The sequence below is a fragment of the Salmo salar genome, chromosome 01, assembly GCF_965601325.2.
Source record: "Salmo salar chromosome 01, fSalSal1, whole genome shotgun sequence".
NCBI classification, from domain to species: Eukaryota; Metazoa; Chordata; class Actinopteri; order Salmoniformes; family Salmonidae; genus Salmo; species Salmo salar.
Genome location: NC_138291.1, coordinates 175,330,453 through 175,402,541, shown reverse-complemented (window position 1 = coordinate 175,402,541; position 72,089 = coordinate 175,330,453). Strand labels below are relative to the sequence as shown.

Genomic DNA, 72,089 nt, shown 5'->3' with positions numbered 1-72,089 from the left:
CCCCCATAACATCTCATACTGTTAGTTATTATGGTACTAACCCCCCATAACATATCATACTGTTAGTTATTATGGTACTAAACCCCCCATAACATCTCATAATGTTAGTTATTATGGTACTAACCCCCATAACATCTCATACTGTTAGTTGTTATGGTACTAAACCCCCATAACATCTCATAATGTTAGTTATTATGGTACTAAACCCCCATAACATCTCATAATGTTAGTTATTATGGTACTAACCCCCATAACATCTCATACTGTTAGTTATTATGGTACTAACCCCCCATAACATATCATAATGTTAGTTATTATGGTACTAAACCCCCATAACATCTCATACTGTTAGTTATTATGGTACTAACCCCCATAACATATCATAATGTTAGTTATTATAGTACTAACCCCCCATAACATCTCATACTGTTAGTTATTATGGTACTAAACCCCCATAACATCTCATAATGTTAGTTATTATGGTACTAAACCCCCATAACATCTCATAATGTTAGTTATTATGGTACTACCCCCCATAACATCTCATAATGTTAGTTATTATGGTACTACCCCCCCCATAACATCTCATAATGTTAGTTATTATGATACTAAACCCCCATAACATCTCACAATGTTAGTTATTATGGTACTAAACCCCCATAACATCTCATAATGTTAGTTATTATGGTACTACCCCCCCCATAACATCTCATAATGTTAGTTATTATGGTACTAAACCCCCATAACATGTCATAATGTTAGTTATTATGGTACTACCCCCCATAACATCTCATAATGTTAGTTATTATGGTACTAAACCCCCATAACATCTCATACTGTTAGTTATTATGGTACTAAACCCCCATAACATCTCATAATGTTAGTTATTATGGTACTAACCCCCATAACATTTCATAATGTTAGTTATTATGGTACTAAACCCCCCCATAACATCTCATAATGTTAGTTATTATGGTACTAACCCCCCATAACATCTCATACTGTTAGTTATTATGGTACTAACCCCCCCATAACATCTTATAATGTTAGTTATTATGGTACTAACCCCCATAACATATCATAATGTTAGTTATTATGGTACTAACCCCCCATAACATCTCATACTGTTAGTTATTATGGTACTAAACCCCCATAACATCTTATAATGTTAGTTATTATGGTACTAAACCCCCCATAACATCTCACAATGTTAGTTATTATGGTACTAACCCCCCATAACATCTCATAATGTTAGTTATTATGGTACTAACCCCCCCATAACATCTTATAATGTTAGTTATTATGGTACTAACCCCCCCATAACATCTTATAATGTTAGTTATTATGGTACTAACCCCCCATAACATCTCATAATGTTAGTTATTATGGTACTAACCCCCCATAACATCTTATAATGTTAGTTATTATGGTACTAACCCCCCCCATAACATCTCATAATGTTAGTTATTATGGTACTACCCCCCCATAACATCTCATACTGTTAGTTATTATGGTACTACCCCCCCATAACATATAATACTGTTAGTTATTATGGTACTAGCCCCCCATAACATATAATACTGTTAGTTATTATGTTATTATGTTAGTTATCATAACATTTTGCTCATCTGTTATCCTGTTGGTGGACATTTTGTGTTCGTCCCAAATGGCACCCTATTCCCTATATAGTGGAATACTTTTGACCAGAGCTCTATGTGTCTGTGGTCAAACTGTGTAGGGAATAAGGATACCATTTGGGACGCAATGTTGCAGCATTAACCTTGTAGGGGTCACATTAGTAATGGTCCGATTGATATTCTGAAGTAGCCTAATACTTAGATCCGTGGAATCAGATGGTCAGCGTTGAGATGAAATGGTCTATTAATAATGTACTGATTGGCTCACATAAACAGCATCAGTTTTTTTAATCAACACATTGGACTGTTCTCTATCTCTGCTTGTCCTGTGGTAGCAGAGTGAACAGTCTGTGACTTGGATGGCTGGGAGTCTTTGACAATTTTTAGGGCATTCCACTGACACCGCCAGGTATAGAAGTCCTGGATGGCAGGGAGCTCCGCCCCAGTGATGTACTGGGCTGTACGCACTACCCTCTGTAGAGCCTTGCGGTCAGATGCCAAACAGTTTCCATACCAAGCGGTGATGCAACCATTCAAGATGCTCTCAAAGGTGCAGCTGTAGAACTTTATGAGGATCCCATGCCAAATCTTTTCAGCCTTCTGAGTGGGAATAGATGTTGTCGTGCCCTCTTCACGACAATGTTGGTGTGTGTGGACCATGATAGATCCTTAGTGATGTGGACACCAAGGAACTCGAAGCTCTCGACCCACTCCGCTACAGCCCTGTCAATGTGAATGGGGGCGTGCTCGGCCCTCCATTTCCTGTAGTCCACGATCAGTTCCTGTGTCTTGCTGACGATGACGGAGAGGTATAGCTTCAAAACATGGTTACCACTATTATTTTGATCTCATGGATATTTTGCGATTTTTTTTTAACCAGGTGAGTCACTGAGAACACGTTCTCTTTTACAGTAATGACCTGAACATTGCTGGTGGTCAGTCCTTAAATCCATAGCTTGAAAATTGCCCCTTTAATGTTCACTCAGTATTCAGTAAATTAAATTTGACACTTAGTATTCAATGTCATCTAGATGACTGTATTCATGCACGCATAATATTAATATGGTACACATCTATATGTAAATAATCCAATATGCAATAATCATCCAATATAACAATATAATATAATATATAGTATATTCACCTATATGCACATATAAAGTAAATATACTGAACAAAAATATAAATGCAACATGCAACAATTTCAAAGATTTTATTGAGATAAAGTTCATATAAGGAAATCAGTCAATTGAAATAAATGAATTAGGCCCTAATCTATGGATTTCACATGACTGGGCAGGGGTGCAGTCATGGGTGGGCCTTGGAGGGAATAGGCCCACCCACTTAGCAGTCAGGCCCACCCAGTTCACCTGCAGATGATCCCGAATGTGAAGAAGCCGGATGTGGATGTCCTGGGCTGGCGTGGTCTGCGGTTGTGAGGCCGGTTGAACGTACTGCCAAATTCTCTAAAATGATGCTGGAGGCAGCTTATGGTAGAGATATGAACATTCAGTTCTCTGCCAACAGCTCCTGTAGACATTCCTGCAGTCAGCATGCCAATTGTACGCTCCCTCAAAACTTGAGAAATCTGTGGCATTGTGTTGTGTGACAAAATTGCACAGATTTAAAGTGGATTATATTGTCCCCAGCACAAGCAGCTGCGGTCATCCCCCTCTTCAAAGGGTAGGACACTCTTGACCCAAACTGCTACAGACCTATATCTATCTAGCCTACCCTGCCTTTCTAAGGTCTTCGAAAGCCAAGTCAACAAACAGATTACCGACCATTTCAAATCCCACCGCACCTTCTCCGCTATGCAATATAGTTTCAGAGCATGGACATGGGTGCACCTCTGCCACGCTCAAGGTCCTAAACGATATCTTAACTGCCATCGATAAGAAACAATACTGTGCAGCCGTATTCATTGACCTGGCCAAGGCTTTCGACTCTGTCAATCACCACATCCTCATCGGTAGACTCAATAGTCTTGGTTTCTCAAATGATTGCCTCGCCTGGTTCACCAACCACTTCTCTGATAGAGTTCAGTGTGTCAAATCGGAGGGCCTGTTGTCCGGGCCTCTGGCAGTCTCTATAGGGGTGCCACAGGGTTCAATTCTTGGACCGACTCTCTTCTCTGTATACATCAATGTATACAGTCAACCCTCCAGACGAGCTTCAATGCTCTTGCTGCTGGTGAGTCTCTGATCCACCTCTACGCAGACGACACCATTCTGTATACTTCTGGCACTTCTTTGGACACTGTTGTAGGAGAGTTGTATGGCATTGAAGCTCGTCTGGAGGGTTGTTAAACCCTCCAGACGAGCTTCAATGCCATACAACTCTCCTTCCGTGGCCTCCAACTGCTCTTAAATACAAGTAAAACTAAATGCATGCTCTTCAACCGATCACTGCCTGCACCTGCCCACCCGGCCAGCATCACTACTCTGGACGGTTCTGACTTAGAATATGTGGACAACTAGAAATACCTAGGTGTCTGGTTAGACTGTAAACTCTCCTTCCAGACGCACATCAATCATCTCCAATCCAAAGTTAAATCTAGAATTGGCTTCCTATTTCGCAACAAAGCATCCTTCACTCATGGTGCCAAACATACCCTCATAAAACTGACCATCCTACCGATCCTCGACTTCAGCGATGTCATTTATAAAATAGCCTCCAATACCCTACTCAATAAATTGGATGCAGTCTATCACAGTGCCATCCGTTTTGTCACCAAAGCCCCATATACTACCCACCACTGCGACCTGTACACTCTCGTTGGCTGGCCCTCGCTTCATACTCGTCGCCAAACCCACTGGCTCCAGGTCATCTACAAGACCCTGCTAGGTAAAGTCCCCCCTTATCTCAGCTCGCTGGTCACCATAGCAGCACCCACTCGTAGCACGCGCTCCGGCAGGTATATCTCTCTGGTCACCCCCAAAGACAATTCCTCCTTCGGCCGCCTCTCCTTCCAGTTCTCTGCTGCCAATGACTGGAACGAACTACAAAAATCTCTGAAACTGGAAACACTTATCTTCCTCACTAGCTTTAAGCACCAGCTGTCAGAGCATCTCACATATTACTGCACCTGTACATAGCCCATCTATAATTTAGCCCAAACAACTACCTCTTCCACTACTGTATTAATGTATTTATTTATTTTGCTCCTTTGCACCCAATTATTTCTATTTCTACTTTGCACTTTCTTCCACTGGAAATCTACCATTCCAGTGTTTTACTTGCTATATTGTATGTACTTCGCCACCATGGCCTTTTTTGCCTTTACCTCCCTTAGCTCACCTCATTTGCTCACATTGTATATAGACTTATTTTTTTACTGTATTATTGACTGTATGTTTGTTTTACTCCATGTGTACAGTGAGTGTAACGGGCGTCGTAAGGATTGGACCAAGGTGCAGCGGGAACGAGTATACGCATCTTCTTTATTAAATTTAAAAGAAGGAAAAACAAACAAATCACGTATACAAAAACAACGACCGACATAAAACAGTCCTGTCATGTGCACAGACACACAACAGGAGACAACTACCCACAAATCCCATAGAAAAACACCCCTCTTAAATAAGACCTTCAATTAGAAGCAACGAGGAGTAGCTGCTTCCAATTGAAGGTCAACCCCATTAACTAAACATAGACATAGAAAGACTAGAACTAACATAGAAATAAACTAACAAGAACATAGCCCAACAAACCCCGAAACACTCTAAACAAACACAACTCTTACATAGTATATAGCCCAACAAACCCCAAACCACATAAAACAAACACCCCCTGCCACGTCCTGACCAAACTACAATAACAAATAACCCCTTTACTGGTCAGAACGTGACAGTGAGGGAAAAAAGTATTTGATCCCCTGATGATTTTGTACATTTGCCCACTGCCAAAGAAATTATCAGTCTATAGTTTTAATGGTAGGTTTATTTGAACAGTGAGAGTGTCACATCCTGACCAGTTATTTGTTATTGTAGTTTGGTCAGGACGTGGCAGGGGGGTGTTTGTTTTATGTGGTTCGGGGTTTGTTGGGATATTTGTTTATGTAGAGGGGTGTTTGTTTAGAGTATTCCGGGGTTTTTGGTTATGTTCTATGTTTTGTATTTCTATGATCTGTCTATGTTGTGTATTTCTTTGTGTTGGCCTGGTATGGCTCTCAATCAGGAACAGCTGTACATCATTGTTGCTAATTGGGAGTCATACTTAGGTAGCCCTGTTTTCACATGTCCCTTGTGGGAAGTTGTTTCTGCACTGCTGTGTTTAGCCTGTAATACTGTGTGTTCGTTCGTTTTCTTGTTTTATCATTTAAGTGTTTTAATAAACGTTAAAATGAGCACTATAGACCGCTGCGCCTTGGTCCACTATATACAACGACCATTACAGAGAGACAGAATAACAACAAAAAAATCCAGAAAAACGCATGTCAAAAATGTTATAAGTTGATTTGCATTTTAATGTGGGAAATAAGTATTTGACCCCTCTGCAAAACATGGCTTAGTACTTGGTGGAAAAACCCTTGTTGGCAATCACAGAGGTCAGACGTTTCTTGTAGTTGGCCACCAGGTTTGCACTCATCTCAGGGGGGATTTTGTCCCACTCCTCTTTGCAGATCTTCTCCAAGTCATTAAGGTTTCGAGGCTGACGTTTGGCAACTCGAACCTTCAGCTCCCTCCACAGATTTTCTATGGGATTAAGGTCTGAAGACTGGCTAGGCCACTCCAGGATCTTAATGTGCTTCTTTTTGAGCCTCTCCTTTTTTGCCTTTGCCGTGTGTTTTGGGTCATTGTCATGCTGGAATACCCATCCACAACCCATTTTCAATGCCCTGGCTGAGGGAAGGAGGTTCTCACCCAAGATTTGACGGTACATGGCCCCATCCATCGTCCCTTTGATGCGGTGAAGTTGTCCTGTCCCCTTAGCAGAAAAACACCCCCAAAGGATAATGTTTCCACCTCCATGTTTGACGGTGGGGATGATGTTCTTGGGGTCATAGGCAGCATTCCTCCTCCTCCGAACACGGCGAGTTGAGTTGATGCCAAAGAGCTCCATTTTGGTCTAATCTAATCACAACACTTTCACCCAGTTGTCCTCTGAATCATTCAGATGTTCATTCTCAAACTTCAGACGGGCATGTATATGTGCTTTCTTGAGCAGGGGGACCTTGCGGGCGCTGCAGGATTTCAGTCCTTCACGGCGTAGTGTGTTACCAATTGTTTTCTTGGTGACTATGGTCCCAGCTGCCTTGAGATCATTGACAAGATCCTCCCGTGTAGTTCTGGGCTGATTCCTCACCGTTCTCATGATCATTGCAACTCCACGAGGTGAGATCTTGCATGGAGCCCCAGGCCGAGGGAGATTGACAGTTCTTTTGTGTTTCTTCCATTTGCGAATAATCGCACCAACTGTTGTCACCTTCTCACCAAGCTGCTTGGCAATGGTCTTGTAGCCCATTCCAGCCTTGTGTAGGTGTTATAGGAATTTTCTATCCTAATGATATGAATTAACAATCAATAAGCCTTGACTAATTCCCAAGGTTTGTAAGACAATGGGTTAATAATTAGGCAAGGACTCAGCTTTCTGCAAAAGGTCTGTACAGTTTATTCAGAGAACGTTCTGCCCAACATACACAAAGAACTTCATTTTATCCCCTCTTTCCGCTTACGCACACATCTCCACACCAACAGTAGATTACCTACGCACACACATACACACAAACAGTAGGTGAACAGTATCTCTCCCTTGACTTCCCACCACTGTTAATCACTATCCAGCGCTGCCTGTGCTTTCCCTCGAGATTAGGAGAACCTTGAAGTCTACTCCCATATTTGCCTCCAAAGCCTCTCAAAGTTGCTAGGTCAGGTAGAACAAATGTCTACAGTCCTCTTAGGTCCATTAATACGCACACACATTTCTCTCCCTCTCCAGCCTCTACTAGACCTTTATGGGATTTACGTTCAGTACTTTAACTATTCATTATACATGCTACATAACTACTAATTAATAATGGATTATTGATTCATTTACCGTTATTAGATAATTCTCTTATCAGTAGGTCTACAATCTTGTCCCTGACATCCTTGGAGAGCTCTTTGGTCTTGGCCATGGTGGAGAGTTTGGAATCTGATTGATTGCTTCTGTGGACAGGTGTCTTTTATACAGGTAACAAACTGAGATTAGGAGTACTCCCTTTAAGAGTGTGCTCCTAATCTCAGCTCGTTACCTGTATAAAAGACACCTGGGAGCCAGAAATCTTTCTGATTGAGAGGGGGTCAAATACTTATTTCCCTCATTAAAATGCAAATACATTTATAACATTTTTTACATGCGTTTTTCTGGATTTTTTTGTTGTTATTCTGTCTCTCACTGTTCAAATAAACCTACCATTAAAATTATATCCCCTCTCTCTTCTCTCTCTTCCCTCTCTCCCCTCTCTCTCCCCTTGCTCTCACCTTTCTCCCCCCTCTCTCTCCACTCTCTCTCCCCTATCTCTTTCTCTCTCTCCCCTTTCCTGCCCCTCTCTCGCCCCTCTCTCTTCCCTCTCTCCCCTCCCTCTTCACTCTCTCTCCCTTCTCTCTCCCCTTTCTCTCCTCTCTTTCCCATTTCTTTATCCTCTATCTCTCCCTCCCCTACCCTCTCTCTCCCATTTCTCTCCTCTCTCTTCCCTCTCTCTTCCCCATCTCTTCCCTCTCTCTCCCCTTTCTCTTTCTCTCCCCTATATCTTTCTCTCCCCTCTCTCTTCCCTCTCTCTTCCTTTCTCTCCTCTTTCTATCCCACTTTCTCTTCCCTCTCTCTTCCTTTCTCTCCGCTCTCTTCCCTCTCCCTCCACTCTCTCTCTCTCTCTCTCTCTCCAGTATGTCTTTGCCCAGTCCTCCTCTTCATGTAGACAGATGGGAATTTACTGCAAATCCCGCAGTGATAAGAGGTCACATGACCTGTGTGCAGGAAGTGTGACGTCTGTCTGTTGCTGTTTTCTCTGCTTTTATCTAGCTGCCCCTGCTCTGATGGCTAGGGGAAATGATGCAGAATGGCTGCCGGTGAACGACCCCACCCTCGCAGAAGAAATACATTTTGTGTGGTTCACTTCAGATGAACAAAATTAGTCCCCAAAAGTGATATGTCAGTCTATGAATGACAGGCATGCTAATTGTTCTCCTAGGATAGACGTGACACAATGCTCCACCAATGGGAGAGAGGGTTCTGACTGCACAATAGGCTGAGAGAAAGTGCAGTGTATAGGTTTTCTTACCTGGGGTCTAAGATTTACTGTAGTCCTATATAAACAGGTCAGAAAGGACTTAATAATTATCTCCTGATCCTGGCAGCTCTGAGCTGAGCCCCAGACTGTTAGCTTATAGGGCGCGCGTGTGTGCGTGTGCGTGCGTGCGTGCGTGTGACCAGATGCAAGGCTTTCAGAGACACAAGACATGATTTCAGAAGCAGCCATGTGGAACGTTCCTCAATTTATTTCTGTCTATCTGGAAACCCCAGTATAAGCCTGATCCAGACAGCCTCTTTGTCTGTCTATCTATTTATCAGGAAACCCCAGTATAAGCCTGATCCAGACAGCCTCTTTGTCTGTCTATCTATTTATCAGGAAACCCCAGTATAAGCCTGATCCAGACAGATGCACAACCTCTCTGTCTGTCTGTCTGTCTGTCTGTCTGTCTGTCTGTCTGTCTGTCTGTCTGTCTGTCTGTCTGTCTGTCTGTCTGTCTGTCTGTCTGTCTGTCTGTCTGTCTGTCTGTCTGTCTGTCTGTCTGTCTGTCTGTCTGTCTGTCTGTCTGACTAGCTGTCTCGCTGTCTTCTGTCTGTCTGTATCTGTCTGTCTATCTTCTGTCTGTCTGTCTGTCTGTCTGTCTGTCTGTCTGTCTGTCTGTCTGTCTGTCTGTCTGTCTGTCTGTCTGTCTGTCTGTCTGTCTGACTAGCTGTCTCGCTGTCTTCTGTCTGTCTGTATCTGTCTGTCTATCTTCTGTCTGTCTGTCTGTCTGTCTGTCTGTCTGTCTGTCTGTCTGTCTGTCTGTCTGTCTGTCTGTCTGTCTGTCTGTCTGTCTGTCTGTCTGTCTGTCTGTCTGTCTGTCTGTCTGTCTGTCTGTATCTGTCTGTCTATCTGACTAGCTGTCTGTCTATCTGTCTGTCTATCTGTCTCCTGTCTGTCTCTCTCACTGTCTTCTGTCTGTCTATCTGTCTGTCTCTCTCACTGTCTGTATCTGTCTGTCTGTATCTGTCTATCTGACTAGCTGTCTGTCTGTCTCTTTCTTTTTTCGTCTCTCTCTCTCTCTCTCTCTCTCTCTCTCTCTCTCTCTCTCTCTCTCTCTCTCTCTCTCTCTCTCTTTCTCTCGCTCACTCCCTCTGTCACTCTCTCTCGCAGGTTGACATTTATTGTCATGAGTCTTGTCCTGGAAGCAGAACTGAGTGATTTCCCCTTAGGTAGGCCAGCTGCAAAGACAACATTGACTATATTGTAAAAAGTCATGAAAGCAAAAATGTGCTTTTTGATCTTAATTTAAGATTAGGGTTAGGCATTAAGGTTAGCAGTGTGGTTAACGTTAGGGTTTAAAATCCGATTTCATGACTGTGTGGCTGTGCCAGCTGGTGACCACTCTGCAGAGCTGCCTCCAGAACAACATTCAGGACAAAAAAAACGCTAACTTGCCCCTCCCTCCCCATCTCTCTTTTGTTGGCAGTCCCAGGTGATGCAGCTATACCAGGCAGTGCTCCAGATGGGGCAGGTGTGTGGGTTTTTAGCCGCGGTGCCCCCCACTCAGACTGGCTGGTTGCCCCCCCTCCCCACTAATGTAGGCCAGCTCCATTAGGAGCTGGGAGCCCACGGCCATTTACCAGGGGTCTAGATTAAGAAAACACACGTGGATGGCCTGGATGATGAATTATTTCTAGTCCAGCCTGTATGCTGAGCAAACAGGCCTTTCCTATTTATACAATGGACACACACGCACACACATACACACACACACATGTGCGCACACACACACACGCACACACATACACACACACACACACTCACATGCACATCTGCATGCAAGTAGACACAAGCATACAGACGTAGAGTAGGACATGTGTAACCTTGACAAAGACTTTGGTATGTCTCTATGCATCCTCTCCTACTCCACTCTCAGTGATTACAGATATTTATAATGTCACCTACTAATATGATGTACATTATAATGTCTTGAAAGAATATTCTTTCCTTTTTCTGCATGAGAAACAAATGAACACACCAAAAACCTAACATACTAACTACCACTAGTTAGCAACTAGCATACTAACTACTGCTAGTTAACACCTAGCATACTAACTACTGCTAGTCAACACCTAACGTACTAACTACCGCTAGTTAACACCGCTAGTTAACACCTAACATACTAACTATTGCTAGTTAACACCTAACATACTAACTACCATTAGTTAACACCTAGCATACTAACTACCACTAGTTAATACATAACATACTAACTACTGCTAGTTAACACATAACATACTAACTTCCGCTAGTTAACACCTAACATACTAACTACTACTAGTTAACACCTAACATACTAACTACTACTAGTTAACACTTAACATACTTACTACTACTAGTTAACACCTAACATACTAACTACCACTAGTTAACACCTAACATACTAACTACTACTAGTTAACACCTAACATACTAACTAACGCTAGTTAACACCTAACATACTAACTACCATTAGTTAACACCTGGCATACTAACTAATGCTAGTTAACAGCTACCATACTAACTAGTCATACAGTCAAATCTAACAGAGAAGGTCTGAGCACTTGGTTGTTGTATTCATTAGCAACAGGTGTTAACTACCGTTAGTTAACACCTAACATACTAACAACTACTAGTTAACACCTAACATACTAACAACTACTAGTTAACACCTAACATACTAACTACCACTAGTTAACACCTAGCATACTAACTAATGCTAGTTAACACCTAGCATACCAACTACTGCTAGTTAACACCTAACTTGCTAACTACTGCTAGTTAACACCTAACATACTAACTACTGCTAGTTAACTCCTAACATACTAACTACAACTAGTTAACACCTAGCATACTAACTAATGCTAGTTAACACCTAGCATACCAACTACTGCTAGTTAACACCTAACCTGCTAACTACCACTAGTTAACACCTAACATACTAACTACCACTAGTTAACACCTAGCATACTAACTACCACTAGTTAACACCTTGCATACTAACAAATGCTAGTTAACACCTAGCATACTAACTACTGCTAGTTAACACCTAATCTGCTAACTACTGTTAGTTAACACCTAACCTGCTAACTACTGCTAGTTAACACCTAGCATACTAACTACCACTAGTTAACACCTAGCATACTAACTAATGCTAGTTAACACCTAACATACTAACTACCGCTAGTTAACACCTAACATACTAACTACTGCTAGTTAACACCTAACATACTAACTAATGCTAGTTAACACCTATCATACTAACTACCACTAGTTAACACGTAACACACTAACTACCACTAGTTAACACCTAACACACTAACTAACGCTAGTTAACACCTAACACACTAACTAACGCTAGTTAACACCTAACACACTAACTAATGCTAGTTAACACCTAACACACTAACTAGTCATACAGTCAAATCCAAAAGAGAAGGTCTTAGTGTAACCGATGTGAAATGGCTAGTTAGTTAGCGGTGGTGCGCGCTAATAGCGTTTCAATCGGTGACGTCACTCGCTTTGAGACTTGAAGTAGGGTTGCCCCTTGCGTTGCAAGGGCCGCGGCTTTTGTGGCGCGATGGGTAACGATGCTTCGTGGGGTGTCAGTTGTTGATGCGTGCAAGGGTCCCTGGTTCGAGCCCAGGTTGGGGCGAAGAGAGGGACGGAACCTACACTGTTACATTGATGCTGTTGACCCGGATCATTGGTTGCTGCGGAAAAGGAGGAGGTCAAAGGGGGGGTGAGTGTAACCGATGTGAAATGGCTAGTTAGTTAGCGGTGGTGCGCGCTAATAGCGTTTCAATCGGTGACGTCACTCGCTCTGAGACTTGAAGTAGGGTTGCCCCTTGCGTTGCAAGGGCCGTGGCTCTTGTGGCGCGATGGATAACGATGCTTCGATGGGTGTCAGTTGTTGATGTGTGCAAGGGTCCCTGGTTCGAGCCCGGGTTGGGGCGAAGAGAGGGACGGAACCTACACTGTTACATTAGCACCTGGTTGTTGTAGTCATTAGCAACAGAGAAGGGTCTAAACACCTGGTTGTTGTAGTCATTATCAACAGAGAAGGGTCTAAGCACCTGGTTGTTGTAGTCATTAGCAACAGAGAATGGTCTAAGCACCTGGTTGTTGTAGTCATTAGCAACAGAGAAGGGTCTAAGCACCTGGTTGTTGTAGTCATTAGCAACATAGAATGGTCTAAGCACCTGGTTGTTGTAGTCATTAGCAACAGAGAATGGTCTAAGCACCTGGTTGTTGTAGTCATTAGCAACAGAGAATGGTCTAAGCACCTGGTTGTTGTAGTTATCAGAAAGCTCCCCACATTTCTCATTCTTAGATTAGTCCTGTCAGGCTAGAACACACAGTGTGTTTGTGTTTCCATTCCACTGTGAAGAGAGATGACTGGGGGGAAATCAAGCGATGCCGCATGTGTGTTGTATGGGATGGGATGGGGCGATTTATCGGACGGGCAGTTCTCAGAATGCCTTGATTCATGTCGCCATCTGCTGGACTAAAGAAAGAACTACAGCCTTGGACAACAAAGGCATACAGCCATTAGTGTTATTGCTTTTGTAGGTCTACTTTTACTTGCCTGATCCACCATCTTAATCACTGCGCTCTTTTTTGAGTAACAGAATGTAAGCTACCGTGTATAAGATGGTGGAATGAGGCTATACTTATACTTATACTAATGCTAATGTTTTTTTATTGTTTTTATTGTGTCAACCCACCTCTTGTTTTGGTAAACAACAGCAGAGGGATGTGTTTGCAGAAATGTGACAATTTTCACATTTTTAGACAAAGCTATGGATGCAAGGACTTACCATCCATGAGATCAACATTTTTCTGGGCTATACTTGGCCTTGTCTCAGGATGGTAAGTTGGTGATCGAAGATATCCCTCTAGTGGTGTGGGGGCTGTGCTTTGGCAAAGCAGGTGGGGTTATATCCTGCCTGTTTGGCCCTGTCCGAGGGTATCATCGGATGGGGCCACAGTATCTCCTGACCCCTCCTGTCTCAGCCTCCAGTATTTATGCTGCAGTAGTTTGTGTCGGGGGGCTAGGGTCAGTCTGTTATATCTGGAGTATTTCTCCTGTCTTATCCAGTGTCCTGTGTGAATTTAAGTATGCTCTCTCTAATTCTCTCTTTCTCTCTTTCTTTCTTTCTCTCGCTTGGAGGACCTGAGCCCTAGGACCATGCCTCAGGACTACCTGGCATGATGACTCCTTGTTGTCCCCAGTCCACCTGGCCGTGCTGCTGCTCCAGTTTCAACTGTTCTGCCTACGGCTATGGAACCCTGACCTGTTCACTGTGATTACTATTATTTGACCATGCTGGTCATTTGTGAACATTTAAACATCTTGGCCATGTTCTGTTATAATCTCCACCCGGCACAGCCAGAAGAGGACTGGCCACCCCTCATAGCCTGGTTCCTCTCTAGGTTTCTTCCTAGGTTTTGGCCTTTCTAGGGAGTTTTTCCTAGCCACCGTGCTTCTACACCTGCATTGCTTGCTGTTTGGGGTTTTAGGCTGGGTTTCTGTACGGCACTTTGATATATATATCTTCTGATGTGAGAAGCGCTTTATAAATAAATTTGATTTGATTTGAAAATTATTTGTTTTGAAGATATACAGTTGATCTAATATCATAATGCATTTAAAAGTTATATTCATCAAGAATCAAGGGCTTTTACCATTCATTTAAAAGTTATATTCATCAAGAATCAAGGGCTTTTACCATTCATTTAAAAGTTATATTCATCAAGAATCAAGGGCATTTACCATTCATTTAAAAGTTATATTCATCAAGAATCAAGGGCTTTTACCATTCATTTAAAAGTCCAATCCAGGATAGCTCCGTTAAATGCACAGTATGTAAAGTTTGATTTAGTATGTCATTTAGTTTTGTAAAATGAGGACCTGATAATGTGGCCTCCAGTTTTGTATCATATGTAGTTGTGTTCCAATTTGAATTACAGTGGTTCATTAAATCTCCAGACTTTGAAAAACACTAAATGAATTTACCAGAACAACTGTAATAACTGTGGTTCAGTCACTGGATGGATTATCACTGTCAAAGTTGCTTGTTTTGTAAGTTGGTTTACATAAAGGTGTCTGCTGATCATATCATATACATGTATTGAAAATGTTGTATTGAAAGGGGCTTTGGGTTGGATGTAGGTTCTGGGTGGAATTCCTTTTTTAATCAATCAACTCATTTATATTTGAAGAGTTTATTTACAAAAATCTATAGACCAGGTGGAAAGTGACTCCACTGACATTTTCAATCTCTCCTTTTCCCAGTCGGTAATCCCAACATGTTTCAAACTGACCACCATTGTCCCTGTTCCCAAGAACACTCAAGGTAACATGCCTAAATGACTATCGCCCTGTAGCACTCACATCTGTAATTATGAATTTGAAAGGCTGGTCATGACACACATCAATACCATCATCCCAGAGACAATGGACCCACACCAATTCGCATACCGCCCCAACAGATCCACAGATGGCTCATCCCACTGCCCTCTCCCACCTGGACAAGAGGGGAAATAACCGTCAGAATGTTGTCCATAGAATAAAGTTCAGCCTTCAGCACCATGGTACCCTCCAAGCTTATCACCAAGTTGGGGACCCTTGGACTGAACACCTCTCTTTGCAACTGGATCCTGGACTTCCTGACGGGCCGGCCACAGATGGTGAGGATAGGCAACAACACCTCCACCACGCTGACCTTCAACACGTGGGCCTCTCAGGGGTGCGTGCTTAGTGCTCTCCTGTACTCCCTGTATTCCCTGTATTCCCTGTACTCCCTGTTCACCCACGACTGCATGGCCACGCGCGAGTCCAACACCATCTTCAGGTCTGCTGACGACACGACAGCGGTAGGCCTTATTGCCGATGCCGATGACAGCCTACAGGGAGGAGGTCAAAGACTTGCCAGTGTGGTGCCAGGACAACGACCTCTCCCTCAACATCAGTTAGACCAAGGAGCTGATCGTGGACTACAGGAGAAAGAGGGAAGATCAAGCACCCATCCACATCGATGGGACTGTAGTGGAGCGATTTGAAAGCTTCAAGTTACTTGGCGTCCACATCACTAAGAACTTAACATAATCTCATCATCGTGATATCTTGACTGACTGCATCACTGCTTGGTATGGAAAATGCACCGCCCTCAATCACAAAATGCTACAGAGTGTGGTGCAGACAGCCCTGTACACCACTGGAGCTGAGCTCCCTGCCATTCAGGACTTCTATATCAGGTGGCGAGGAAGGCCCGAAAAATGACCAAAGACTTCAGCCACCCAAGCCATAGACTGTTCATTCTGCTACAGTCGGGCAAACGGTACCAGAGCATCGGCTCTCCGTCCAAAAGACTCAGAGAAATCTTCTAACCCCCAAGCCATAAGACTGCTAAATGGTTAACTAAATGGTTACCTGGACTATTTTCACTGACCCTATGCACACTCACAAGACTATATACTGTATACACACCACATACACACTCACACACATTACAGTGACACTACACTTGTGATATAATGGTGACGGAGGAGATGGCTGCTGTTTTACGGGCTCCTAACCAACTGTGTAATTTTGTTTTTTTCCACATTGTTTGTAACTCATTTTGTACATAAAGTTGCTGCTACCGTCTCTTATGACCGAAAAGAGCTTCTGGACATCAGAACAGCGATTACTCACCTCGAACTGGATTTTTTTCTTTAATGAGTCTGACGAAAAGGATATACTGCTTCCCAAAGACCAGGCCCAAATCCCCATCAATCGCGTGAAGAAAAGACGGAGATAAAGGGGGCGAAGATCGGGGTGCCTTGTGAGGATTCGTAGGCGAGTGAGAAAATCACCACTACCATCGGTTGTATTGGCCAACGTGCAACAGTGAAGAGTGACGGGATGCTGGCCTTCTAGACAGAGTTGCAAAGAAAAAGCCATATCTCAGACTGACCAATAAAAATAAAATATTAAGATGGGCTAAAGAACACAGACACTGGACAGAAGAACTCTGCCTAGAAGGCCAGCATCCCGGAGGCGCCTCTTCACTGTTGATGTTGAGACTGGTGTTTTGCGGGTACTATTTAATGAAGCTGCCAGTTGAGGACTTGTGAGGCGTCTGTTTCTCAAACTAGACACTCTAAAGTACTTGTCCTCTTGCTTAGTTGTGCACCGGGGCCTCCCACTCCTCTTTCTATTCTGGTTAGCGCCAGTTTGCGCTGTTCTGTGTATGGAGTAGTACACAGAGTTGTTCAGTTTCTTGGCAATTTCTCGCATGGAATAGCCTTCATTTCTCAGAATAAGAATAGGCTGACGAGTTTCAGAAGAAAGTGCTTTGTTTCTGGCCATTTTGAGCCTGTAATCAAACCCACAAATGCTGAAGCTCCAGATACTCAACTAGTCTAAAGAAGGTCCGTTTTATTGCTTCTTTAACCAGAACAACAGTTTTCAGCTGTGCTAACATAATTGCAAAAGGGTTTTCTAATGATCAATTAGCCTTCTAAAATTATAAACTTGGATTAGCTAAAACAACATGCCATTGGAACACAGGAGTGATGGTTGCTGATAATGGGCCTCTCTACAACTATGTAGATATTCCATAAAAAATCTGCCGTTTCCAGCTACATTAGTCATTTACAACATTAACAATGTCTACACTGTATTTCTGATCAATTTGATGTTATTTTAATGGACAAAAAAATTGTTTTTCTTTAAAAAACTATGAATTCTAAGTTACCCCAAACTTTTGAACGGTAGTGTATGTTTAGAACTCAGTTATACACTGGTGAGCTCTGCAATGGTCACAAGGCTGCAATAACTTCCTATTTATGTCTGTTGACTTGTCAAGACTGGACTAGAGCCAATCAACGACCTTACCCTCAACTAGCCCTAGTCATGAATCTGACCCCAAAGTTGATGTTTCCCACATTCATTAACCACCATAAATCTGATTAGTCCTGATCTGTCCAGTTTAAATGAAAAGTTTCAGCTTCTACGTGTGATAGTCCTCTTTTATTAACGATGTGATTCCGTAGACAAAGGCTACTGAATAGACTTCAGCTTCACACTGACATCACAAGTGGTTCATGAGATTACATGCATTAAGCTGCTTTAGCTGCAGGAATAGAAACATTAAGAAGTGGAGCGGTCTTAGGTGCACGGGTCATGTGGCGTCTTTGTGAAAGATATGCCCTGTATGACTAACGTTCTTCAACTTGACAGACTATTCTAAAAGAGGAAAAAAATATCCCCTTTCTGGACATATTCATTCAGCGGTAAGTTAGAGCATTTACTTGGTTGTTCATTGCATCGGAGTCTCTGAGATATAGGTTGTGTATGCCAGGAATGCATATAGCTCACCTGAGAATGTAACGGAAGGCATTGAAAATGGTCACGGAGAATAAAATGGAGTGTATTGGGAATCTGGGATTCTAGAGGAAATGTGTTTCTTACCATTAAAATGAATAACTGATTCAGTAAAGCATGCAAAATGTTACCGTGTATAAGGATTGGGGTCAATTGCAATTTAATTAAATTCTTGAATTCACTTATTAGTTGGAAAATGTACGTTGAATTCAATTTTAATTTTACAAATCTTCAAGTTATGGAATTGAATTGGAATTGTAAAAACATAAAATCTTTGGAATTGAATTGAATTGTAATTCAATATTTTTACATTTCACAGTTAATGGAATTAGTGCACAAAGTATCAAAAATGTATTGTAGGATGTGTTTTTAATCATATTAACCTGTATCACTATATTTTCGGTATAGCTAGGCTGTCTGAAGTGACATGATCAGCCTGAAAGCCTGAAGGAATTGAATTTGATTTTGTGGAATTGTTGGGGATAATTTAAATATTTGGAATTGACCTGACATTGGAATTCAGAAGAATTAACTTATATCTGAATTCAAAGACTGACCTGGAATTGAATTCAATGGAATTTAAAGGGAGAGAATTGAATTAGAATTGAATTTGTGGAATTGACCCCAACCATGCTGTGTGTGCCAGGTCATTCGGAAATAGTGATAATATATATTTCCAAGTAAGTATGAAATGTACATATGGGTGGCGAAGGCTATCTGTTCTTTCCTGGTGTTGGCTAATTCTACTCTATGGATTACGTTTAATTAAATTATTTTTTTATCTGAAAATGAGTCAACATTTTATATGCATTTTTGGTTGTATCACTATCGACACACATTCCTTATCTAATGCTGACATTACATGAGGTGATATGACAAGACATTACATTACATTCATGTCAAGCAGTTTGGCCTAAATTAAGCCAATTTATCTTAAAAACATTTTTTATAAATGTATGGTACGTCAACTCTTTGTATCAATTGTGATGCTTTTTTAAATTCTGGGCTAATTCAGTGGTTGAATAAATCTGTCATTTTGGACCTGAGCATAATCAGGGAAATGGATACCTATTTCCTATGCCAGCACGAGAGAGTGGACATTAAGCCTCAATTTAAGATGACAGTAGGATTTCACACCAACTATCACATATCTATATGCAACATGATCACATCAGAAAACTGTTAACCCACTTAACCCAACACCTAGCGAGCTTGTTAATCTGTTCAGATTTTTTTTTTGTTGCTTAATGGCTAAGGTGTGGGTTGACAGCCACTGGATCTGGGTTCGACTCCCGGTCAGGGCTACCCCCAGAATTCACTACAGTATATAAACACTGTTCATTCTGTTATTACTTTTAATCCTGAGACCCAAGCAAAAATTGCCTTTTTCATTTATTTGACTTAAATGTATATTTTATATAGCCCTTATATTTAGCTGTACAATGAAGTGTTTTTACCATTATATTTTCACAACAACCAGGACTAGAACACAAAAACTATTTGACATAAACAAATGTCAATTAAAAAAAAATAAGGTCAGCCAAAGCAAAAACGTGATAGAAATGCATTTATACTGAAGTTGTTTGCTCAGTGGGAAATTAATAACCAACTAGTCAGTAACAACTGTGTGGAGTTTGGAGATTTGTGACAGCTTATTACAGTATTATAGACATTATGTCCTAGGGATTCTATCATCTTCGATGTGTAGAAAAACTCCTTTACCTACTAACGACATTTGTGTAGCTTGTGAGCTTTAATAGAGCAAAACATATTACATGTGCCATTCGAACTCCACGGACGATTATGTAAAAAAAATACCTGATCCGGGGCCATTTCGGGAACTGCCCTTGTCTCACAAACACCGCTCCAGCTCAACCCTCTTTAATCACACAGACTAATGGTCGGTACCAACGGATGCAGAAGAAATAGACGAATCCAAAAGGTACAACCCAGAAGTCAAACACACAAAGTCCAAATCACGCCGGCATCACGGTGGGACTAATTGGGTTAAACGGCTAATGAACAATAAAGTTGTTCATGATTTTGTAATCGTCTGTTGCAGTGTATGGGAGATTGGAAGCTGAGGCCTAGGGAAGAATGAGTCGTCGCGGGAGCAGGAGGAGGAACAGTCGGAGGAGGAAGAGCCCCACCAGCAGTAAACGTGAGTGGAGGTTATTGGGGCGGATCCTTTAGAGAAATGGGGTTAATCCTGTCATGGCTGGCTGAGTCACGTCCGGCCCATCCACCCACACCTTCACTATTAAGCCTGCCAATGTTTGGCCAATCGGAGCAGGTGAGGATTACTGTGGTCTCGTCTATGTAACCACAGCTAATGGACAAGAGCCAAGAGGCTCCATCTTGGAATGAATCCCACACATTGTGATAAGGTACCATTTTGCTTGAGAGAAATGCTTCACAGAAATGCTTCACAGAAAAGGGTCAGTAGTGTATATGAGGATGGCTCAGCAGCCACGAGGCCTATAAGGCGTATATTCAAATGCAAGAGATGGAAAATATTCAACCACAATCCTCACTACAATGTATTAATCAATTCAATCTCAGGGAACATAGAAAGGATCAACCTTTTAGATACCTTTTGAGAGATTTAGTTCCTCAGTCTCATAGCTTGTCTTGTGCAGTGATATCCATGCTGTGGCATTGCGGCCGTACAGTGGTATTAATAGTTGTTGTTGTAGTTTTTGATGTAGGCTACCTGGTATTTCTATCTCTGCATTCCTAAAATGTTAAGGTGTATTCATTTTTGTCTTCCTTACAGAGAGTGCCTCTCAATGCGTTTTTCAAAAACAAAACAAAAGTAACAGTGTGGTTTGCCAGGATGATATCACTGAGAAAGGAGAAATTGAATCATTACGTAAAGAAAATATTTTGTCAGACTCTGATGAAGAGGGAAAATACAGTGAGATTCCAAGCAAAGAGAAAAAAGTCAGGCGAGACAGTCAAGGGGAGTCCTCTCGAAACAAAAGGCCACCTAGCATTGCAAAGCAAGAGAACATAGACAGGGGGGTGAAATTCACAACTTTGGTAACCATTGACGATTTGCAACCATCATCTTCAAAAATCATCTTTCAGCACTCTCGTATTGGCTCGAACATGAAGTTTGAAATTCAAGAAATTCTACAGTCCGATAACTCAGGGATCAAGACAGTATATGTGTTCGAAAGTCAACAGGGGGCTACTGGAGAGCCTTGTGTCCAGAGTCAACGTGAGAAGAGACTCAGTCCAAATAATGATTTAATTCAGCAGTCATGGACTCTAAACCCAAATGTAAACATCACAGTGCACAGTCAAAACAGGAAGCACAACTACGAATTTAGCATTCCAGAAAGCAGCAAGGATGCAAGGGTCACAGCAAGACATAGCATTGCCTCAAGGTGTTGTGGGGAATTGGCCTGCCGCAAAAGCTGCTGTGATGATCAATTTGCTTTTCACCGTTCGCCCAGCAACAATGACACCGACTTCACAATGGCAGGTGGGTCCTCCAGCCCATCCCCTTTGCCTGACTTCTGGAAAAGCACAGATGCACTGTGTGACATTCCCCCACCATGTGAGTTTTCCGACCGTAAATATGAACCCCTGGCAGACCTTACCGAAGACATAGCTTCCTGTCAGATTGGAGCTTGTTGTACTATGGACAAACAGCAATGGGTATTCAGTCCACCACCCTCCATGAGGCACCATAAAGACTCTGGTTGCCCCTACTCACTTGATGGTGAAGACAGTGCCCATTTGGCATCTTTCTTCGACAGCGTATCGGAATCAGACAACTATGAACCCATGTTCATGAGACCACCATTGTCAGTAAGCAGGTCCAGTTACACCAAAGACTTCATCCAAAACCACGAGATGAAGACCCAGATGCGTAACAATAGCATAGCTACCGTAGAATGCAAAACCTGCTTGTCGTCCAGTTATCTACAAAAGCCGACGAAGAGGCGGCGGACTTTCCCAGGAGTGAAAGAAGAACCAAGTCAAATGCAGGAGGGCCTACCTTCGTGGGAGGGAAGGGAGTCCTTTTCGTCTGGCACCATCTCCTCTTACATGATGGAGTCCCTTCCGCTCCAAGCAGAGAGACTAAGGAGACTGACAGCAGACCACCAGGAAGATGAGAGGCTTTGTCCCTTTAGTGCATTGAGTTGTAAATCCTCCCAAAGCAGCTGCAGTTACAGACCCAGCTCCAGCAATGTAAACAGCCACCTCGAGCCACAGCAACAACTGATCAATCCGTCATACGCATCTACGTCCGTGGAGGCTGTACAGGAGGTCTTCCAGTTACCAGAGCCAAGGCACCTACCATGTGAAGAACCCAGAGGACCCGACCTGGACTTCGGAGGGAATGCATTGGCGGACATGGCTTTTGGAGTGGAGCAGATCGAAGTGGCAGAGAGCGGCTTTGATGAAGACATGGGGGAAGTGGAGGACCACAGCCTAGATCCCACGATGGAGGAGCTCACTCAGAGGGACCTGCTTGTTCAGGTCCTCCCTCCCTCCCCTTCCAAACTGTCATCCGAAGAGAATTCAGTTACCGATCTTCAATCCATGCGGCGAAGAGGATCAGTCATGGCCATAACAACAGGGGGCACTGAGCAAAGGTTCTTGCAGAGTGTCTCCAAACTAGCAGAGAGCGCAGCTCTGAATAGTCCCCACTGGGACGCCTTCAACGTAATCCCAGAGGCACGGTCTGTGTTCCCCATACTGAACATGGAGATGGACTCAAGAATCACAAGTAAAGCTACAGAGGAAGTTAGACTAACCCCGAAAAGGTCTCTTACTGTAAGAGCTAGCATCTCCAGCCCTACTCTTTCACAGATTGAGGAGGGGAAAGAACCTCCTTCAAAATACAAGATTGTAGAGGATTCAGGCATGGAAATTGCAGAGGCACCCAGTCCAGATCATGAATCTCAAGACCAAGAGACAGAAAGCAAGTGGAAGCCCAAGCTATATCAGTCAGATTCTACAGCGGAAAAACAAAGTGTGTCCAAATGTGAGTTGTACCAATCTCACGTTTTTCACTAATCATAGCCTAAGACATTGATTCCAAATCCTCACTTGTCCCAGAGGGACCACCAGTTTCAATCATTTGGTTTAGAGGATATAGGGGGGTCAGAAAGTGTTCTCATATGGGTATCCTTTATTTATTTTCTGAAGCCTCCTTAGAGGTCAAGGACAACGGCCCCGAGCACTGGGCTAAGAGACGGAATCTCTTCAAGGACAGCAAGCAATGGAGCTCTGTAGGAGGAAGCTCCATAACCAGCAGCATCAATGAGGAGTCAGGTAGGCACGCTAATGTCCCCTAATCTACAACCAGACACAGCTTTAATTTGTTGGTCTATAACCAGCCACAACACAGATATTGAGTGGTATGCCTTTATTGCTATGACCAGACATAACAAGGCAATCAGAACTGTATGAACAGGAGGTAGAATATGATATAAGTTGTATTTTAGGCGTGTCAGCGATACCATAGGTTTTCACAATTGGGATGTAGTCATTGTAAATCTATTGTAGGTATTTCAGAAAAGGGAAGGCAATGGCATCTCCCATAAATAAGCACAACAACGCTTTAACTTCATGCTCTTTTTTATTTCAAAAAAGCTTATGTGTTTTGACTTTTGTCAGCAGGTGCAATCTGGAAAAAAACACAACAACAATTCCACCTACTTTACTATTTGTTGTTTTTCAGATTGCACCTGCTGACGGAAGGCCTACGTTCCTACAAAGAAAGGTGCCCAACACCCCTCCCCCCCCAAAAAAGCAAGCTTTGACGAAGTCGAAAGTTGAAATGCGCCCACTTTTTAAAAATAAAACAGAACTCCGTGAACTAAACATGTTGTTGTTGTTGTGGTTATTTATGGCAGATGCTATCACTTTGACTTTTCTGGAATACCGGAACCAATGATGTATAAGTCATTAACAGAAAACTTGTTTCTGAAAACTAGTAATGGGATGTCATGTCATGTCATTCTATGTGTGCTTATGTCACTGTGTAGGAATTTCAGAAGACAGTCGTTCTGTTGACATGGCTGCAAGGGACCTTGGAGATAAGGGTTTCTACACAGAAACCTTCCACTGTGCGTCTTGGATTTACAGTGGAGACGAAGTCAGTCCGACTGCTGGGCCAGTTCCTCCTGGTCTCCAACCTCGAACTGTCACAAGTAGGACACCTTTCTACATTTCTTACATCACGGTGTTGGGGCCTTCTCCAATAAAGTCAGTCAGTTCAGAGATTGAAAATCAGTTAACAAATTAAAATCTTCTTTAAGAAAATAATCAACGTGCAAGAGTTTGGCGTAGCGTTCTAAGCTCCCAACTCTGGCCGATGTATACCACCTGGCGACAGAGGTTTGTCTATGGCCATACTATTCGTCTCCCTCTCTACCTTTCCCGCTGTACTGTCAAGAAAATGTTACTAAAATATCTAAGGAGGTCCTGTAAAACAAAAACAACTACTACCTCTACTGATGTTACTTCTACATGCACATGCTAGTCATTTAGCAGACGCTCTTATCCAGAGCGACTTGCAATAGTGAGTGCATACATTTTCATATTTTTACTACTACTACTACTACTCCTACCACCACCAATGTTCTTTATGTTATCAACAATTTAATAGATCTCATGAAGGTGAAAACATAGATGGACCATTCTTACTTAATTGGTTCTTCTCTCTGCAGTTCGTGAGAGGACGGTCAAGATTTGGAAAGGAATGGGAGAGTACCCCTGGGGGTTCAGAATACAGTTTTCCAAACCTATTGTGGTCACAGAGGTCGACACAAGTAAGTCCACTTGTGTACCGTATTTGTACTATGTGCAACTTATCATGCTAATAAATGCACAGCAACGGTTACTCAGACAATATTTTCAATTGTATTGTTTGCTTGATAAAGATGCAGTTTGCTCAACAAAGAATTTGCTATCCTTTTAAAAGAGACTGATTAGTATATTTTTCATTTTAAGGCGGACATTTTGTGTCACTGCAGAAATTGTCAAGCAGTTTGATGTTTTTGACAGATATTATCACTGCTGCAAGTGTCCGTTGGCAGTATTTAGCAAACCACACTGCTAGCTCAGCTGTAAGCCAAGCTCCTCCCTTCTGGTTTCAGATGGAGCAGCCGAGGAGGCGGGGCTATTGGTGGGAGATTTCGTCATGGCCGTCAATGGGATCGATGTCACCAGTATCCCCCACTCTGAGGCAGCTGACCTGGCAAGACAAGGTAAGAATAATATAGGCCAACATGTTAACTGTTAGATCATGGTACTGCACATGTATGTAGTTAGAATTTGCTATAAAGGATAATGCACCACAGGAGGTTGGTGATACCTTAATTTGGGAGGACAGGCTCGTGGTAATGGCTGGAGCGGAATCTCTGGAATGGTTCTGAAATACATGCCATTCCATTCGCTCCTATCCAGCCATTACTTTGAGCCGTCCTCCCCTCAGCAGCCTCCTGTGGAGTGCCCATCAGGTACCTCTTCACAAGCCAAAATTGACTTAAAGGACAGCATATACTGACAAACACTTTGCTATCATGTTTAGTTGTTTTAGTATGTGATTGAGAATGGGATCCCCTATTATTTGGTTTTTGATAGGCCCAGACCTCCTGACTATGACCATTGGCTCAGACATCGGTCGAGGCCCCAACACCCCCAGACCTACCTGCCGGGGCTACCTCCATAAACGCACCCAGTCTGGCCTGATTAAGGGTTGGAGAAGGAGGTGGTTCGTGCTCAGACATGACTGCTGCCTGTACTACTACAGACATAAAAAGGTGAGCACAGCATCCTGGTAACTCGTCACGTGCCTTTAGAGAAACTACACTACTGTGTTTTGGATCTAAAAGGGACATTTCAAATTCAAAGTTTGTCAGACATTTTGCATACATCATAATTGCTCTTCGGTCAAGCTGTTTTATGTTCCACACTATGTGTTGTGTAAATGCCCCTGTAGGACAACATTACATATGAGGTGAACTATCCCTACTTTCTTCCACAACAATATTCTCCCAGAAGTTTCATTTAGAAAAGGTGAATTGGGCCTGGAAATCAATTAACAGGAAGTCACGTATGATATTAGTTTTCTTTGAAGGGCCTACAGTAACTATGACATGTGTGGATTGTGGTATTCTCTTTAAGTGGATGAAAGAGTGTCCAGATAAACATGGCTTAACAGTCATCATCAAGACACCACTCCTTCACTCTAACAGTCATCCTCAAGACACCACTCCTTCACTCTAACAGTCATCCTCAAGACACCACTCCTTCACTCTAACAGTCATCCTCAAGACACCACTCCTTCACTGTAACAGTCATCCTCAAGACACCACTCCTTCACTCTAACAGTCATCATCAAGACACCACTCCTTCACTCTAACAGTCATCCTCAAGACACCACTCCTTCACTTTAACAGTCATCCTCAAGACACCACTCCTTCACTCTAACAGTCATCCTCAAGACACCACTCCTACACTCTAACAGTCATCCTCAAGACACTACTCCTTCACTCTAACAGTCATCCTCAAGACACCACTCCTTCACTTTAACAGTCATCCTCAAGACACCACTCCTTCACTCTAACAGTCATCCTCAAGACACCACTCCTTCACTCTAACAGTCATCCTCAAGACACCACTCCTTCAAACTAACAGTCATCCTCAAGGCACCACTCCTTCACTCTAACAGTCATCCTCAAGACACCACTCCTTCACTCTAACAGTCATCCTCAAGACACCACTCTAATAGTCATCCTCAAGACACCACTCCTTCACTCTAACAGTCATCCTCAAGACACCACTCCTTCACTCTAACAGTCATCCTCAAGACACCACTCCTTCAAACTAACAGTCATCCTCAAGACACCACTCTAACAGTCATCCTCAAGACACCACTCCTTCACTTTAATAGTCATCCTCAAGACACCACTCTAACAGTCATCATCAAGACACCAACTATTCACTTACAATCTCCACTGACAGCCAGTGTATTTCTGTTGCAGGATGAGGGGAGGAAGCGAGCTCTGTCATCTTTTAAGCTAGAGGGAGCAGATGTTGCAGGGGACCCCTCGCTGGGGAAACCCTTTGTGTTCAAGTGCTGCCCCCTGTCTGCCAACCGAGTGTACTACTTCTCTGCTACATCCAACCTGGAGATGAAAAGGTATCGATAAAGTAGTAGTCCTTGCATAGTGTTTATTGCATTTTTATGTAGTTTTGTGTATGACCAGACTAATTTCAGATAGAAATGCATGTTATAGATCTATCATTCATTCTCATTAAAAGAAAGTATGATAAGGTGCTAGATCTATTCTATGTGCCGTATTTCTACGCTTCTTCTCCATTCCTTTTTTTGGTTTATTTTTACTTTCGGTTTTTGTACATCAGCTACAACAGCTGAAAATACAATATTTGGGGTTATTGAAAATATTTTTCACAGTGGTTTAGACGGTACCATGATTCTCTACGGCTATGCTATACATTGCTTGTAGTCACAAACTGAAATTAGATTTGAAACATTTTAGAATTGTAGAAACCAGGAAATAGCAGAGCACTAAATTGTACATACAACGCCAATAACAAGTTATTTATTGAAATAAATATCTGTGATATTGCTCACCTGCTGTTTTTCATTATTTTAGGTGGTTAGATGCTATGGACAGAGCTGTTCATCCTGTAACACAGGTAAGGATTGTTGTCAAACACTGAAAACATGTAGAATTTATATCCAGTTATTCTTACAAGCTAATCTAAAATAAAATATACAATCTTTCTTGAAATTCTGTCTCGCTACAATACACTATTACATTCCATCATGCATATTTTTAACCGTGGAGGATATAATCAAAGTTGGTTTTCGGGGGGAATGATTCAGATAAATGAGGCATGTTGTTGTCCATGCTGAGACTATAGCCTATAGAACTAATCCCTGCCCTGACCTCTCATGTGGCAGAATCACGTGTGGGTGGATGTGACTCGCCACAACGCCAGCCTCCCGCCACTGGCCGTGAAGAACCCAGAGTGTCTGGGCCTGCTTCACCAGATCGACAGGAATAACAAGGACACATGGGTGCAGCACTACTGTACACTGAAGGACGGCTGTCTCTACTTCTACGCAGGCATCCGCTCAACTCACGCTCTGGGTATGTTGTGATGGCATGGCTCACATTGATTATTTTATTACATTTTACCTTTATTTAACTAGGCAAGTCAGTTAAGAACAAATTGTTATTTTCAATGACAACCTAGGAACAGTGGGTTAACTGCCTTGTTCAGGGAACGGCAGATTTATACCTTGTCAGCTCGGGGATTCAATCTTGCAACCTTTCGGTTACTAGTCCAACACTCTAACCACTATGCTACCTGCTGCCATAATGTTGACACTGAGGAGACTATCTGTCTAGGAAAATTGCTTAGGAGTTATTGATGAAAAAGAAAAATTATAAATGTATGATGATATGATAATTAGATGACAAACCATATTCTGTTTAACCCATATGTCAATGAATGGATATCAATGTCAGAGATCATAATTAGTTTGGTGTTTTTTGTTGTCAATAACTTATTAGCGAGGTTCTGTTTTTTAACCGATTACATGACATTATTTGCACTCCTTGGAGAAGCCTCCTCTGCTAAATACTGTAATATACCGTATCTGACTGCCTCTAGAAGCCTCCTCTGCTAAATACTGTAAAATATATATGACTCCCTCCAGGGGGGATCTACTTACATGGGTACACTGTGAGGGAACAGTCCTTGGGATCCAAGAAATCCACCATTGAACTGAAACCCCCTTCGGAAGAGTACAAAACCTTCTATCTCTGTGCTGAAAACCCCATGGAAAATAAACGGTGAGATGTTCACACATTTTACACATGTTGGCACATTTTAAGTAAGCATTTCACTGTACTGTTTACACCTGTTCCCACTGGGCACAGACAACATTTCAATGTCCAGTTTTGATTTACATTTGGTTGATTTGTCAACTAATGTGAATTCAACGTGAAATCAACCAAAAGTTCACCATGTCATTGGATTTAGGTTAAAAGTTGGTTGAAAAAAAGAAAAAAACGTTGAGGACTTTTTGCAAATCCAAACAATTTTCCACTTTGATTCAACGTTTTCTGTTGTCGAAATTGGAAACAATGTTGATTTACCCCGTTTTTGCCCAGTGGGTTGTATCCTGTGCACGTGATAAATAAACTTTTGACACATTTTACACAAAGTAGACTCTTTTTGCATTGATTTAGGAAGGAATAAAGGCACAGCTTTTTAACATTACATAATACTGTATGCTTGGAAATACCTTTGCGATAATTAATCAATTCAGAAGTTCATGTTCACAGATGGATCTTGTCTATAAAAGCATCCGCCAAAAAATGGCTACCGTACCATCAGGCCGTTCAGGACTACATGAATCGACCACCAGAGGAGACCAGAATGTGAGCTCGATGGATACTCCTCGCATCGCAACCAACCTTTACTGTCCTAGCTTCTGGTTTGGTTTAACCAAAAGCATGTTAAAGGATCACTTTACTCAAAAACTTGTTATGATGCAAAACATATCATCATCATCATCACAGTTTTTTACTCTGTACTGAAAACTTGACTACTGACATGCACAATGGGATTTTGGGGGGGGATTGTATTAACAGTGAACTTATGATCAAAATACTAAAGTATATAGTTTTTGAGTGACCTATCCCTTTAATATTGGTTATGTTTGACTTTCCTTGAAGGATTCCATGTAAAGCTGAAAATTGAATGGGAATTTGAGTATTTCAATGCAGTTTAACTTCAGGTCGCTTTACTCTACCCTGAGTGTCAGTCAGTTTACGTTATCATGCAAGAGTCCAAACACACAGATCTGGGACCAGTCTTACCCTTGTTGGACGACCAGCTGTTCAAGGCATTTACAGTATGTTCACTTCAGAATCATTATTACCGGCACTTTGGGAAAACTACTCTTTAACTAACAGTGTACTTTGAAGATGTCCATAGTCTTTATTTTTTAATTTTGGAGGGAAAATATTTTTTTCTTTTAAATAGACCTTGGGAGTATTGTAGAGTATGTTGGAAAAGAAGATAGAATGTTTTTCACAGATCCATTCACATTTTGAAGTAATTGCTGCTGCTATTCGTATGCTTTTTCAACAATTTCTCCAGATTCTCACTGAACAGTCTGCAAGTATTTGGTAATTGAATGAGTTTCTGGCATTATGCATTTTATATGCATTTGTAAACATATGATATGGATGGAGTTGTCTGGAGGATTTTGAATTGTTGCTATGGGCTTGCTGTATGTTTTGATACCGTTAGCTTCCTTAGCGATCCTGCACTACACCATTTCAGAGATGAGGATGTTGGCTGAATAATAAATACATAATAAATTACATGACAGTTTGACTATAATAAGACAATTCTATCATCTATCATTGCTACACAACACCAACAACAAATAAAACATGAACTTGTTTTATTTTTATGGGTAAGCATGTTGAGCTGTTTACTGATTTGACATGAAGTAATATTATACACTATATATGATGATACATTTGATACAAAAAAACCTGATTATTAGTGATTTACTCTGTATTATAAACTGGGTGGTTCGAGCCCTGACTGGTGATTGGCCGTGGTATACCACAGGTACGACAAAACATTTATTTGTACTGCTCTAATTACGTCGGTAACCAGTTTATAACAGCAATAAGGCACCTCGGGGGTTTGTGGTACATTGCCAATATACCACGACTAAGGGCTGTATCCAGCCACTCAGCGTTGCGTCGTGCGTAAGAACAGCCCTTAGCCGTGGTATATTGGCCATATAACACACCCCCTAGGTCCTTATTGCTTAAATCTAAAATGTATCAATATGTGAAAATGTACTAGTTAAAGCTGCAGATACTGATGGATAGTACAGAATGGATCCATCCTATTAGTTAAGTCTGCTTCAGAATGGGTTGAGAAGTGTTCAGCTGCTCCAGTATGGTCTTAGACCCCGCAGCCATCCACGTAGGGCCTCAGGTCCTGATTCTGACAGTGAAGGCGCCAAGCCACCCTAAAACGTACACACACCATCATGTTGATATTTGATATATAGACATTAAATATCAGATATAAGACAACAGAACATAATGTGGAATTGAAGGATGATAGAAGACTTGGAAACGGTTTACAGTACGTAGGCATTCATTCAGGGTCATTTTAAGGGAGTATATCAGTTAGATAATTACCATGTACAGGCAGTCCTTAACATTTAAGTTCTTCTAAAAGGCGAGAGCTAATTTGTTACAGGTTATCCCATTTATACATAGCCTTGTAGAGTGATATTGGGCTACAGGTAACATAAAGTATGGTTAATTATTTTGTAACTTAAATGTTTTTGTAACATAGTACTTTCAGGGAAACCTGCCACCTTACCATGCCCCGATTCCGTTCGGGTCCAACACCACACGCTTGGCACAACTGACCGCCACTGTGATGTCATCAGTTAGCAGCTCTGTCAGAAGAAAGAGGAAGAGAAACCTTTAGTCATAGTACCGTCTGGGAAACAGGAGGAACCGAAAGCTAAGAAAACAACAAGAACAAAAGCAGATTACTGTACAATGAAACAATGCAGGTAAGTTGGTTCCGGGTTTATGATAGAGAAGTAGGCCTACCGGGAGCCCCAGTGTCTGTTTATTCTCATTTTGACTGTATTCAAATGTAACATCAGAATTATGTAAGATCAACATTATAGTGCCTTCAGAAAGTATTAATACCCCTTGACCTATTACACATTTTGTTGTGTTACAGCCTAAATTCAAAATTCATTATATAGATTTTTTTTCTCACCCATCTACAGACAATAGCGAAAACATGTTTTTCGAAATTTGTGCAAATTTATTGAAAATGAAATACAGACGTATCTAATTTACATAAGTATTATTAACCTTGATTGTACAACATTTGCACATTATTCTTTGTTTATTAAGTTGGATGTTGATCATTGCGAGATTTTTGAAGTCATTTTCAAGTCTTGTCATGAATATTCATGTTGATTTAAGTCAAAACTGTATAACTATGTCTCTCAGGAAAATTCACTGTCTTCTTGGTAAGCAACTCCGGTGTATATTTGGGCTTGTGTTTTAGGTTATTGTCCTGCTGAAAGGTATATTTGTCTCCCAGTGTTACGTATACGCTGGGAGTCAGAAAGCAGGTGCAGAAGGTGAGTTTAATACGGAACCGATACAAAAGAACAAACATGGGAAGCGTACTGAACGTGAGAGACAATCAATAACACCTAAGGACTGATGAACACAGAGGGCTAAATAAAGAGGAAGTAATCAGGGAAGTGATTAGGATTTTCCTTCAGGCTTTCTCCTGTGCTTAGCTCTATTCCGTTTCTTTTTATCCTAAAAAAAACTCCCTAGTCCTTGCCAAAGACAAGCATACCCATAACATGATGCAGCCATCACCATGCTTGAAAATATGAAGAGTGGTACTCAGTGATGTGTTGTGTTGGATTTGCCCCAAACATAACGCTTTGTATTCAGGGCATAAAGTTAATTATTTTCCACATTGTAGTATTACTTTAGTGCCTTATTGCAAACAGGATGCATGTTTTAGAATATTTGTATTCTGTACAGACTTCCTTCTTTTCATTTAGGTTAGTATTGTGGAGTAGCTACAATGTTGTTGATTCATCCTCAGTTTTCACAGCCATTAAACTCTGTAACTTTTTAAAGTCACCATTGGACTCAATGAGCGGTATCCTTCCTCGCTGGCAACTGTGTTAGGAAGGACGCCTGTATCTTTGTAGTGAATGGGTGTATTGATACACAATCCAACGTATAATTAATAACTTCCCCATGTTAAAAGGGTTATTCCATGTCTGCTTTTTATTTTATTTTTAAGCATCTACCAATAGGTGCCCTTCTTTGCAAGGCATTGGAAAACCTTCCTGGTGTTTGTGGTTGAATCTGTATTTGAAATTCACTGGTCAACTGAAGGACCTTACAGATAATTGTATGTGTGGGGGTACAGAGATGAGGTAGTTATTCAAAAATCATGTTAAACACTATTATTGCACACAACACATGTGACTTGTTAAGCATATTTGCACTCCAGAATTTGTAAAAATGTCTTAAAACATAACTCCACTTTGACATTATGGGGTATTTTGTGTGTAGGCCAGTGACCCTAAATCTCTATTTCATCCATTTTAAATTCAGGCTATAACACAACAAAATAAGTGGAATAAGTCAAGGGGTATGAATACTTTCTGAAGCCACTGTTTCTAGTTCACGTTACTGCCCCTGCCTCTCAATAAAACACCATTTTGAGGAGGACCATCATCCTTCTCGTCCTCGGACGAACCTCCTCTAACCTCTCATACAGTTACACTGCCAATAGCCCTCAACCCGGCACATTTCTCAGGTCAAAAGTAATGCACTATGTATGCGATGACATTCGGTATGCAGGCTACTCACGGCTGCAGCGGATACCACAGACGTTCTTAGCCCCCGGGGTACGTCCGTCGTCACACCAGTAGCGGCTGTTAATCTGGAAGATGCCATAGTCGGTGGAGCCGTCGGTGTTGCGGTTGGTGGCCTGGGTATTGTAGCTCGACTCCCATTTAGACAGGCACACCCCTTAGAGGACAGATAGTCACACGGTGGATGTCAACATTATCCTCAGTGTAAGGTTAGCTATGGTAACATATTTTTGGAGGTCAGAAACATACAACGATATGCACACACACACACACACACACACACACACACACACACACACATCCTCAAAGACCACGATCAAGAATATTATCACTCACAGTTGGGCAGGCTGTTTCCAGCGTAGCCATCCATTCCGTATGCCTTCAGCGCTCTGGCCAGCTCACATCTGTCATACACCTTAGCACTGGCCACAGCCACAAGCAGGAGAACAACAACAGCTCTCATTCTGAACAGACAGACAGCTATGTCTAACGGTTTGGATGAAAAGAAGAACTGTGTCTCTAAAAGTGGGATCAAGTCAACTTCAGCTTTCCTTATAAAGGCTCAGGTTGAAAGAGACATTGATAACACACTATTTACACAATAGATATGTGCCAACAACTTCTGCAAAAAGTAGTGGTTGTGAAACTGAGGGTTTTCCCATTTAACCTTTTGTTAGGCAGATTTTTTTTGCTTTGTGGTTGCTTGCTTACTTAAAGGACACTCAAAGATATGACAGTCCCAAAATGTCATAACATATGATTTAGATACAGTATTAAATGCATAGTGGGTATTTTTTAAGACAAAGGCTTCATTCAGTGTTTAAAAATGATATATTCTGTATCATCATTATGCCCAGTAGATTAGATTTTAGGTACTGTATTTTTCAGTATCATCATTATGCCCAGTAGATTAGATTTTACATTTACATTATCCAGAGCGACTTACAAATTGGTGCATTCACCTTATGATATCCAGTGGAACAACCACTTTACAATAGAGCATCTAAATCTTTTAGGGGGGGGGGGGGGGTTTAGAAGGATTCCTTTATCCTATCCCAGGTATTCCTTAAAGAGGTGGGGTTTCAGGTGTCTCCGGAAGGTGGTGATTGACGCCGCTGTCCTGGCGTCGTGAGGGAGCTTGTTCCACCATAGGGGTGCCAGAGCAGCGAACAGTTTTGACTGGGCTGAGCGGGAACTGTGCTTCCTCAGAGGTAGGGGGGCCAGCAGGCCAGAGGTGGATGAGCGCAGTGCCCTCGTTTGGGTGTAGGGCCTGATCAGAGCCTGAAGGTACGGAGGTGCCGTTCCCCTCACGGCTCCGTAGGCAAGCACCATGGTCTTGTAGCGGTTGCGAGCTTCAACTGGAAGCCAGTGGAGAGAGCGGAGGAGCGGGGTGACGTGAGAGAACTTGGGAAGGTTGAACACCAGACGGGCTGCGGCGTTCTGGATGAGTTGTAGGGGTTTAATGGCACAGGCAGGGAGCCCAGCCAACAGCGAGTTGCAGTAATCCAGACGGGAGATGACAAGTGCCTGGATTAGGACCTGCGCCGCTTCCTGTGTGAGGCAGGGTCGTACTCTGCGAATGTTGTAGAGCATGAACCTACAGGATCGGATCACCGCCTTGATGTTAGTGGAGAATGACAGGGTGTTGTCCAGGGTCACGCCAAGGTTCTTAGCACTCTGGGAGGAGGACACAATGGAGTTGTCAACCGTGATGGCGAGATCATGGAACGGGCAGTCCTTCCCCGGGAGGAAAAGCAGCTCCGTCTTGCCGGGGTTCAGCTTGAGGTGGTGATCCGTCATCCACACTGATATGTCTGCCAGGCAACAACACATCTGCCACACTGACCTTCAACATGGGGGCCCCGCAGGGGTGCATGCATAGTCCCCTACTGTACTCCCTGTTCAGTCACTACTGCATGGCAGCACTGATTGTGGACTACAGGAAACGACGGGGTTGTAGTGAAGTGGGTCGAGAGCTTCAAGTTCCTCAGTATCCACATCGCTAAGGATCTATCATGGTCCACACACACCAACACAGTTGTGAAGATGGCACGCCAATGCCTCTTCTCCCTCAGGAGGCTGAAAAAAATGTGTCATGGACCCTCAGGTCCTCAAAAAGTTCTACAGATGCACCATTGAGAGCATCTTGACTGGCTGCATCACCGCTTGGTATGGCAACTGCTTGGCATCCGACCGCAAGGTGCTACAAAGGGTAGTGCATACTGGGACCGAGCTCCTTGCCTTCTAGGACTTCTATGCCAGGCGGTGTCAGAGGAAGGCCCTAAAAATTGTCAGACTCCAGCAACCCAAGTTATAAATTGTACCAGAGTGTGGAACCAACAGGACCCTGAACAGCTTCTACCCTCAAGCCATAAGACTGCTAAATAGGTAGTTCAGTAGTTAACCAAATAGCAGCTACCCTGACTATCTGCATTGACCCTTTTTGCACTAACTTTTTTGACTCATCACATACGACGGTGCTGTTTATTATCTATCCTGTTGCAGTCACTAAGTTATATGTAGGGAAGAACCGGGACGAAAATGTAACACTTTTAGTTTTTTCCCTAATTACTCGATAGAGCTAGAGACACCATATATTATGACAAACAATATGTCCTCTACCATTAGCAACTGTAATTTCCTTCCTAGGGTAAATTAGTTTAAATTAAATAGACAGAGAACAGACCTACCGCAACCTTACTTTGTACCTGATGGTGGGGCGGGAGTAACATATGGGAGAAGTGCGCAATATCTGTCTTATCTCTACGTTTCTGGTTTGTAATGCTCGTTACTTTCAACAAATGTTCTATCAGACATCATTTCATTTGTGTGTCGATTTGAATAATGAGGTTGGAAATTATTATATATTTTTTAACCTTTATTTAACTAGGCAAGTCAGTTAAGAACAAATTCTTATTTACAATGACGGCCTACCGGGGAACAGTGGGATAACTGCCTTGTTCAGGGGCAGAATGACAGATTTTAACCCTGTCAGCTCGGGGACTCGATCCAGCAACCTTTCGGTTACTGGCCCAGGTCACTAGTTTATATTGTGTGACCTTCGTCCCACCCGTCTCTCCTGTAACTTCTCCTAGGGACACACCCAAGACTAGTTAGTGTGATACTTGAAACCGATTCTGTAATAAAGTCACTAGATGTGTTCAGACAACAACATATGTTTGGAACCTTAAATAACTAAACACAACTCTACAACAAAAAAAAACACTTCCGGGTATGTTTTTTTTTAACTTACGTGGCTCAAAACCACTTTTTGTTGATAACTTTGAGAAACATGGTCAGATGGGGATCTTTTTTGGCAGGGAGGTCATCCTCCACATTTGGAACATGCTGACTTCACTACAACATTCTAGGTTCTGTGTTATCTGAGAAAATGGGCATGTTACTTTCGTCCCGGCTCTCCCCTACATATCTATCCATTGTGACAAAGCTCTTAAAAGAAAAGGAGAAAAAAATAACAGAGAATGGACTTTACCTACCGTGCATTCAGAAAGTATTCAGACCCCTTGACCTTCTCAAAATGTTGCTACATTACAGCTTTGTTCTAAAATTGATTAAATACATTTTTTTCCCTCATAAATCTACACACAATACCCCATAATGACAAAGCAAATACGGGTTTTTAGAAATGTTTGCAAATGTATTAAAAATAAAAAACTTAAATAATTATTTACGTAAGTATTCAGACCCTTTGCTATGAAACTCAAAATTGAGCTCATGTGCATCCTGTTTCCATTGATCATCCTTGAGATGTTTCTACAACTTGATTGGAGTCCACCTGTGGTAAATTCAATTGATTGGAAATGATTTAGAGTTCCTCTGTGGAGATGAGAGAATCTTCCAGAAGGACAACCATCTCTGCAGCACTCCACCAATCAGGCCTTTATGGTAGACTGGCCAGACGGAAGCCACTCCTCAGTAAAAGGCACATGACACCAGACTTGGAGTTTGCCAAAAGGCACCTAAAGATTCAAACCATGAGAAACAAGATTCTATGGCCTGAATGCCAAGCGTCACGTCTGGAGGAAACCTGGCACCATCCCTATGGTGAAGCATGGTGGTGGCATCATCATGCTGTGGGGATGTTTTTCAGCAGCAGGGACTGGGAGACTAGCCAGGATAGAGGGAAAGATGAACGGAGCAAAGCACAGAAAGATCCTTGATGAAAACCTGCTTCAGAGTGCTCAGGACCTCAGACTGGGGTGAAGGTTCACCTTTCAACAGGACAACGACCCTAAGCACACAGCCAAGACAATGCAGGAGTGGCTTTGGGACAAGTCTCTGAATGTCCTTGAGTGGCCCAGCCAGAGCCCGGACTTGAACCTGATCGACCATCTCTGTAGAGACCTGAAAATAGCTGTGCAGCAACACTCCCCATCCAACCTGACAGAGCTTGAGAGGATCTGCAGAGAAGAATGGGAGAAACTCCCCAAATACAAGTGTGCCAAGGTTGCAGCACCATACCCAAGAAGACTCTAGGCTGTAATCGCTGCCAAAGGTGCTTCAACAAAGTGTTGAGTAACGGGTCTGAATACTTATGCAAATGTGATATTTGAGTAATTTTTTTTTTATAAATTTGCACACAAAAACAAGGTTTTTGCTTTGTCATTAAGGGGTATTGTGTGTAGATTGATGAGGGGAAAAAAAACAATCGACTCCATTTTAGAATAAAAAAATATATATATTTAATGTAACCTTTATTTAACTAGGCAAGTCAGTTATTCGAATTAGGGTGTCTGTAGTGACGCCGCTAGCACTGAGACACAATGCCTTAGACCGCTGCGCCACTCGGGTGCCCAGAATAAGGCTGTAACGTAACAAAATGTGGAAAAAGTCAAGGGGTCTGAATACTTTCCGAATGCACTGTGTATTTATCTTATTGTTTTTACCAATAAAAACTCCACTTTGTCCATGACAGCCAACATAACACACCCCTTCTTACACGTGTCTCTTGGGTCAATCCTCTCCAGGTGAACTGATACCCCGTCTATATAGCCAAGTTATCATTACTCGTTGTGTATGTTTATTATTATTTATTATTACTTTATTATTACCTGTTATTAGCAAGCATGTGACGAATAGAATATGATTTGATTTTGGAAAGTGTGGTGACAACCTGACCCCGGTGCAGCTCTCTAATGCTGATTAATTCAGAGAAAAAAACGAATTGTCCATGCCCCTAAGACGCTGATCTTGGACCAGTTTTGCATTTTCCCTACTAATGATTAAGTTTAGGATTGGTGCACCCCTTCAATCTGGACCCTTCTTCATGGGATTAAAAAGGAACAACAGTGAAAAGTGATAAAGTAAGAGACAGACAACACTTTTTCACAAATACAGGGGTTGCATACCAAACGGCACCCTTTTCCATACGTAGTGCACTACTTTTGACCAGAGGCCCTTGACAAAAGTGTGCAATATTTAGGGAATAGGGTGCCATTTGGGATGCAGATTGAGGCACAAGTTTGTCTTTGAGGAGGAACACCTTGTTGAGCTCGCTCATAAGACCTTGTACAACTATCCCATTATGGGATTAATTGCTAATCAGGGGTGCGTTCAGTTCGCTTGAACGTTTGAAGAACAGTTTCTACTGAACGACACGTTTTCTCAAAACATTCTTGAACAGACCGAGATACGTTTGCTCCGTTCAGTGGGTATGCCGGGGAGTGGCTTGAAGCAACGAGTGACATTTTTAAAGGGGCAGCGGTGCATTTTTTTTACCCTAACCCCGCCCCGTTTTTCAACTGGTCGTTCAGTACAGCACCGTTTGCGCTCAATTTAACGTTCTATGACATTTTTCTGTACTGAACGCAGCCTAGGTGATTTTCTGGGGTAAAGTACCACTGGCCAGAAATCAGTGATTTCAAATAGTATTTGAACCCAGGTCTGCTGGACACATAGTTCTCCATTCAACACATGACAGTAAAGCGCACCATCTCATGACTATACAATTCTGGTCTTTCTCAATACTGTAATTCACCAAGCGACCAAAAATTGTGACATTTTTGGAAAGGTCACTTTCTTTTCTTCCAGACATGCAAAACTACAGCTAGGCAGGGTATTGGTCCAGACAGTACATTTACACTGAGTGTACAAAATATTAAGAACACCTTCCTAATATTGAGTTGCACCCCCTTTTGCCCTCAGAACAGTCTCAATTAGTCGGGGCATGGACTCTACAAGGTGTCAAAAGCTTTCCACAGGGATGCTGGCCCATGTTGACTCCAATGCTTCCCACAGTTGCGTCAAGTTGGCTGGATGTCCTTTGGGTGGTGGACCATTCTTGATACACACGTGAAACTGTTGAGCGTGGAAAAACCCTGCAGCGTTGCAGTTCTTGACACAAACCGGTACACCTGGCACCTACTACCATACCCTGTTCAAAGGCACTTAAATCTTTTGTCTTGCCCATTCACCCTTTCAATGGCACACATACACAATCCATGTCTCGATTGTCTCAAGGCTTAAAAATCCTTCTTTAACCTGTCCCCTCCCCTTCATCTACACTGATTGAAGTGGATTTAACAGGTGATATCGATAAGGGATCATAGCTTTCACCTGGATTCACCTGGAAAGTCTATGTAATGAAAGACCAGGTGTTCTGTACACTTAGTGTAGATCCTCTACTTCCAACTTGTTTACATTTACAAACATCATATATGGAAGTAGTTTAGTGCCTTAAAAAAAGGGGCAAATTAAAATTCAATAAATGTTTGTTTTTTATAATAATCCTGATCTGTCTTATATCTCTCAGATATAGGACAGACACTTCAAAACAAAGTTCTGTATTTTTTTGTTGTTGACTATCTGTTATTAAATGAATTAATCTGTTATTCAATGTATTCATCTGTTATTCAATGTATTTCTATGGGATAATAGCAGTAAGGCCAAATTCAATGTTTCATCCCACCCATTGTTTTTTGTATACCTAAAGGAGTCCTAAAAATCTAAATCAAAAAGCTAAATAATCCTTGGTATGACCATCTTAAAACAAGTCCCTTTGTTAGCTTAGTAGAACATCGGCGGATGTAATGGATTGAGACACAGCCCATGCAAAAAAAAACTGATATCTCTAGCTTAAACAGATTTTTAAAATGATTATACTAATTATAGATTTGTGGGGCACGGCATTATAAGGAAACTGAGAGATATTAACATTCAGACTACATGACCAAAAGTATGTGTGCACCTGCTCGTCGAACATCTCATTCCAAAATCATGGGCATTAATATGGAGTTGGTCTCCCCTTTGCTGCTATAACAGCCTCCACTCTTCTGGGAAGGCTTTCCACTAGATGTCTGAACATTACTGCTGGGATTTGCTTCCATTCAGCCATGAGCATTGCTGAGGTCGCTCACTGATGTTGGGTGATTACGCAGTCGGCGTTGCAATTAATCCCAAAGGTGTTCGAAGGGACTGAGGTCAGGGCTCTGTGCAGGCCAGTCAAGTTCTTCCACACCAATCTCAACAAACCATTTCTGTATGGATCTCACTTTGTGCATGGGGACATTGTCATGCTGAAACAGGAAAGGGCCTTTCCCAAACTGTTGCCACAGAGTTGGAAGCATAGAATGGTCTAAAATGTCATTGTAAGCTATAGCGTTAAGATTTCCCTTCCCTAGATCGAACCATAAAAAAATGCCCCAGACCATTATTCCTCCTCCACCAAACTTTACAGTTGCATGGCTTTGTGCTCGATTTTATACACTTGTCAGCAACGGGTGTGGCTGAAATAGCTGAATCCACTAACTTGAAGGGCTGTCCACATAGTTTGTATATATAGTGTATGTAAAGAAACAAGATGGTGTAGGGTGAAGTTTCACCTAGACACTGATCTTGAGTCAGTTAGGCATTTCCCTCACTAATGATTAAGGTTAGGATTTGGGGAGGGGAAGCTGATGCTAGATTCTCACCTAGAGTGAACTTCCCCCGAGAGCTGAAACATTTCTCCCTCTTGTGGAAATATGGAGGAGCTCAGAACACAAAGAGCAGATACTGTAACATAAGCCACCTATCAGCAGTCTGTAACACAGGCCACCTATCAGCAGGCTGTAACATAAGCCACCTATCAGCAGTCTGTAACACAAGCCACCTATCAGCAGTCTGTAACACAGGCCACCTATCAGCAGTCTGTAACACAGGCCACCTATCAGCAGTCTGTAACACAGGCCACCTATCAGCAGTCTGTAACACAGGCCACCTATCAGCAGTCTGTAACACAGGCCACCTATCAGCAGTCTAACACAGGCCACCTATCAGCAGTCTGTCCGTCATTTAATTTGACCTCTCTTCAGAGACCAAATTTGACATCATCACATGTGGTTTGACACTACTAATGTCTCTCATGACGTGCTCTATAAGTACCTTCTCTGTCATGTTCCATTAGGGTTTAAATGATTACAACTGATTTATCTACAAATACAGTCAAAGAGTTGAATTTAGCAAATAGTGCTTTTCACTGGCAGACACAAAGCTTGTATGATTTAAGAAAAAGACATTACAGAAAACATAATGCTGGGGAAAGCATCTTTATAAAACATTCTAGGGAACAAACGTTTAATCTGTCACATCCCATACGTGAAGGAAGGAAAAATTACAGCACTTTGAAACAATCTTACACATCCTGTCCCGATGACATTTGAGAACTGTTTCTTATTTGGTCATAAAAAATTGAGACACACACATCCTAGCGTAGTAGTGTTTTAATAACAATGTCAAGTGAAAGATAATAAAACTTAAGTCAGTCGCATTGCAGGGCATAAATAGACACAGTAGAAAACAAAACAAATGCTTTTAGGTAGCTAAACTACAGTATACAAGCTGCGTGAAAGATTTGACCAGAAAGTCAAAATGACAATAAAGCTTTTGTAGGAATAAAATGACAAAGTTCCACACAAGCCTATGAACACTAAATCAAAATGAGTCACTGAAAAGCACTGTTACCTGCGATGCAACTTTCTTGTTCCATTGCTGTGGTTAATAGTCATGCAGGAAAATAGCACATTTCAACCCACATTGTAATTATGAAGACAATGCTTTACTGTGAACATTGAGGGCCTGTTTCCAGGGCACAGATTAAGAACAGTCCTGGCCTAAAAACCATGTTCAATGGAGATTCTCTATTAAACGGGCATCTCAGTCCAGAATTACTGTAGTCTATTATTAATTCCCATAATGCATTGGGTATTCCTGTTTAGAACTGCCACAGTCTTACAATATTACATTTTTTCTTGAATTGTATAGCATATTAAAACGTGTGTTGTTCAAGTAGCATTTTTCCTTCATGACGGCCAAAGTAAAACTGTTCATTTCTACTGTATACTATTAACCTGATGCGGTACGAACACTGATAAGGTTAAACTGTTAAATCAACACATTCTAAACATTACAACTAAGAAGCCACCAAAAATTCACTGCAAACACAGTCACATCTGTGAGCAAATCGTTGACGGTTATTGATAATACCGAATATATTTCACCAGAGAACATTTCCAAGTGTTTGGTGAAAACATATCACCGTTACTCATGGACAGATTGTTCAAATGAATGAGTTTTCATCTTTAGCTGCTGTTGTGATCTGCACCCTTAAATAACTACACTTCACCGTTCATATGTCGGGTTAAGGTGCCTTTAAGTGTCCACTCCAGGTAAACATAGCCTATATGCAACATACTGCCATTTTTATATTAAACCAATAACGATGTCTTCCATGACTTCAGATAAATTAATTAATAAACTATTAAAAAAATGATATCAAAAATAAATAAATAATAATTCAATATAGTTACATTAAACACAATTTTTTTTTTAAATGGAAATACAGATTAAGCAATTTCTGTGAACCCATTTAGAGTGAAGACAGACAGGTGACTGACACTAAACCATGAACCATCTAGAAGGGAATGTGTGGTGCAATAACCTTTTACTGAAAATACACAGACACAAACACAATGGAGAAGACACAGAGGAGATGGATGCAGTTCCTAACTTTGAAAATATTTCCTTGGATGTTTTTTGGAGGTTATTTTCTTGTACTATGACACAATGAGGTTAGCGTGGAAAAGAGAAGCATGATGAAAAAGAGCTTAAACCCATAATAGTAGAATTTGAAAGTCACACCAAACCATATAAAGCATGAAAAGGCATATCTTTATACACTGAGTGTACAAAACATTAAGAACACCTGGTCTTTCATTACATAGACTGACCAGGTGAACCCAGGTGAAAGCTATGATCCCTTATTGATGTCACTTGTTAAATCCACTTCAAATCAGTGTAGATGAAGGGGAGGGGACGGGTTAAAGAAGGATTTTTAAGCCTTGAGACATGGATTGTGTATGTGTGCCATTCAAAGGGTGAATGGGCAAGACAAAATATTTAAGTGCCTTTGAACGGGGTATGGTAGTAGGTGCCAGATGCACCGGTTTGTGTCAAGAACTGCAGCGCTGCAGGGTTTTTCCACGCTCAACAGTTTCACGTGTGTATCAAGAATGGTCCACCACCCAAAGGACATCCAGTCAACTTGACACAACTGTGGGAAGCATTGGAGTCAACATGGGCCAGCATCCCTGAGGAACGCTTTTGACACCTTGTAGAGTCCATGCCCCGACTAATTGAGACTGTTCTGAGGGCAAAAGGGGGTGCAACTCAATATTAGAAAGGTGTTCTTAATATTTTGTGCACTCAGTGTAAATGTACTGTCTGGACCAATACCCTGCCTAGCTGTAGTTTTCCATGTCTGGAGGAAAAGAAGGTGACCTTTCCAAAAATGTCACAATTTTTGGTCGCTTGGTGAATTACAGTATTGAGAAAGACCAGAATTGTATAGTCATGAGATGGTGCGCTTTACTGTCATGTGTTGACAACTCAAAATTAGTAAAGTGTCCTTAATGTTTCGTTCACTCAGTGTATAGTTACCATTACATGTCATATGGCTTATAATAGGTAAATTGTCAATGGTAAGAGACTATCAGAGAATTTATATCATGCAAATGATTTTGTTATGAGGGCATTAGGTCAGGGCTACTTCAAGTAAGGTGTTCTCCAAGATCACTCCTCATAATGATTGTCATGTGTCCTACGAAACCCCAAATAGATCTTATTACAGAAACAATGTGGTCAAGTTTTCCTAGGGCACCCCAAAATAATCCTCCTTTGGTTTCCATAGCTATGGTACGTGTTTCAGGTGCTCTACATACCTTTATGAAGGGGAGGCAAAAACCCAAAACTAAATTGATAACCTTTTACCTAGGCTAAAATACCCATCCCTCCCATTCAGGAAATGAAAATGACTGGGATTCAGAATAATGGACACAACGTCTAGATGCAGAAAATCTGGAATCTCCTAATTCAACCCCTCACCCCTGCTGAGGATTCAGTCTGACTGGGAGAAATGGAGTGAGGGGATTAATTCTGTATATAAGGAGCTAATCTCACCTCAGGCACTCTGACGGTAAGCCTCTCCCTCACAAATCCTCTTAGAGCAGCAATCAGCAGTTGAAGCAATAACAAAGCGTTTTCCCCGCCCCCGTTTCGGTAAAAAGCTGAGGGATGGGGCTGCAGAAATGTAACCACACTCAAATTCATAGATATGGATGCAAGGACTGACCACCAATGATAGAAAAATGATAGTTTTAACCATGTTTTGAGGCTATATTGTTTATATTTACTGTTTACAAACAGTGGAGTAAAACAAGCATATCTTTTGAGTTCTGATGGGCTACGACATGTGGCATTTAAATGTTATATTCTTCAAGAATCAATGGGTATCATAAATGTATAAGTCCAAAAATGGATGTAGTAACTGCAGATTGCCCCTTTACAGGATTCTGTTTTAAATAACCTTTTGATTGTGTAACAGTCAGTGGTTTACATTAAACCCACATTTCCCTGGTGCTTAGCAAGAGCAAAGTAGTAGTGTAGCTGAGTGAGCATTCACATTTTTTATTTTTATTTAACCTTTATTTAACTAGGCAAGTCAGTTAAGAAACAAATTCTTATTTACAATGATGGCCTAGGAACAGTTGGCTTAACTGTCTAGTTCAGGGGCAGAATGACAGATTTTTTACCTTGTCAGCTCGGGGATTCGATCTAGCAACCTTTCGGTTACTGGTCCAACACACCACCACTAGGCTACCTGCCGCCCCTATACATCCACACACATACAGACATACAGTAGCTTACATACAGTACTGCTGGGGCTAATGCTAATTGCTATGGATGTATAGTGCAGTATTGTTTTGGCTAATGCTAATTGCTATGGACGTATAGTGCAGTACTGCTGGGGCTAATGCTAATTGGTATGGATGTAAAGTGCAGTACTGCTGGGGTTAATGCTAATTGGTATGGACGTAAAGTGCAGTACTGCTGAGGGTAATGCTAATTGCTATGGATGTATAGTGCAGTACTGCTGGGGCTAATGCTAATTGCTATGGATGTAGAGTGCAGTGCTGCTGGGGCTAATGCTAATTGCTATGGATGTAGAGTGCAGTACTGCTGGGGCTAATGCTAATTGGTATGGATGTACAGTGCAGTACTGCTGGGGCTAATGCTAATTGCTATGGATGTAGAGTGCAGTACTGCTGAGGGTAATGCTAATTGCTATGGATGTAGAGTGCAGTGCTGCTGGGGCTAATGCTAATTGCTATGGATGTATAGTGCAGTACTGCTGGGGCTAATGCTAATTGCTATGGATGTATAGTGGTTAAAAAGTAAAGGTGTGCTGTAGTTGAGGATGCAAGGTCTGTAAAAACATCACGTCTAACAGTGCAGTCCAATGCAGAAAAAAAGGGGCCAGTTTGAGAGGCATTGGTTACACATCCCTTACCATTTTTAAAAAGGTGCGCACACACACACACACACACACACTGTCAATAAATAAGTTTACCAGTTATTGCTAATCCTGACGAACTTCACATTTTTGTATCTAAACAACCCCCGTTTTCAGTGTACTAACTTAACAATTTGTGTTCACTGGATTTTTACGTATACGTTAGCATGCGTCTCATTTCGTCAAGAGACCCGCTTAGTTTGTCACCCTCGCTTCATAATAATAACAAGATTAGTGGTCTCCGCAAGTGTCCCCTTAAAGGACTATCCTATGATCTGAGTAGGGAGAGAAACGCACAGCCGGAAATAGCACCCAAATCCCATGGGAGTGGATGAGAGAACAGGGGAGTGACACTGGTGTTGCTTCATGTCTTGTTCCTGGTGAACATGCGCTCGCTCCGCAGCGTCAGGTGCTGGAGCTGGAACTGCAGCACCTCTGTGTCGGCCGGAGGCTCTTTGACACTCATTTTGTCCAGGTTGAGGTAGTCCAGGGACTTGGACTGGGCCCTCTTCCCCTTGAGAAGGCAGAGGGGCAGGGGGCCGTGGTGCAGGGCCCTCCCTGGGCCACCCTCCCCCTGGGACAGGGGCCTGAGGTAGGGGTCACCTGAGCTGGGCATGCGCCTCCGCCGGCGCCCGTTGACCACGGGGATGTCGTATGGCTGGTAGTAGCGGTTTTTGGCTTTGTAGATCCGCGATGCCCGGTGGATGCCCAGGTCCATGGGTTTGGGGACAGAACTGGGCAAGGCCTCTGATGCTGTTGACGTTGTGGTGGTCGGTGTGGTGATAAGGGTCTTCTCTGGGTTGGGAGACCACTTGTGGGCTAGTTTTAGCAGCTCCTCGCCGGTGGTGAAGCCGACTAGGTAGTTGGAGTCCATGTGGAGGATCTGGAAGCCTGAAACAGTACTTTTGATGGGGGAGCAGGGGGTGCTGGCACAGCGGGGCCGGTCCCCTGTATCGGGTTTCAGCATGGCTTTGACCTCTGCAGCAGCAGGTAGAACAGAGATGGGTGTCCTGGACACGCCACTGACATCCATTTCCATCTTTACCGACATGACCTGACGAGAGAAATAAATATATATATGAGAGAGAGAGAGACGGGGATGGGCAAAAACAAAATAATAACTACAAAAGTCATCCTCTTTTGTAAAATATATAATTCATCATTCAAATATTTCAAACCATTCTCAGAGACATGTTCTACACAGTGACACTTTGTAACAGATTTTTTAAATCAAAATTTATTCAAGGAATTAATTGTTAGTGATTGGCCATGGTGGCAATGGTTTGATCCTTCAGATTAATGTAATAACACTTTGACCTTCCTTTGACCTTGTGGAATTCTCCCAGATGTGAATTAGTCTGACAAATCACATACTGTAGGTCTTTCCATTCATTAACATTTAGAGGAGATCCCATCCACATCTCTTAACCCTCGTACCTTTAAAAAGGTGATGACGGAGGCCATCACCTAAAGCTAGCGCTAAATCCAATGTGTAGCAGCCCAGCCCTACTAGCTTAAAATGAACATATGGTAATGTGATATTGGTTGAGAGAACAGGAGATTGAAATCAGCAGCAGAGCGAATGAAAAAAAATACCTTTCAGTCCTTGAGATGAAAACAAAACCTGGAGCAACAACAGTATCCAGATATGTGTCCTAGTGAGCACAATATCTGGAGCAACAGTAGTATACAGATATAGGTCCTAGTGAGCACAATATCTGGAGCCACAGTAGTATCCAGACATCAAAAACAGAAAGAGATAACAAATACCTGGAAAGCATTAGACTTAGACTGTTGAGTGCTGTCCAGGAATGTGGGAAGGGCACGACAAACATATTTAACAAACTACTTGGTGAGGAAAACAATACTTAATGTAGCTTAATGTTCTAAAACGAATATGTACAAAACACTTGCAGTGAAAATCTAGTGGTATCCATCGTCCTTTACATCATTTGTAATATTCATTTTCTTGCATGTGTAATTTCACTCATGCATATTAGATATCATTGGGAAGAGTATGTGCTTGATATTGATCATTTGGAGGCAGGCAGACCTGCAGGTACACGTGTTTACAATGCATTGGTGTGATTGCACATTGTGTTTTGGTGCTTGCTTGCACATTGAAATGACCTGCAGCTTCCCACATAGTAGAACCATCACACTAACACTACAGTTTATTTGACACATCTCTCAAGGTGTGCAAGCAACATCCAGATAACAGTTATAAGTGACCTACTCGTTAATGTCACTGTACCTCCCAATGTAATATCCATGTAAATACATGTTTCTAGGGACAATTCCGTTTATATTAAGTGATAATGCCCGAGAAGCCGGTGTTTGGAGGATATATTGGCACGGTGTTGTTAGGCCCGAGACGAAGTCAAGGTAGCACGAGGGCCGGGAAACCGTGCCAATATATCATCCAAACACCGGCTTCCAGCTGAGGTATACATCACAATATATATACAACCATGCATGCAACTGTGGGTGTTTACACTCCAGGCCTTACTCCAAAATACATTTAACATAATTGTGAACTAAGTTCATTTCTCATCCCCTTAACACTATTGTGACATTTATGTCTAGGGAAAAAAGATAAGCATTTGATAGGGCTTTAAGCTCGTCTGTTTACACACAGTAGATTTTTTTATGGTAATGACAGGCTATTTATAATATCACTAATGCACAGCTTGTGGTGGTTGATGCGCCTCATTCAATCAGATGAAAGGAGGCCCATCCTAAAAAAAAAACGAGACAAATAATACTATTGCGTCATGCTTGGCATCTTCATTTTCCTTTCAAATGAGGCCCATGCCCATCCCTGTATGAATTATAGAATTCTACGTTCAAGGCCGTTTAAATGTCAGCGGAGAGCAAACTGTAATTTATGTTGGCGTCGCAAATTATATAGACATTATTGCAACGTAAATGTTTCCAAGTCATAAATAGATGTCCGTCTGTGCATCCCGTCTCACACACCTGTCATCTGAAATCCTTCATCTGAAATCCTTCATCTGAAATCCATACGCGCTCTCAATAGAATATAGGCTACGAAAGGGATTCGGACTAATACATTTTTTTTATGATCATTTGACGCAGTATTATGAATAAAATACGTTCATTTAAGCTTTAATATAATTATAGAGATATATTAAAACAGCTTTCCCACAACAAAACCATTCGACACAGGCCGGTTTTATCCTGTTTTTCCCCTGCTGGCAGGCTGGGAGGAAAATATTAGGCAAGAAAGACCACCATGGAACAAAATCAACATGGAGAGATAACATAGACTTCGTTTTCAACCGTATGCATGGACAAAAAAAAAGCAATCTGCAAAATCAATCGTAACATGAATACTAATAAAACTGGTGTTATTCTTTCCGGGTAGAGAGCAGTCTGTTGTCCACCATTACAATATGGTCCCATTAAATATGACTATTCGGTTGATTAAATGTAGTCTATTGAAACAACATTTTTAAATATAGGTGTTTAATTCGAATAATACATCTCCAAACAAGTTAAAACGATATAACAAGGGAAACAAACCTGTTCAACAGCAAAGCCACCCGACGTTCACGCCTCTTCTTATTTGAGCCAAATCGGAGAGGAAGAGGCAACACGAGATGGTTTACTCCGCCCAAAATCTCTCCACGTTCAGCAAATAATTAATTATTAAGCAAGTGAAGAGTTTTTGTATGGGAGACATTTAGTGTCGAATTTATTCAATATAAAAAAATGCATTTCTATTTTGATACGTGAGGCTTATTTGATCTAATAGAAGTTTCGTAATGCTTTGGCTGTTGGGGGAGAGCCGCACATTTTCAGCAAAATAAAATAAATATATTTTTTTGGGCTTGCCTATTTTACATGTTATTTTGGCATTAATACGTGTCACATATCAGTTTTCAAACAATGTAAAAAAATATATATATATATAATTGAGTTAATAAAGCCACATGCAAACAGGTGTTTCAGCCTAGCTCAGAGCTTTCTGTGGTGGTGGGGCAAGCCAGAAGAAAATAGGAGCATTGAGCTGTGATTGGCTCAGTGTTCTGTCACTCATGGGGACAATACGTCACAGGCCAAGTCTAAATCCTTAGTAAGGGTAGACATCAAACATTTAAGCCCTTTGGGTCCTGCCATAGAGGAAGGCTCAAGGTCATTGGCCACAGATAAAATGACATCAAATCATGTTATATGTACAGTAGCATTGATTGGACTGATCATGTGAAAAATATTAGCTAGCAGTTATCAGGAATCAAGTCAACAATCTGCTAGCAAATCCTTTATAATCCTTGTCATATGAAGATAAATAATGAAGAGAAATTGTAGATAAAACGTATCGGTGCTCATTGGCAATTGGACATAAACATTACACAACAAGTTGGAAATCGCAAATTCAACAATGAGTGGTTTGGAAGTAATCAGTGGCTAACTGTAAGCATTGCAAAGCAACCACTAGCCTGCTATTCAGTAGAGTGGCTGTGTGGATTTTCAGAGAATGCCAGACTTTGATGACAAAGTTTGATGACAACATTTGCCCACAAAGGACTGCTGTGCCACCTTCCTGTTTAAGTGAGCACAGCACAAGATGAGTCCAAAAATGTCTTGTAACTGTCACAAACGTCGTTGTAATGATGGTCGGACCAAGATGCAGATGTTGCCGGTTATCATAAATAATAAATAAATACCCCACGTAGGTTAATCATTTTTTATTTATGATAACCGGCAACAAAACAATAAAGAGTAACCAACGAAACGTACAGCTTTGTAGGGCTAAAAGCTACAATACAAAATCACAAGATCCCACAAACAACAGGTGGGAAAAGGCTGCCTAAATATGATCCCCAATCAGAGACAACGATAGACAGCTGCCTCTGATTGGGAACCATACCAGGCCAACATAGAAATACAAAAAACTAGAGTACCCACCCTAGTCACACCCTGACCTAACCAAAATAGAGAATAAAAAGGCTCTCTAAGGTCAGGGCGTGACAGTAACGTTATGCCGCTGCATAAATGTAATATTCAAGGGTGACATGTATACTGTGGCTAAGAAAGTAATAGTAAGTGTATGTTGTGTAGTAAGCTGTTAGTAGCCCATGTGCCTCACCCTAATAATTTGGTCTATTTTCACCAACGCGGTACTGTAAACACATTGTTCGTGGCCGGTGTGTGCTTGTTTGCAGACTTTATTTGTACAGCTTTGACAGTGTTACTGATAGTAGTGGTGGCGTTTGGCTTGCACGTGCAAATTCAGCACACACAACATTCTATAATAGAATTGTGTTATTTGACGTGTCAAATTAAAAGCTTATTTAACGCGTCAAATAGTGTTTTTTGACGTGTATCTTTTTTTGATACGCAAAGATCCAAACGGCGTTCAATGTGCCTCACCCTAATAATTTAGTCTATTTTCATCTCTTAATTTCGCCTACTGTTCTAACTTGGTGGTGCACATGTAGCCTATAACCTGTTTTAGAGAAATGTAATCATCAAATATTGTAAGAGCTTTCATTGTCTGCTTATATGCCCATTCTATTTAACCTACGGTTCTGACTTGGTGTACAGGGAGTATGTAAGAACGGCCCATGTTCTCAATTCTGTCGCTGTACATTTCAAAAGTGCTGAACAAATAGTTATTTTGACTATGTCCGTCGTCGCTCGCTCATTAATGTCTTAATCGAAATTATAGGTTGCCTCTTATCCGCTTGTCGTCCCCTTATATCATAGTTTGTACTTTTCAATTGTCAGTAGAACCACATTTGTTTAAGCAAGTCAGCCTTCCCTGTAGCTCAGAACCCACAACCCTGGCATTGCATGGTGTTTGCAACGCAGGGTTGTGGGTTCGATTCCCACGGGGGGCCAGTACGGAAAAAAATAAAATGTATGAAATGAAATGTATGCATTCACTACTGTAAGTCACTCTGGATATTAGCGTCTGCTAAATGACTAAAAATGTAAAATGTAAAATATATCAGCTATGTTTTTTTAAAAGACAGTAAATTAGGCTGGATGAACTGTTTTGCTGCCAGACAAGGCTCCGCTGATAGCCAGGTGTAGCAGTGGTAAGATGTTGGGACTGCTGTTGGGACTCTGCTGTTGGGACAGCTTTATGTAGGCCCTAACAGTTTTTGGGCATCATTTGCCACCGTTATAGTGCATTTAGTGTAGTGTAGTGGCTTTGCTGGCATGCATCCCACTTCTTTTTTTTTTGTTGGTCCCACCAAGATTTACATACTAAAATCGCCACTGCAGGTGGCATCCCACAAAAAACCACTTTATCCAGCAATCCGAAGAGAGGAATAGGAGGGAATTTGGCCTGCGGCTGGTTAGATTTGGCCCCCCCAAGTTTTCTGAGCCAAAAAAGAGTGTATTTTTTTCTAATGTTCATCGTTTTACATAAAAAAACCTGTAAAAACACCAGGAAATCAGCTTCAAGTGATTTTAATTTTGGTAATCTGTTCCAAAGTATTCCCACGCATAATAGAGAGACAAACAAATAATATTAATAATACATAATAATTGATTGGATTTATATATCACTTTACTACCAACTGAGGTACTCAAAGTGCTTTACATAGTAGGGGGAAACTCACATCATCCACCATCAATGTGTAGCACCCACCTCAGTGATGCACGACGACCATTTTTGGGCCAGAACGTTCACCACACATCAGCTCTCAGGTGGAGAGGTGAGGAGTGATATATGCCAATTAGGAATGAGGGGGATGATTAGGTGACCATGATGGAATGTGGCCAGGATGGGAATTTATGGATGCCTGATGAAGACGTAAGGGTCGAAACGTTGTTATAAATAAATATCACCTGGGAGCATGAGCAGCAGTGTGCAGCGTTTTCCTTTCTGTTTTCCACAGGTTGGGAATTTAGCCTTGACACCGGAGTGAACACCCCTACTCTTACAACAAGTGCCATGGGAATTTGAATGGCCACTGAGAGCTAGGACACCCGTTTTAACGTCCCATCCAAAAGACAGCACCCTACGTAGGTCAATGTCCCCAAATGTAATCAAGGTTTGAAATTATTATATTTTAGTCCAATATTATATCTGTTTGGGCTTCTTGCTGTCAATTTTCAGTCTACATTTTTTTAAATTATGTTCCTGCCCAACGACCATCCGCTCCAGAAAAAAATGGCCCACGGCTGAATCTAGTTGATGATCCCTGGGATACAGCTTTTGTCAAATTGATGTCAATATATATATATATATATATATATATATATATATATATATTGTTAATTTTTTATATTTTTTTATATATATATATATATATATATATTGTTAATTGTTTTGTTTTTTCTATTTATATTTCAAGGTAGCACATTAGCACGTAGGTCACACCGATTGCATGTGTTACACCTGTGCTGGCTTGTCCGTCCTGTGCTAGCCCAGCTGATATTTAAGAGCGACTGGCCCAGCTGATATTTAAGAGCGACTGGCCCAGGTGATATTTAAGAGCGACTGGCCCAGCTGATATTTAAGAGCGACTGGCCCAGCTGATATTTAAGGGCGACTGGCCCAGGTGATATTTAAGAGCGACTGGCCCAGGTGATATTTAAGAGCGACTGGCCCAGGTGATATTTAAGAGCGACTGGCCCAGCTGATATTTAAGAGCGACTGGCCCAGCTGATATTTAAGAGCGACTGGCCCAGGTGATATTTAAGAGCGACTGGCCCAGGTGATATTTAAGAGCGACTGGCCCAGCTGATATTTAAGAGCGACTGGGCCAGCTGATATTTAAGAGCGACTGGCCCAGCTGATATTTAAGAGCGACTGGCCCAGCTGATATTTAAGAGCGACTGGCCCAGGTGATATTTAAGAGCGACTGGCCCAGCTGATATTTAAGAGCGACTGGCCCAGGTGATATTTAAGAGCGACTGGCCCAGGTGATATTTAAGAGCGACTGGCCCAGGTGATATTTAAGAGCGACTGGCCCAGGTGATATTTAAAACCTCTTAAGGATTACCCCCTTTTTTTTCAAATTTTCACCTCAAATGACAAACCCAAATCTAACTGCCTGTAGCTCAGGCCCTGAAGCAAGGATATGCATTTTCTTGTTACCATTTGAAAGGAAACACTTTGAAGTTTATGGAAATGTGAAAGGAATGTAGTAGAATATAACACAATAGATATTTTAGTTTAGTTTAGTTTATTAATTCGACCATTTAAAAAAAACAAGCACACATAAAACTTGAAAAAGCCATACATGCACATGAATAAAATCATGGGGGACAACACACAAAACAGTCTGGGACTTATTTCCATTGTGGTCCTCTTGAGACAAGATGGCTAGACAAGATCGAACACAGTATGGCAGCGAAATAATAAAACAAAAACACAGAGAAGAACAACATCTATCTCATCATTCCAGTTACATCATAGGGGTTATTCATATGGCTACAGAAGACATCAAACTTATTTTTACTTTATTTTTTAAAGCTGCCCAGAGAGGACGTTGTTTTTATGGGCAGAGGCTACTCATTCCATTCTGAGGCTCCAGTATACAAGAAAGTACCTTTCCCAGCATTACTCCTGAACCTGTATAAGCACACATCAACAACACCTGATCTGGTGCTGTGATTGTGTGCATCCCTAACACGAGGATAGTAATCACTTAGATATCTGGGCGCAGGACCATAAATACTCCTGTAAACCAAACCTAGTCTAATCTGGGACACCCTAGCCTCAACAGGCAGCCAGTTTAGTTCCTGAAAGCAGCTCCTCCCTATGTGAGTACGTGGACTCACCTTCAATACTACCCTGATCAGCTTATTCTGGGCTATCTTAAGCTTCCCCTTCAAGAGTTTAGATAAGCCCCCAAACCAGGAAGTACTAGCATAGTCAAAATGGCATTGAATGAGGGAAGTAGCAAGCACTTTCATGGAGTCGTTATCAAGCAGCTTGGATTTTCTAGCCAAAAACTTAGTCCTGGCATTAACCTTCCCTAGCACTTTATTGGCCATGTTCACACCTCCCAAGCTTCCATCAAGGATACATCCCAAGTAGCTAACAAAGGTTTTAGTAGTCAGCACCTCACCCCCTAACTCCACTCTGATTTCAGACGACCTACACAATTTAGGTCTGGATCCAAAAATAATTGCTTCAGTTTCCCTAAGTGCAGAGATAGCTTATTATCTCCAAGACATTTGCTAATGTTAGTAAGCTCTGTGATAAGTATGCTCTCCAACATAGTTTTACTTTTGTGAGACACCAGAAGTGTAGAGTCATCTGCATAAAGAAAAAGATGGCAAGAACAAGCATCTTTCATATCGTTAACATACAATAAAAACAGGCCCAAGCACGCTCCTCTGCGGATCGCCACAACTCATTGGTTTTGCCTGTGACAGTGAACCATTAACCTCTACTACTTGTGTCGTGGAAAATTGTCTTAAGAACATAATACTCTTACAAGAACTTTGTGAATTCAATAAAGACTTTAATACAGAGTAGCAAAGCCGAGCCCTTCCATGGAAGGATCCTATTACACACGTAACAGAGCCAAGCCCCTCCATGGAAAAGACTAAATTCTCATATTACAGAGTCCTATCTTTATAGGATTCTGTCTTTGCATAACGTATAGAGTCCCCTCCCTCTATATGAAAATAGCTTCCCTTGACCGATCTTTACCATTATCTCTCCATATGAGTTGTTGCTTGATAACGCCCACATCTGACAGCTGTATAGGTTATAATGCTAGCAGGGCCTCCTCATGTGGTACAAAAATAATGCATGCAGTGCATGCTCATCCTTTCCTCTGTGCCCCTTTGTCTGGCTATCTTGAGTATTTGGGACCCTTTCTGCATAACTCAAGTCTGGTTGTCAGGTCGCTATACCTCCCACCGTGGCCTGTTGCTCTATCAGAACCAGAAGTCTTCTTCTCCTCCTATAGCCAAAGTATTTATGTTCTTTCTCCTTCAGCACAGCTGCTTATCTCCCACACTTGCTCCCTTCCTGATAAGTAGGACTTTACCCAGCCTAGAGGGACACTGTTTAACCCCAGTGCCTCCAGTTTGGAGATTAGGAGACAGTGGTTAACTGTATCAAAGGCCTTCTGTAGGTCAAGCAGTACCATTGCATACAGATTTCCCTCATCAATCTCTTCACTGATGAAGTCAGTCAATTCAAGTATACATGAATCAATGGAGTATGTTTCTCTAAAACCTGACTGAAAATCATACATTAGACCCTGTTTGTTAAATTTGCTCGCTCTGTGCTTCATTTCTGTGACGTTTATATGGGACAAAATCAGGCTGCTCTTGAGAGTTCTTACATTTTTTAAAGGCCTTATTCCTTGCATGGATAGATTCTAGAATCTCATGATTAAACCAAGGGCTAGATCTCTGCTTTACCCTGACCCGTCTAATGGGAGCCATCACATTCACCACATCAAGGAATCTACATTTAATGACTTCCCAGGCACTGTCTATCCCTACACTATCTAGCACAGGTGACCATTCAATTTTACCCACTTCCTCCCTAAACTTTTCAACAAAGTATTTTTTGAGTCCTCTGATTCTAACGGTTTTGTGACACTTAAATATATTTTTAAAAATCCTCCTTTTGCAAAACGTAATAAAATGATCACTGATTCCATATACTATTACACCACTGCGATATTTTAGATTTATCAGACACCAATATTAAGTCAGTCGTACTTTGCACTGTTTCACATATCCTGGTGGGATCTTCTATCATTTGGGTCAGAGCAAGTGAACTACAAAAGTGCATAAATACATTGTGGGTTGGGCTATTCTTTTTGTAGACATCAGTATTGAAATCCCCTAACAAAATGATTTCCTCAACAGGGAATCATTACAGTTTGACAACACAATTTCAAGACCTTCATAGAATGCATTCTGCTTGGGCGGCCTATAACACACCCCCAACAAAATCGGCTTGGTTTTGGGAAGGCAGATATCCAGCCAGACAATCTCCAGATCAGCGCTTAAATTTGATCCGATCTTACAAATACACCTATCCCCCCACCGTTCCGATTCCGATCCTTCCTGACAACAGAGTAATTACCCATCTCAATTTCTGAGTCACAAACAGATGAATCCAACCATGTCTCAGTAAAACATAAGACACCCACCTCTGATTTGCAAACCAACAGGCATATCTCCTCGATCTTCAGTAGTAGGCTTCGGACGTTTAAGTGCACAAAATGTAATCTGGTAAAAGATAATACAAAGAAAAAAAACAACCTTTCTTTTGTACAATTATCTTTGAAATGCAAGAGAAAGGCCATAATGTATTATTCCAATCCAGGTGCAATTTCGATTTTTAGCCACTAGATGGCATCAGTGTATGTGCAAAGTTTTAGACTGATCCAATGAACCATTGTAATTCTGTTCAAAATGTTTTATCAAGACTGCCAAAATGTGACTAATTTGTTTATTAAGAACTTTCATGTTCAAAATTGTGCACTCTCCTCAAACAATTGCATGGTATTCGTTCACTGTAATAGCTACTGATAATTGGACAGTGCAGTTAGAGTAACAAGAATTTAAGCTTTCTGCCAATATCAGATATGTCTATGTCCTGGGAAATGTTGTTGTTACTTACAACCTCATGCTAATCGCATTAGCCTACGTTAGCTCAACCGTCTCGTGGAAGGGACACCGATTCCGAAAAAGTCACAAGAGGCTGGCCCAGGTGTTATTTAAGAGTGCCTGGCCCAGGTGATATTTAAGAGTGGCTGGCCCAGGTGATATTTAAGAGTGGCTGGCCCAGGTGATATTTAAGAGTGGCTGGCCCAGGTGATATTTAAGAGTGGCTGGCCCAGGTGATATTTAAGAGTGACTGGCCCAGGTGATATTTAAGAGTGACTGGCCCAGGTGATATTTAAGAGTGACTGGCCCAGGTGATATTTAAGAGTGCCTGGCCCAGGTAATATTTAAGAGTGACTGGCCCAGGTGATATTTAAGTGTGGCTGGCCCAGGTGATATTTAAGTGTGGCTGGCCCATGGCCCAGGTGATATTTAAGAGTGGCTGGCCCAGGTGATATTTAAGAGTGACTGGCCCTGGTGATATTTAAGATTGACTGGCCCAGGTGATATTTAAGAGTGACTGGCCCAGGTGATATTTAAGTGTGGCTGGCCCATGGCCCAGGTGATATTTAAGAGTGGCTGGCCCAGGTGATATTTAAGAGTGGCTGGCCCAGGTGATATTTAAGAGTGACTGGCCCAGGTGATATTTAAGAGTGACTGGCCCAGGTGATATTTAAGAGTGACTGGCCCAGGTGATATTTAAGAGTGACTGGCCCAGGTGATATTTAAGTGTGGCTGGCCCATGGCCCAGGTGATATTTAAGAGTGGCTGGCCCAGGTGATATTTAAGAGTGGCTGGCCCAGGTGTTATTTAAGAGTGGCTGGCCCAGGTGATATTTAAGACTGGCTGGCCCAGGTGATATTTAAGAGTGGCTGGCCCAGGTGATATTTAAGAGTGACTGGCCCAGGCGATATTTAAGAGTGGCTGGCCCAGGTGATATTTAAGAGTGGCTGGCCCATGGCCCAGGTGATATTTAAGAGTGGCTGGCCCAGGTGATATTTAAGAGTGACTGGCCCTGGTGATATTTAAGATTGACTGGCCCAGGTGATATTTAAGAGTGACTGGCCCAGGTGATATTTAAGTGTGGCTGGCCCATGGCCCAGGTGATATTTAAGAGTGGCTGGCCCAGGTGATATTTAAGAGTGGCTGGCCCAGGTGATATTTAAGAGTGACTGGCCCAGGTGATATTTAAGAGTGACTGGCCCAGGTGATATTTAAGAGTGACTGGCCCAGGTGATATTTAAGAGTGACTGGCCCAGGTGATATTTAAGTGTGGCTGGCCCATGGCCCAGGTGATATTTAAGAGTGGCTGGCCCAGGTGATATTTAAGAGTGGCTGGCCCAGGTGTTATTTAAGAGTGGCTGGCCCAGGTGATATTTAAGACTGGCTGGCCCAGGTGATATTTAAGAGTGGCTGGCCCAGGTGATATTTAAGAGTGGCTGGCCCAGGCGATATTTAAGAGTTGCTGGCCCAGGTGATATTTAAGAGTGGCTGGCCCAGGTGATATTTAAGAGTGGCTGGCCCAGGTGATATTTAAGAGTGGCTGGCCCAGGTGATATTTAAGAGTGGCTGGCCCAGGTGATATTTAAGATTGACTGGCCCAGGTGATATTTAAGAGGGGCTGGCCCAGGTGATATTTAAGAGTGGCTGGCCCAGTGCTCCAGTTGAGCTTGAGAGATGTTGGGAGAGTTACACTTCACGTCAGCTGAGGTATGAGTTCGAGCTCAACCTTTTAAGTTTGAAAGAAGCCTGATTTGTGGTGTTTCCCCATGTTTGTTTAGCACCATATTCTTTTTATTCCCTATCTTAAGTTGTTGTGGGTTTTTATTTTATTTTGTCTTTTCAGAGGCAAACCTAGTGGAAACCCTTTACTAGTGGCTTTGCCAACTTTCAGTGGGCACCCACATGGGTGCCTTTCAAAACCCATTTTGAACCCCTTTCTGTTTTGTTTTGGGTGTCAAAGTGATTTTCTTTGTTAGTTCTGTTTGTTGTGAGTGACATATTGAGTTTGTCTTGTGGGAACGTAACAATATATATAGGTAACACTTCATTTTAAGAGGGGTCCTTGTTAGTGGAATTACATATGTAATTACACTTTAATAACTATTGTAATTAATTGTTATAATACATAGTTACACTGTAATAACATGTAACTGGTGGTAATTGCAACAACAACAAAATATTCCAAAACATGCATCCTGTTTGCAATAAGGACCTAAAGTAAAACTGCAAAAAAATGTGGCAAAGAAATATACTTTATGTCCAGAATACAAAGCGTTATGTTTGGGGCAAATCCAAGACAACACTGAGTACCACCCAATATTTTCAAGCATGGTGGTGGCTGCATCATGTTATGGGTATGCTTGTCATCGGCAAGGACTAGGGAGGTTTTTTTAGGATAAAAAGAAACGGAATAGAGCTAAGCACAGGCAAAATCCTAGAGGAAAACCAGGTTCAGTCTGCTTTCCAAATGACAATGGGAGACAAATCACCTTTCAGCAGGACAATAACCTAAAACACAAGGCCAAATATACATTGGCATTGCTTACCAAGACAACATTGAATGTTCCTGAGTGGGCTAGTTACAGTTTTGACTGAAATCTGCTTGAAAATCTATGGCAAGACTTGAAAATGTCTGTCTAGCAATGATCAACAACCAACTTGACAGAGCTTGAAGAATTGTTTTAATAATTTGCAAATATTGCACAATCCAGGTGTCACGTCCTGGCCAGGATAAGGGTTAATTGTTATTGTAGTTTGGTCAGGATGTGGCAGAGGGTATTTGTTTTATGTGGTTCGGGGCGGTGTTTTGGTAAAAGGGCGTTTGATTTATTATTTCCGGGTTTTTGGTTTATGGTCTATGTTTATGTATTTCTATGTGTAGTCTGGTTAATGTATTTCTATGTTAGGTTGATTGGGGTTTGGGACTCTCAATTGGAGGCATGTGCTTCCTCGTTGCCTCTGATTGAGAGTCCTATATATGGGTAATTGTTTGGTGTAGGATTTTGTGGGTGATTGTTTCTTGTCTAGCGTGTATGAGCCTGAGAAGACTGTTCGGTGATCGTGAGTTTGTTTTGGTGTTCATTTAGGAGTTTAATAAATGTTCAAGATGAACAAACACAGTCCTGCAGCATTTTGGTCCTCCTTTACCAGCGACAGCCGTGACACCAGGTTACTTACCCAGAAAGACTCACATCTGCAATCGCTGCCAATGGTGATTCTAATATATATTGACTCAGGGGGGGTGTGAATACTTATGTAAATTATATATATTTCATTTTCAATACATTTGCAAAACTGTCTAAAAACATGTTTTCACTTTGTCATTATGGGTTACTGTGTGTAGATGGGTGAGAAAAAAATCTATTTAATCCATTTTGAATTCAGGCTATAACTCACCAAAACGTAGAATAAGTCAAGGTGTATGAAAGGCAATGCCTTTTCCATTCCACATTGACATCGCTTTTGTAGAACAAACCTGGGTCAATGGAAACCTGCCTAGTTTCTAGTTTTCCATCCAATTAGAGACTTTCATGCAAATATTCTAAAATCTGCATAACGAAAATATACGCATTTTCCCACCAAACGGACTTGTTGCAGGTAGAAATCAGTGCGTGATGGCATAATGCACACAAAAAAAAAGTTTTCATGTACCGTATAAAAATTGAATGTTCAACGTATTTCCATCGCATTTTCAACTCTACCGATAGTTTTGTCACAAACTGTTGCATTAAATAGAAAATGTGCCCATGGCGTGTATTAATGGATGTCAAGGGAAGTCAGGCTTCCTCCAAAAATATACCAAGAAATGTTTATGTTTTTATCTGTGTTACACAATTTTCCTTCAATTCGCAAGAGACTGAATGTATCTCACTGGAGAAATCATCCGAGCCAGTGAAACAGCGCCCCTCTGTCTCTGTATGTGTAGCCCATATTTTTTATACTGTCTGGTCAAAAAGAGTATGACAATGTTGCCGCCCGTAGCTTTGAATGTTAGGGAAGCCAGCAAGCATTTGGCCTTCACTGGTAAAAAAAGGTAAAAAATAATAACCAATCAGTGTTGAGATAAACTAAGTGAGCTCAACTGTGAATGGTCCCCAAAAAAATTGTCAAGGGAAGCTAGTTTGAATTTGTCTTCACACCAATCATAGCAAAAGGTCATTGACAAAACAAAAAATAAATAATTGTTGCATCTTAGCTAAAATTGTCCTTTTAGCCGTGGTTGGAGATAGGGATTTGGACTCGTACTGGCCAATGATTATAACGGCGATTCTGATCCAACCATAAATATATACATTGTGTCCCTGGCCTGAGAGGATGGAACTTCAATATGTAGCTAGATGTAGTAGGCTAATGTTAACTAGCTGGTTCAACGTTGCCCATGAAAGGAAGATAGGCTAGCGAGCAAGCTTTTTAGCCAGGTAGCCTAGGACAACAAAAACTAAAAGTGTGTACTGTATGCAGGGGAGAAAATCTGATATCAACTTTGGAGGGGGACAATTACATGAAATTTTCTCAAGAGCAATTCCTGAGGGGGACACCAAAAGTAGTGCTGTAACACATAGCCTACATTGTAATATGGTAAATGTATATTGAGGAACCAAAGAAATAAGGTGTTTGCCGTACTCCTAACTACCGGTACCCAAAACTACACAACTAATCACAACAGCAATACCATTGCCTTTAACAAATCTTAGTTCAGTTACCAGTTTAAGTTGAGAGTGGGGTTATCCATGGCATTTTCCAATTATGTTCCTATTTTACATGTCAAAAAAATTGAGAACCTTTCATAATGTTGCCAAACAAAGACTCAACAAACTTACCTGAGACTCCCTGTCTCTGCCAGTCTGTCCCTGCATATCTGTCCCCAACTCTGCTGTCTGTGTGCCATCTGATGCCTGCTCTGCCTAATGACATCATTGTGAAACATTTCCATTAGAATTTCATTTCTTTCTTATGAACATTTTATCAACTAGTCTTTGAGATATTAGGCTACTAGGGTTCTTACTATGCGTTTTGGTGTATTGAAAAATACTCTGATGTCCGTCTTTTATTTTTCTGCCATTTTTCTACCTGGCTGGCTGTCTGGCTGGCTACACACACAGTGTGTAGGTTATTTACAGTAGGAGATGGGCTTCTATCATCTTCAATCATTCTATTTGGGCTTTGATCTAAAAGGTAGCTAGCAAATGTGAAACGGATTAAAATGACAAGAGTTGACAGCTGTATGAGTTCACCATTTACACAACATATGCTGCAACCTTTTGTAATTTTAATAGTTTGTTTCATATTGGCTGGCATCCAACAATAGCTGAATTTGCAAAGCTAGCGAGCACCAATTCAGTTTCAGTGGTGTTTGCTATAACCTTTGCTACCCGGGTTAAATAAAGGTGAAATAAAATAAATAAATAAAAGTTCCCTTGCGACAATTTAGCTTTTGCAACGAGACCATTAAATATATTTAAGACAATGGTAGAAGAGAGTGTAGTTCTGTTCAGTTTGGATTTCAGTTTATCGCTAACCTTTGAAGCACTAACTTACATCATCTGCATGCTGATCTTGGAATAAATTGATGATAGCAAAGATTCCATCTTTGACGACGCCACATAAATGGAATAGGTACTAGCTAGCTTAATAGTTAATATTTGCGCGCTAGCTCTGCATATTCAGCTAGTGTGTGTGCGCGATTGACTGGATTAACCTCACGTCAGTTACGTGCATTGAGTGCCTTTCAGACAGTAGATACGACCTCTCTGTTACCTAGCAAGCTAAGGAACTGGCAGTGGATCAAACCATTGTGAGGCAAAGGGTGGGGGGGTCGCAATCTTTTGAAACTTAAAAACGCGCGATTAAGTGTCTATAATCAGCACAATTGCTTTCATTGCGTATTATTAATATTATTTAAATTACATAGTTATGTTTCAGTGATATATTGGGGGGGACAAATCATATTTTTCCCAGGATGGGGGGGGGGTCGTGTCCCCCCCGTCCCCCCCGGGATTTCCGCCCCTGACTGTATGACAGTCATAGACAATTTTATCAACATGAAAGAGAGGAGGATGGCATTGGCGTCTCTCAACAAGTTGGTTCAGTGATTCGAACCAGTGACCTTTTCGGTTACTGGCACAACGCTCAACCGCTAGGCCTATATATCATGGTGTCAAGGCATATGCATTAACAGGGTATAGAGCAAACAAAGCAATTATCACAACACTCAGGCTGTACTATGGCTTTTTGCTTGTTTGGCTTCCCCATTGATTTTACCAACACACCGCTACTGGTCATGGCATGTGCGCTCTAGCCAATAGCTTGCGGATACAGTGTGGGTTGGCTCTGCAGGTAGGTTGAGAAGGGTGCAATTGCAACCATCTGCAGGAACCCCTCTTTATACTTATATTTGTCCATTTTTAAGTTAGAACAGGAGGACGGCGAGGGCGAACCAGTACAGTAGGTGGCTTTAATGCACAATAACGTTGGATGACAGCCATCGATAAGCCCCACAGAAGAAGAGGCGGGAGCGACAATTGTAGCCAGCTAGTCCTAAGGAAGACTCTGGTACACTGCAAGCAGGAGCGACACCGTGTGCTAGCTAACTAGCAAGCTACCTAGCACATGTTGTCGCTAACTATCAAGCTGGCTAGTACACTTTGTCGCCCTAGCCTCCCATCTGCTGTGCTAGCGCTGGAGGCGGTAACAACCGGTACAATACAGTAGCCTTTGCCCCCACACCTGTTAGGCACGGTTCTCTCTGGTACATGGGAGGTGGGGGCGACACCGTGTGCTATGTCGCCACAGATCAGGGATGCAAACTAGTCACCTTTCGGCGAAATTCGCTGTTTTGAATCCAAAATAGGTGACCTATGTGATTCGTGTAGATCTAATGAGAAAAGTTTGGGCGAGGAGTGGGGTGGGGGGGGGCTTTGGATGACTACTGGCTGTATGTTAACCAGTGATGCACATTTGGAGCAATACTGGCTGTATCTAAGGCTCAGCCAATCGTTCACATAACAGAATGCAGCACGCGACTGAAGAGAGAAGAGACAACCAATGTGCTAGTTATAGCATCAGGAAAGACAGCGGGAGAGTGGAATGGCAGTTTGTCAGTTAACTCACAGCAGCGCATCCTCTGAACGATAACGAAGAGATGGGTGAGAAGCCTGACTACGGAGATGGGGGTGAGAAGGTGATGAAGCATACTTCATGAGCTGTAACCAAAAAACAACTGGCATTTGGAAAGTTTGAGGTGAGGGAGAAAGTGTGGTATTGTTAGCATTAAGTATCTTGCTAGCTGGATCGAATGATCCGTTAGCTAGCCAGAGAAATGTTGAGCAACATTAGCCAACTTAACCAATCAAATAATTGAGTTTATGGTGTGAAAATTAGCTGGCTAATAAAGTCAGACAGCTAACGTTAGCTCGCTAACGTTACAACATGAGATGAGCTAACGTTAGTAACCTAACCAATTCGCTATAGTATAAACTGGTAACGTTATACGACTCCTTGCTGTGCTTACTGCTGGACCCTGGCAATCTGTGTGGAATGTTAACTAGCTAACAAACTTACTACTATCTGTGAACTAACAGTTTTTTCCTCTACAGTATGTGGTTAATTGTTATGAATGAGAGAATTAGGTGAAAATGAGGCGTTGCTTGTTAAACAAGTGTAGCTGGAGCTGGGCCTGGACCTGGTTTAAGCTGGATGCCACTATAGAGGTGAAAGGAACACCACACACTTTCCCTCTTTCTCACTTTTTCAATACAGTGGATAAAAGGGGTATACCAGGTGTACTCTCTGCCTGAAAGAGATCATTTATGCCAACAAAGGGTATCATGCTCTGCTGGCACATTGTAGAACAGATGTCCACAGGCAGAAAGTGTACAATGTAATAATGTGCAGTGTAGCCAAATATATTGTTTTTGTTGTGTTGAACTTGACAGTGACACGTGTGTGTGAGTGAGGGGGGGATTATTACATTTTTTACTCAGTGGATGTTATTTTTCTACACATGTAGCCTTGTGCACTTGATCGATGTCTACTATAGTGGCCACTATAATAGAGCAAACATAGAATGCCTGTTTGTTTCATTCTATTTCTACTTTAAGATGTTTCTTTCCCAAGTGCAATATTTAGATGTATGTGTGGTCACAAGTGTTCTATTATAAAGGCTGTCATGGCTAACTGCAATATTAGTTTTTTTTTCTTCTCAAGACTAGAGTGTCATTTGCAGTAAAGTCTAGGCAACAAATAACATTGGATTGATTTCTTTAAATGTTTTTGCTGTGAGTTAGGTTCACATTAACCACTTTTTATTTTACACACAGAGACTGATTATGTAGATCATATTATAACCTTGCATTTCCAGTTTTTAACTAATGCATGTTTCATTGCAAAAAAAAAGTGTCACCATGTTTGTCACAATTATTACGAAGATAGCCTCATTTTCTATGTGCAGCAATCGGCTGTGATAATGTCCCGATTTCCAACAGATGTTAAAAGATATGTAATAAATAAAGAGATGCATTTGGAGCAGTGGCGATTTTAGCATGTAAATCTTGGTGGGGCAAACCCCCCAAAAATGTTTTAGATGCATGCCAGCAAGGCCACTACACAACACTGAACAATACATTACTTGCACTATAACGATGACAAACGGTGCCCACAAACTGTTAGGGCCTACATAAAGCAGTCCCAACAGCAGAGCTTTCTTTTCAGCACCATGGAGTGAATCCTTAGCACTGCTACACCTGGCTATCTGCGGAGCCTTGTCTGGCAGCCAAACAGTTCATTCAGCCTCATTTACTGCCTTTAAAAAAACTGCTGATATGGCTGACTTGCTTAAACAATGTGGTTTCTACTGACAATTGAGATGTACAAACTATGCCATAAGGGAACGGTGAGCGGATAAGAGGCAATCCGTAATTTCGATCAAGACATTAATGAGCGAGGTAAGATGGACGTAGTCAATATAACTATTTGTTCAGCACTTTTGAAAGGTATAGCGACAGAATTCAGAACATGGGCCATTCTTACAGTATTCTCCCTATACACCAAGTCAGAATAACGGGGGCATATAAGAAGACAGTGAAAGCTCTTACAATATTCAATGATATTTCCCCAAAACAGGCTATAAGCTACATGTGCACCACCAAGTCAGAACTGAAAAGGGGGAAAGGGCCCAATTATTAGGTTGAGGTACATGGGCTACTAACAGCTTACTACATAACATACACTTAGTATTACTTGCTTAGCTACAGTATACATATCTCCCTGGCATATTACATAATTTATGCAGCAATTTCTGGACTCACTTTTGTTGTGCTGTGCTCACTTGAACAGGAAGGTGGCAGTCCTTCTTGTGGGCAAATGTTGTCATCCAACTTTGTCATCAAAGTCTGGCATTCTATGGATTTATGGTGTTTTCAAGACAACTCGGAACTTGGGCAAAAAAAACAAGGTTGCATCACGACGTCAGTGATCTTCACGCCGGAGCGCTAGAATGTTTATTTATTTCACCTTTATTTAACCAGGTAGGCAAGTTGAGAACAAGTTCTCATTTACAACTGCGACCTGGCCAAGATAAAGCACAGCAGTTTGACACATACAACAGCACAGAGTTACACATGGAATAAATAAACATACAGTCAATAATACAGTAGAAAAAAAGAAAAGTCTATATACAGTGAGTGCAAATGAGGTAAGATAAGGGAGGTCAGGCAATAAATAGGCCATGGTGGCGAAGTAATTACAATATAGCAATTAAACACTGGAATGGTGGATGTGCAGAAGATGAATGTGCAAGTATAGATACTGGGGTGCAAAGGAGCAAGATAAATAAATAAATACAGTATGGGGATGAGGTAGTTGGCTGGGCTATTTACAGATGGGCTATGTACAGGTGCAGTGATCTGTGAGCTGCTCTGACAGCTGGTGCTTAAAGCTAGTGAGGGAGATAAGAGTCTCCAGCTTCAGTGATTTTTGTAGTTCGTTCCAGTCATTGGCAGCAGAGAACTGGAAGGAAAGGCGGCCAAAGCAGGAATTGGCTTTGGGGGTGACCAGAGAGATATACCTGCTGGAGCGCGTGCTACGGGTGGGTGCTGCTATGGTGACCAGTGAGCTGAGATAAGGCGGGGCTTTACCTAGAAAAGACTTATATATGACCTGAAGCCAGTCGGTTTGGCGACGAATATGAAGCGAGGGCCAGCCAACGAGAGCATACAGGTCACAGTGGTGGGTAGTATATGGGCCTTTGGTGACAAACCGGATAGCACTGTGATAGACTGCATCCAATTAATTATTATGATTTTTTTTTTAACCTTTATTTGACTAGGCAAGTGATTTAAGAACAAATTCTTATTTTCAACGACAGCCTAGGATCAGTGGGTCCTGAACTGCCTTGTTTTACCTTGTCAGCTCGGGATTCGATCTTGCAACCTTTCGGTTACTAGTCCAACACTAGGCTATCCTGCCGCCCCAAATTTGCTGAGTAGAGTGTTGGAGGCTATTTTGTAAATGACATCGCCAAAGTCAAGGATCGGTAGAATAGTCAGATTTATGAGGGTATGTTTGGCAGCATAAGTGAAGGATGCTTTGTTGCGAAATAGGAAGCCGATTCTAGATTTAATTTTGGATTGGAGATGCTTAATGTGAGTCTGGAAGGAGAGTTTACAGTCTAACCAGACACCTACAGTTGAAGTCGGAAGTTTACATACACTTAGGTTGGAGTCATTAAAACTCGTTTTTCAACCACTCCACAAATTTCTTGTTAACAAACTATAGTTTTGGCAAGTCGGTTAGGACATCTACTTTGTGCATGACACAATTAATTAGTCCAACAATTGTTTACAGGACAGAATATTTCACTTATAATTCACTGTATCACAATTCCAGTGGGTCAGAAGTTTACATACACCAAGTTGACTGTGCCTTTAAACAGCTTGGAAAATTCCATAAAATTATGTCATGGCTTTAGAAGCTTGATAGGCTAATTGACATCATTTGAGTCAATTGGAGGTGTACCTGTGGATGTATTTCAAGGCCTTCCTTCAAATTCAGTGCCTCTTTGCTTGACATCATGGGAAAATCAAAAGAAATCAGCCAAGACCTCAGAAAAAAAATTGTAGACCACCACAAGTCTGGTTCATCCTTGGGAGCAATTTCCAAATGCCTGAAGGTGCCACGTTCATCTGTAGAATCAATAGTACGCAAGTATAAACAACATGGGACCACGCAGCCGTCATACCGCTCAGGAAGGAGACGCCTTCTGTCTCCTAGAGATGAACATACTTTGGTGTGAAAATTATGTGGATATATTGAAGCAACATCAAGACATCAGTCAGGAAGTTAAAGCTTGGTCGCAAATAGGTCTTCCAAATCGACAATGACCCCAAGCATACTTCCAAAGTTGTGGCAAAATGGCTTAAGGACCACAAAGTCAAGGAATGGGCCAAAATTTACCCAACTTATTGTGGGAAGCTTGTGAAAGGCTACTCGAAATGTTTGATGCAAGTTAAACAATTTAAAGGCAATGCAACCAAATACTAATTGAGTGTATGTAAACTTCTGACCCACTGGGAATGTGATGAAATAAATAAAAGCTGAAATAAATCACTCTCTACTATTATTCTGACATTTCACATTCTTAAAATAAAGTGGTGATCCAAACTGACCTAAAACTGAATTTTTACTAGGATTAAATGTCAGGAATTGTGAAAAACTGAGTTTAAATGTATTTGGCTAAGGTGTATGTAAACTTCCAACTTCAACTGTAGGTATTTGTAGTTGTCCACATATTCTAAGTCAGAACCGTCCAGAGTAGTGATGCTAGACGGACGGGCATCTCTTACTGACTCTCAGCAATCCTGCGCATAGCGACGTCAGAAACTATGCCCGACTTCACTGCTCTAGTCAATGCCCATCAGACTTCGCTCCTCACACTGATTGAGTAGTTTAAATGTAATGTTGAGCGCTCTCTCTTTCTTGGGTTTTTGTGCATACCCGTTAACAAGAGTACTTTTCCCTTCGTGTAGTTCATTGCATGTTTAATAATGAAAATACCTACCAAAAGGAGAACATGGATGTGGTTTATTTCCGTGCATGTTTAATAAGTAGCATATCTGGACGTGATTTACAGTAGATATATCTGTCAACACAGTCATTATGTATAATCCTGTAATATGATTCTGGCCCACGATGGCAAAAATATATTCTAATGTGGCCCTCCATGGAAAATATAGAGAATGTATAAACAATGGCTGGGGTCCCAGAGAAGAGGTTAAAAAACAACTGCTGGTGTTGTAGTTTTCCAGAAACTGCTGAGGTCTCTTCTGCTCCTAGAAAGTGTAGAGAGAGTCAGTCATATTTCCATAAAATGAAGAAGAAAAAAAAAGCCAGTAATTTTTTTGTTGTTGTTATATTCAATAAATAAATTACTCCGGAGGAAGATATGGCTGAGAAACATCAGGCATAGAGACATCAGTCTGCAGAAGTCCTTTGAGGACCTAAAGAAAAGGGGGTTATGCTATGTGCGAGGAGCACTTTGAAGAGTGTTTTATTCTGATTCTGGTACAGCTACTATCTTTGCCAACAAAAATACATTTCATGTCATATGACACATGGAAGACACTGTCCTCCGAGGCAGTACCTACCAGAATAAATAGCAGGAATCCACCCTCTCAATCTCCAACAGATGCACGGCGTAGTAGAAAAATAAGTAAGCCTACTACGAAGTTCGTAGCAATTAAAGATGCATCGTTATTGTTTTATATCAATACAACGGGTTTAAAGTCTTGGATTGTCTATTTTTGAAGGAGAAGACAGGGAAGCAGAAGTTTTAGGTGAGAAAGAGAGAGAACAAGAGAGTGAAGGAGAGCGTACACCCAGCTTCATCAGAGGAAGCAGCAGATGTAGGAGTTTTAGGTGAGAAAGACAGAGAGAACAAGAGAGTGAAGGAGAGCATAGACCCAGCTTCATCAGAGGAAGCAGAAGATGGTCTGCAGAAGGTGGTCTGTCAGATGACAGAGGTGGCAGAAGGAGGTGTCCTCACAAGCAAACGGGAAGCTTAGGTGTCAAAGGAAGCAGCATGTAGCACAGGGCAGGAGGCCATCATCCATTGGAAGGAGGTCTATAGTATAATAATAATACACTCGCAGTAATTGATTGCACACACATTGAAACAAAAATATCACAAAGTTAATCTCATATAGATTTTTCATAGAATACAGTTCCTGGAAAAGAAGCTGTCAAATTCACACCTAAAAAAAATCCTATAGATTGGAATAAAGCATATGTTGAATTCTAATAGACAACATCAGGATTGATAATACATTTATATGGGGATTTCATCATCATCATCCATCTATCCTCTTTATAATTTGTAGAACAAAACAAGATCCAATGTTGGAGGCCATGGGGTCACTACCTCCACATATAAAGGACTTATTAAAACTACAGAGTTGGAGGCCATGGAGTCACTACCTCCACATCTAAAGGACTTCTACAAACTACAGAGCAGTGTGCAGAGAAATAAGAGAGGCGGAGGTTCTCCGTGGAGATAAAACAACTTGGAATACAGATGTACCATAACAGTCCTTCCACTTACAGATTTCTGCGGAACAAAATGTATCCTACCATCCCGAAGTACCCTCCATCGCACGCACCATTTGTTTATTTTCTGTAAGAATAAATATAGCATTTTGCTCTTACAAGAGGATTCATTTATTGGACTGCATGTTTTCAGAAATTATCTAAAATATGATATTATTTTATTTTGAAACCCAGATTCCTAGACTCTTTCATGGAAAAGATGAAACTCCTGGTCAGAAATATGAGCACAGCAGAAAGAGAAGCCACTCCTGCGTTGTCCTGTTGGAAGGTGAACCTTCACCCCAGTCTGAGGTCCTGAGCGCTCTGGAGCTGGTTTTCATCAA

The 72,089-nt window shown here is 41.6% G+C and overlaps 3 protein-coding genes across 3 annotated transcripts; 1 reads left to right on the top strand and 2 right to left on the bottom strand.

Annotated features, from left to right (window-relative positions):
- The first annotated feature begins 18,011 nt into the window (after positions 1-18,011).
- On the top strand, positions 18,012-30,682 carry pdzph1 (PDZ and pleckstrin homology domains 1). Its single transcript, XM_014145483.3, has 13 exons — positions 18,012-18,171; positions 20,325-20,423; positions 21,039-23,264; positions 23,429-23,554; positions 24,271-24,435; positions 24,955-25,056; positions 25,384-25,494; positions 25,871-26,049; positions 27,274-27,431; positions 27,910-27,952; positions 28,221-28,410; positions 28,983-29,118; positions 29,614-30,682. Exons 2-13 carry the CDS (start codon positions 20,360-20,362, stop codon positions 29,711-29,713), a joined length of 3,600 nt encoding a protein of 1,199 aa, XP_014000958.1. The 5' UTR covers positions 18,012-18,171; positions 20,325-20,359; the 3' UTR covers positions 29,714-30,682.
- A 44-nt stretch (positions 30,683-30,726) lies between these two features.
- lyz (lysozyme) lies at positions 30,727-34,381 on the bottom strand. Its single transcript, XM_014145497.3, has 4 exons — positions 34,083-34,381; positions 33,742-33,903; positions 31,691-31,769; positions 30,727-31,328 (listed from the first exon to the last, which is right to left on the bottom strand). Exons 1-4 carry the CDS (start codon positions 34,207-34,209, stop codon positions 31,262-31,264), a joined length of 435 nt encoding a protein of 144 aa, XP_014000972.1. The 5' UTR covers positions 34,210-34,381; the 3' UTR covers positions 30,727-31,261.
- An 8,070-nt stretch (positions 34,382-42,451) lies between these two features.
- On the bottom strand, positions 42,452-50,259 carry macir (macrophage immunometabolism regulator). The gene is made up of 2 exons (XM_014145509.3): positions 50,140-50,259; positions 42,452-47,647 (listed from the first exon to the last, which is right to left on the bottom strand). The coding sequence occupies exon 2, from the start codon at positions 47,642-47,644 to the stop codon at positions 46,958-46,960; it is 687 nt and encodes a 228-aa protein (XP_014000984.1). The 5' UTR covers positions 47,645-47,647; positions 50,140-50,259; the 3' UTR covers positions 42,452-46,957.
- Between the last annotated feature and the right edge of the window lie 21,830 nt (positions 50,260-72,089).

What these genes read in the sequence shown, in the direction of transcription:
- lyz (XM_014145497.3), bottom strand. Translation starts at nt 34,209, where the DNA reads ATGAGAGCTGTTGTTGTTCTCCTGCTTGTGGCTGTGGCCAGTGCTAAG. An exon ending in TGGAAACAGCCTGCCCAACT is followed by an intron (nt 33,904 to 34,082) that starts GTGAGTGATAAT and finishes CTGTCCTCTAAG; the next exon opens with GGGTGTGCCTGTCTAAATGG. An exon ending in CTGTGGTATCCGCTGCAGCC is followed by an intron (nt 31,770 to 33,741) that starts GTGAGTAGCCTG and finishes TTCTTCTGACAG; the next exon opens with AGCTGCTAACTGATGACATC.
- macir (XM_014145509.3), bottom strand. Translation starts at nt 47,644, where the DNA reads ATGTCGGTAAAGATGGAAATGGATGTCAGTGGCGTGTCCAGGACACCC.
- pdzph1 (XM_014145483.3), top strand. Translation starts at nt 20,360, where the DNA reads ATGAGTCGTCGCGGGAGCAGGAGGAGGAACAGTCGGAGGAGGAAGAGC. An exon ending in AAAACAAAGTGTGTCCAAAT is followed by an intron (nt 23,265 to 23,428) that starts GTGAGTTGTACC and finishes TATTTTCTGAAG; the next exon opens with CCTCCTTAGAGGTCAAGGAC. An exon ending in CCAACCTCGAACTGTCACAA is followed by an intron (nt 24,436 to 24,954) that starts GTAGGACACCTT and finishes TTCTCTCTGCAG; the next exon opens with TTCGTGAGAGGACGGTCAAG.